The sequence below is a fragment of the Miscanthus floridulus genome, chromosome 1 (genome assembly GCF_019320115.1).
Source record: "Miscanthus floridulus cultivar M001 chromosome 1, ASM1932011v1, whole genome shotgun sequence".
In the NCBI taxonomy this organism is placed as follows: domain Eukaryota; kingdom Viridiplantae; phylum Streptophyta; class Magnoliopsida; order Poales; family Poaceae; genus Miscanthus; species Miscanthus floridulus.
Genome location: NC_089580.1, coordinates 63935889 through 64000475, shown reverse-complemented (window position 1 = coordinate 64000475; position 64587 = coordinate 63935889). Strand labels below are relative to the sequence as shown.

The following is a 64587-nucleotide window of genomic DNA, read 5'->3' as shown; positions in this document are numbered from 1 at the left end:
TATACCTTTGCCTTGAGCCTTTTGTTTTCCTTTCTCCTTTTCCAAGTCCAAGCACTTGATCATCACCATGGAATCATCATCATCATGTCATGATCTTCATTTGCTTCACCACTTGGAATAGTGCTACCTATCTCATAATCACTTTGATAAACTACGTTAACACTTAGGGTTTCATCAATTAACCAAAACCAAACTAGAGCTTTCAATCTCTCCCTTTTTGGTAATTGATGACAACCCTTACACAAAGATATGAATTGAGATTTAATTGAATCCACGTTGCTTGCCCAAGCATATTTATCATGTGTAAAAGGATATGGACAAGTTTCATGAATCCCATATGGTAGCAATTGCTCCCCCTACATATATGCTAAGAGTTTGGATTGAAGCTTGTACATATGCTTAGATAGGAAATATAGGAGACAATGTCTACCAAATGTTGCTAAGGTATAAGAGATGGACCTTTGAAGCGTGATACCAATCGGAGTGCACCGATATACCATCCTTAGCACCATTAGTAACTAGGCATACACAAAAACTAGAATACCCCATGAGATCAACATTACAAGCAAGAGTCTAGTTTCCATAAAATGAACATAAGTTTAGTTACTTTAGCCTATGCATGCTAGTTTTTCATTTCACCATTCAAACATATAACTAGCATACACCACATAAGCATGGATATTGAAATTTAAAACTTGTGCCATGCAAGCAAATATATGAAATGCACATTCAAATGCAACATACAAGTTTATGAGCTTGCTCCCCCTACTTGTGTGCATTTTTTATTAATCCCCTTACAATGTCATTTCATTTGTTTGCTCCTCCTATCTTACTATCTTTGTGAATTTCTCTCCCCCTTTGTCAACAATTAGCACAAAAGGCGAGCTCAAATTATAGATAGGTTGGGGTGAAACCATGTGAAATGAGGATTATTTTCTTAATTTGGTTCAATCTAGATCACTTGTAAAAGATATTTAACTCGGTTTGATCCAAGGACAAGCTTCTTCACACCTCCAAATAAGGGTTATCTTGTACCATGTTGAGTTAAACACTTATAGCTTATTTTCTAGATCAAACACTAGGTTTACAAGCCCACAAATATATCATATGCTACCACTAGATCATTTCAAACATACAAGCAATAATGGTACCATACAAGCATCAAATTCATTTGTTTTTCTTGAATGAGCCTAGAACATGATAGGAATGACTAGATGCACTAAACAAGTCCTTAGCAATGGATGAATGATATGTCAATCAACTTTACCTTGCTTTGCTCGAAGGAGAGGCATGCCATATAATGGGGGGTTTCATCAATTAACCAAAACCAAACTAGAGCTTTTAACTTCCAAGATTGAGTCATCAAGGAATCGATTGCATAAGGATCGATATTAGCTGATTTAGATGCGGCACTAGGATTGGCTCTCTTCGGATGACATCAGCGGATAATGTCAATTAGCTACGGTTGGCGTCGAGAAAAATGTCGGACTCTACAAAATGGAAAAGATTAGGGTCCAAGTTATCTTAAGTTAGGAATGTTTTCTCTTATACCAAAGATTGTAACAAGTCGTACTTGAGTAGGATTCATGCTTAGGTTCCGTGTATAAATATTGGACCCCGGCTATTGTAAAAGATCATCCAATCAATCAATACCAATTACTTTTTTTGACTTCATGCCAACCCTTAGGAGTAGGAGTAGTGTAGATCTCAACAAATTCTTCAACAAGCAAGGCTACATCGGTCCGGCCGACCTCCGGCTTGTCTATAAGTACCATCATGGCTTATACTTCTATTCGTAAGGATGCATCGGTTAAGTTTGACCTCCACTGCAAGCTTTAGCATAAGCTAGTTATCGATTCTTATCTAGTTCAAGTACGGCTGCATCGGTTAAGTTTGACCTCCACTGCTCGAATTAGATTAAGGTCAAGTTATCGGCTCTACCTAAGGGTGGCATCCTTCTGGTAGATTCATTAAGTTACCAATCTTGCTGATGTTCTTATTGTCATTAGTTTTCAACAATATCAACCTGCCCGATCGAGACCGATCTAGATCAGCCCCACATCCTTTTAATCCATCGTTTATTATGTTACATTGCGACAGTTCTTACTTTAAACGACAGATTATGTTTCATCGGCTGTTCTGCTTCGATCTTGGTCATGCATAGTACGCGGTCAAGGCATGTCTGATTTTGAGAAGGTTTACTTGCTAGTTGAATCTGGTCCATAGCTTGCTATTATGGATGTATCGATCCGGTCGACCCCCACCGTTAGTATTTTAGATCGGAGGATGCTAGTTAGTGGATTTGCTTTCGACCAGGCATGACCCTGGCTGTTTGCTATGCCCACATCGGCTAAATAGCTGATCGCCTGCACTTTAACGCCTACAGTGTGTCTCTATGATGATGTTAAATGTAAATAGATCTATTTATTTTAAAGGGTTGATTTATTGTATTTATCATGGCTGCCATCGATCCGGTCGAACCCCACTGTTAAAGATAACAGATTAAGTCTGATGAGTTTATAGGTCTGCCCATATTAAATAGTCGATTATTCACATGCTGTAGTCCCTTTTCTACCTAAATTGGCTATTTCAGCCAATTCGTTTGTGCTTTCACACATATAGCATGTCTTTCAGAAAACCTGTCAATGTATAGACGATTTTATGGATTCTTTGGTTTTAGTTTGTTATTATCATCATAGCTGCCATCGATCCGATCAAACCTCACTGTTGATAGTAATAGATTAGATTCAGAGCGTTTGTAGATCCATTTATACTGGACAGTCGATTTGTTCGCATGTTATACCCTTTCTCGTTAGATTTATCTGCTCAATGCTTTACACTGGTAATATCCACCTAGCTGATGATTTTACTTACATCTGCGTGTATTGTACTTGTCATTATAAAATCAATCGCAACCCACGAGCTTTACAGTCCTTAATAGCTGATTTCTTTGCGTATCGGTTGTTTAGTCAATTTCTCTATCTACCTGCTCTCGAAGCGGCACACTTGAAACTGTCTGGGCAAAAACCGTCATGTTCCACCTTAAATTTCTGATAAACTTTCTCTCCTTATCAATTGCAGGTCAAATTGACTAGCATGCCTTCGGAAATTCATAGGATCGGCTAGCCCTGCATTGAAGCCAAGCGGATCTCTAGCCTTGCTCCATCAAGCTAATCCTTCTAGCTTGTTGTGTGTCAGGCGCATCGATACGTTTTTGCACCGACACATGTTCTGGCACGCCCAGTGGGATACCACAATCGTCATGGCAACTCACAACAACAGTGACATCCTTATGGTGCCTTATGAAGACCTACCTAGTGAGGATAAAGATGTCATCAGTAAAGCTATAGAAGAATTTCAGAACAAGTGTTTGTTATCCTACACCAAGACACGTGACAATAAAGTTGTTCAGAAATATCCACTGCCAAGAGTTTTGTTGCATGGGCAATCAGATACAGACGAAGCTGAGGATAGATGTTTCTTCATGGAGGTTGTAAACAAATCTGTTTATGATACCATATTAAACCATAATACAGTTTTCTTGAGCACATTCCACAACACCATGAAAGAGGTGTTTTATGGATATCCAATTGATCAGGTTGGACCGGTTTACTACAATATTCCATATCCGTCAACTCAAGGGACTAATAAAGCCGGTACTAGCCATCAAGAAGCAGCACCAGCTGGTAATGATGATGTCCAGGCAGTTCAAAGCTCATCTGAGCAAGTTTAGGGTGCTACTACTAATTAGATACAGTATAATCCTGGATCATCAGTGCAGCATGTGCAATAGCCGATGGGGCAAGTTCAGAATCAAATGGTTAATTTTGGCACAGCAGGCCAGATACCGTCATCGGCTTAAAAAATAGCGCCATCAGTTCAAAGGATTCATAGAGATATAGATCCTAACATTTATAACCAGAAACTCCAAGCAACAAACCAGCAAAGAACCCAACAGATAGAGATTCCACAGGGATATCATTATGGCATAGATTACAATACCCTTCATATGATTCCAAATCTAGGGTATCAAGGTACCCAAAATTTCAATCCACAGATGGGTCAGCAGTTGTAAAGAAATCCAGATTCAAATGCTGATGAATTGTTACTTAGAGTGACCGAGATGATGAAGAATCAATTCGGTTTGAAGCCAAAAGGGCAAACCTTTTTGTATAAACGTCCATATCTAGAGTAGTATGATTTGGTCGCTCTTCCTACAAATTATAGGCTCCTAAAGTTTGCTAAGTTCACTGGCCAAGGTAGCACAAGCACAATAGAACATGCCAGTCGGTATCTTACACAGTTAGGCGAAGCATCCATTGAAGAGGCTCATCGAGTTTGTTTCTTCTCCTTGTCCCTATCAGGACCAGCCTTTACTTGGTTTTCGTCGTTGCCAGTTAATTCCATTGCTAATTGGGATGACCTAGAGAAGAAGTTTCATACATATTTCTATATTGGGTCAAGAGAAAAGAAAATTACCGATTTGACGACCATAAGGCAGAGAACTAACGAATTGGACACCGAGTTTCTTCAGAGGTTCTGAGAGACCAGAAATTTGTGCTTCTCATTGAACTTGACTGATGATCAGCTAGCTGCTTTGGCCATTTAAGAAATATTACCAACGTGGAGAGAGAAGTTGCTTGGGCAAGATTTTGACAATTTAGGTCAGTTGGCTCAACGAGTGGTAGCACTCAATAGCCAATTCTAGAGTATGCGCAGGGATACCCGATTCTAGAAGAACGCCATGATTGCTGAAGCCTATAACCCATATTCAGTCGATTACGGCTATGAGGACGATGAAGAAGAGATTGCTACAGCTGAATAGAATTGGGATAAAAAGACAGTAATGGTGCCAAACCGTTGGGGAAAAGGAGTTGAAGAGAGTTATGATTTTGATGTCACAAAATCGAACAAGCTCTTCGATTTCTTGCTTGAGAAGGGACAGATCAAGTTGCCCACCAATTATGTTATATTGCCCCCTGATCAGTTGAAGAATAAGAAGTTCTGCAAGTTTCATAACGCCATTTCTCATTCTACTAATGAGTGCAGAGTCTTCTGACAACAAATACAGAGGGCTATTTAGCAAGGGAAGCTTAAATTTGATACACCTCAGAAGATGAAAGTCGATGATAATCATTTCCTAAGAGATCAGAACATGGTTGATGCTAGGTTGCTCAAAGGGAAAACTAAAGTCTTAACATCAACTAGGGCAAAAGAAACCAAAACCGTTGGCCCGAAGATACAAATATCGGCTGATGAATATAGAGAGATTAGAAGACATTGTGACCAACAGAAGAGCCGATACGAGCAGGAAGAGACATCAAGGGATGGGGTAATAAGGTCGCATGTCACATCTCGAATTTTGTTGAATAAATGGTAGCGACAGAAGGAAAATGATTATCAGCGTTGGCTAGGAGAGAAAGAATACCAGCATTAATAGGAGAAAGAGAGGTATGAAAGAAAACAAGCTAAATCACATTAGAATTGTCCTTTCTTCAGACATTGTTGGAATATAGGTTTGAAATTGCCTACTAGAAATAATTGCCCAGAATGCTGTGAGCAATATTGGAAGTTTAGGCAATTACAAGCCAACCGCCGGTTTATCTATGCTCAAGAAGAGTATCATCATAATAATTTGGATCAGCGCTTAAAAAGTAGAACTGTTCATGATCGGCTTGGAAAACGAGTTGTTGATCAAAATTAGGCTGATTGTGAAGAAGAAGATGATGAGGACGAGTATGTTTGGCAGGAAGGGCAATGATGTCTAGGAGGTTTGATGAGAAGCCAGAAAAGAAGAATGCAACGCCTAAGGAATAGAGAGCTAGAATAGACTCAGGCATCTGGTAGACCTCAAGTGTGGCATGCTAAACAAACAACCGATAGGGGTCAACCATCGACTAATATTCAAATGGTTTTTCTATTGCCATCAGAATTCAAAGCTCCAGCGGATCAAGAAGTCTATTCAGATTTTGATGAATCAGAATATGAGGAGATAGTTGCCAAGTTGACAGTAATACAACAGGCTATATTTGATAAGCCAATCAAGCATCAGCACCTAAAAGCTTTATATGTGAAAGGTTTGGTCGATGGGAAGCCGATGAGCAAATTGTTGGTGGATGGAGGTGTTTCTGTTAATCTTATGTCTTACATTACCTTTCGCAAGTTTAGCAAGGGACTAGGAGATTTAATTGAGACCGACATGATGCTTAAGGATTTTAGGGGTAATGCATCTAAGACTAGGGGGGCAATGAACATCGAATTAACAATCGTAAGTAAAACTTTGCTCACCACATTCTTCGTCATTAATGAAAAAGGGTCATACAGTCTACTCCTTGGTCGTGATTGGATTCATGCAAATTGTTGTATACCATCAACTATGCATCAATGCTTGATTCAGTGGCATGGAGACAATGTTGAGCTGGTTCATGCTGATGATTCTGTAAGTATCGCAACAGCTAATCCAATGTATTGAGAGCTAGAAGACTTTGAGTGTTTCTCTAGTAAGCTGTGGGAAGGAGGCTTCATTAAGATCAATGATGAAAGCCAACAACCGATCCAAGTAATCGGCTCTGAAAGTTTGTTTTAATGGATAATCCAATAGATGGTACAGGTGGTAAGCTAGGGCATGGCTTCACGTCGGCCGGTGAATTAAAGGAGATAGACATTGGTCTTAGAGATAGGCCTAGGCCGACATATGTGAGCACTAAGTCTAATCCTGAGTACAAGCCAGAGTTGATAGATTTATTAAAGAAAATTTAAAAATTGTTTTGCTTAATGAGATGCCTGGTCTAGATTGGTCAATTATTTAATCTTTGGTCTGAAGAGTTCTGGTGTAACCTATCAAGAAATGATCGATGGAAAATGTTTGAAGGAATATTATCCTATCGTTTGGATCAATACTTGACAGTCGATTCGTTCAGTCATCGGCTCTAATAGCTGGTACTAGGAGGGTATCGCCTTTAGCTTAAGATTAACCCAAAAGGGGGGAAGCCGATACGAGATGTATCGCCTATAGAGCAAAAACAAACACAGAAACAATCATGATGTATACAAAGACATTGCAGAAGTACGCTGAGATACGATCATGGAAAAATAGAAGATTTCATTCATTGGTTAGTTTGCCCTAAATACAAACTAATCAAAAACATTATTTATCACATCCTGAGCGGATGTGATGTTCACAATGGCCTCTGCTGCATCAACGAATTCCTCAATCAACTCCTCGTGCTCCTTGGGGCTGTCACCCATCGGGAAATCGATCTCCATGGTATGGAGCTCGTACCCGGTCTAGACCTGCGCCGCGGCCAGCACCATCGATGCGCCATGATGGACGCCATGGAGGGCAATCTCCTGGACACAGGCCAGGACGTCGTGGAGGTGGGCATTGATGAGGGGGGCCCGGGCGTTGACGGCCGCCATAGCCACATTCGCCGCTAGTTGGAGGGACTCCAACTGCACTGTCAGGGCTGGCGATCATAGAAACAAAGAAGATATCAAGGCAAAGACAGTGGAAATCAAAGTAAAGGTGTTCTTGAAGTCCATCTTACCTGCCACTATGGCGTCGAACTCGGCCAGCTACGCCTGAGCAGTGCTGGCCTCTTCCTCGATGGCATGAAGGGTAGCTAGAGAGACCCTGAGGTGGATCTCAAGCTAGCCATTTTCCTGAGTTGCCTCAGAATAATGGTCCTGGGCTGCCCTCCACTCTCGGAGGAAACATCGGGTGTCGTCGCCATTGTAGGAGTTGGAGGAGTTCGACGATGAATCCAGTGTGGAAGCAGCATCGGACACAGCATTGGAGGGCTCACTGGCCCTAGGAGGAAGTGGACGAAGGCTATCATTCAAGACGAACCTATAAACAAGTTAGAGAAGTCCATTGCCATGAACAGAAGATATCGATCTCACCTCATATAGTGGAGGCGCTGGCTCATCGGCAGGTTCTCTAGAACCTCCTCCACCGCGTGCTTGCCCCTGTTGTCCTCGCCAGCCATAAGGTTGATTGGATCTACAAAATGGGGGAAGAAAACTACTATAAAGTTTGCAAGGATGGAGAAGTGCAAAGGAATAGGAGCAGTTGTGAGTATAGATGTGTTCGAGGCCGGAGCCCTCGACTGGTATTTGTAGCCATAAAGCGAGGTGGTAGATGTCTCGGGACGTGCAAAAGGCAACCGCACTTAATAGAAGGTGAAGCGCCACCTCACTAATGCCGAAGAGAATACGGCGCTGATAACCGAGGATAGAAGATTAAGGAGTTTTCTTATTGAAGGCCATATTTTCAAACTTAATTGGATTAAGGACAGAGGTCTAGAATCGGCTATTTTCAAATCGGCTCTTTAGCCGAGACAAGAAAGACAATAGATTAATCGAAAACATGGTTGTCATTGGTTCCACACAAAATATATATTGGTATGCAGATTACAAGTTTAGAATATCCTAGATTGCTCTCAATGCTTCTAGCCAGATAACATCGACTTCTGCGATTTGTTGCTTGTCTTCTTTGGCTGATCTAGGAATATTCTTAAGGCTGCTGCAAATGGCCTTGCCTTCTCTGACCTTGGTCAGCAGTTCCTGTTTCTTCTGCTTAATGGCATTGGGTACTTGAGCCATATTGGACTTATGGCGATCGATGACAGTTTTCATGTTCTCTAGCTCCTTCTCAAGTTCTGCATGCTTGGTTTCTAATTGGTTCAGCTCTGGCTCGATCCTGAGGGGAGAGCTCTGTGCTAGCTCTTTGGCCTCTTGCCTGTTGGAGTTCTTCTTGGCCAATAAAGCTTCATGATTAAACAGGTTCCTCTAAGCCTTTTTCACCTATGGAGCTTGATCTTCAATGATGGATAAAGGTGATAAGACTTTGATAAGATCTAGGGATAAATCATCCTTAATGGCTAAGAAGACTCTTTGCATTGAATCTACATCTTGGACCAAATCGGCTATATTCTTCTCAAGCATTGGCAATATGTCCCTTAGCCTATTTCTAGTCTCTTCTGATAAAGCTTCCTTAAAAGAGGTGGCTGATGAGCTGATTTTGTCTTCATCTAAATACTCTTCAAGGTTGAAAGAGTAGCTTGGAGCGGGAAGATTAAGTACCTATATATAAGGAAATCTTGTTAGAAGGATTGAATCAGTTGATAATAAGATAAATGATGAAGTAAATACAGTACCTTTTCTGAGATAGCTTCTATTTGAGAAGAAGGAACGTCTGATGATGCACCAATGGTATTTGGTTGAATCGGCTCTAAACTCTCAACATTGGTATCTGCAAACATCAAGGAAGATTTTTAGTTCATATTTGTTGTAGAAAGTTAAACTAAACATATGACTTTCTTACCATCGATTGTTTGCTGGACTAGAGATTCGACAGTCTTGGTGTCAACATCAATAGCGTCACCTTCAATGGATAGACTGCCAGACTTCAGCCCTTGCATAAATGTTTCCTTAGGGAGTGTCTCGTATGTTAAATGGTTAGAGAAGGGTGAAAACTGAATAAGAAATTTTGAGAGAAATACCTTGGTAGCATCAGGGGTGGAATGGAAGGACTCTTGTCTTATGCTGTCTTGGAAGCATTGGTTGTTTCAACCGAAATCAGCTTCTTTTGAGGATCGAGCGATGAAGGTTTGGTTGGTGCTGATTTAAATGCCTAAGACAACAGTTCAGTACCAAGAGCAGATTGGGATGAAATGGTTGATAACTGTGAAGAAAGGAACATGATTAGAAGTTGAATTTCATTTTGAGAAGAGGATGAATTGTTTTACCTGGGCAGTTGATGGTCTCGTTTTGCGAAGTCTTTTCCCAGTAATGGTTTTCTAGGTTGTCTCTTGGGCCGCCTTGCGTTTTGAAGATTGATACGTTATAATTGTAGAGGCAGCATGAATTTTCATTAGCTTCTTCAATGGATGTGCAGTTGATCCCAGTTTTGAGGCTGTACATGGTGGATGATAATCTATAGGATGCTCCTTCCTGTCCAAGCTTGGGGGATCGAATTCGGTGCCCTGAAGAGGTATGTTAGAACAGTTGGCAGTGGAATTCATCGAATAATTTTTCTAAAAAAGGTATGATAAGTTACCTCACTGTTGGAAGCAAAATCTCCATCCAGAGCTATACATCTAGGATGGACTGACCCACAAAAGAGATGGGAGTGTCATTCTTGCCACCAGGAGTTAAAAAGGTTGGAAGAAAAGTTGACTCTTGTCCAGTCATATAAGCAAAAGGAAGAAAGATCTAATCCTAGTTGAAAGACTCTAGAGGCTTCTATTACTTCACTGATACCTTCTCTTGGCTTCAGTGTATTCTTGAAGAACAGTTGAGGAGGCAATTGACCAAGACCAAACTGATGAGTTACAAAAGAAGGGTTGTAAAACTCATAGGTTGGGAGGTTTCCTGAAAAGAAGGAACCTATAGACATTTTGCCGCGGCCATGACGGAATTCGGCTGGGAGGACGCAAGGTTTGATGAAGAAATTGAAGATTGCAGTTGCCGTTTCATCTGAGCGGCCTGATTCAAATCGAAATTTGAATGGAAAGACCAACTCATCTTTCTCATCCTCATCATAGGGTAGCCAAGTCAGAATATCTACATCAAACCCTCTATAAAACTTCTTAAAGAGATGACCAATATCGACAGCAATTGTTATAGTCGATGCAGCTTCACCATAATTCATGCACTTATGGGTTCTTTCTTCTTCGCCACTGTATTCTTCATCAAAGTTGGAGGAGGAAAAGCTCAAATTCTGAAGATTTGGCCTTACAATCTTATGCATATACAAATTTAACCACATTTGTATTAGCCACCATGGGCCGCTGATGGTGTGCACTGCTTCATTCTTCAGCAGCTGAGTGGCCACCTGATGCATCAAATGGTAAGCCTATCCCAATAGACACTTTCCAAGAGGAATTTCAATGCCTACTGCCAGATGCTCTGCCATGAGTTTATGATTGTAAGTCGGACCACAAGATGACCCACAGAAGATAAATCTTTTTAACCATATGTTCAAGAAAGCCATATATTCTCTCTTGCTAACAGTTGATCTGTTTCTAATATGATTCAGAATGTAGCTTGCCCATCCTGTGTAGTCTGATATTTTGGCTAATTTCTTGGATCTGGCACTTAAGAAGTCATAAGGTTGCATTGATCCTATTATTCTAAGGCCGATCAACATATAAACATCGGCCAAAGTGATGGTCATTGGGCCGTGACAAAAAACAAAAGTATTTATGATGTTAGACCAGAAATAAGATGCAGAAATCAGGAGTGAATCATTTCTCTCCATTTTAGACAACGAGAGTGTCAAGCATTGATTCAAGTTATAAATCTCCCAATCTTCAACCTTTTCTCCCGATACCCTGTGGAACCAATCTCTCCATCCCCTAGGTATTTTGGGCCAGTTTCTAAATGGAGTTTTGGTGTTCCAGGATGACAAATCCACTGTATATTGTTTGAAGAGGATTCGGTTGGTTTCTTGACGGATATAGTCAGATGGATCAGGGTCACCCATATGCCCAAAAAATAGACATTGGGAGCAATAGCCGATGAAATCAGAATTTTGTTCCTCATTTCCTAGAAACCAGATAAAATAAATTTGAGAAGAACGGAAATGCAGGATAACGGCTAACGGGAGCTTGAAATCATACCTCAGGGACGTGGTCGTTGGGCACCATTGCAGCCAAAATAGATCCGAATCTAAGGAAGGTTGCTTGAATAACAGCTTGATAAAGCAGAGGATTTGCTAGGGTTGAGGCCTTGGCGATGACGGCGTCGACTGTTACGATTTGCTCGAGAAAGAAGGGAAAAACGAATAGACTGAGTGAGTTGGAAATGATACTGTTGGGATATTATTTAAAACTCGGACAAAAAGTCAGGAGCCACGCGTATGTCTCGGAAAAAACGGTTGCAACATGGTGAACAGGTAAAATAGAAATTTTGGAATAAAATCATTTTAATCCTAAAATTGGGGACACGTGTTTACACCAAAATTTGGGAAGAAGAATGCGGGAACTCGAAACTTCTAAGATTGAGTCATCAAGGAATCGATTGCATAAGGATCGATATCAGTTGATTCAGATGCGGCACTGGGATCGGCTCGCTTTGGATGACCTCAACGGATAACGTCAATGAGCTACGGTTGGCGTTGAGAAAAATGTCGGACTCTATAAAAAGAAAAAGATTAGGGTCCAAGTTATCTTAAGTTAGAAATGTTTTCTCTTATACCAAAGATTGTAATAAGTCGTACTTAAGTAGGATTCGTACTTAGGTTCCGGATATAAATATTAGACCCCGGCTATTGTAAAAGATCCCAGTGCCCCCAATTAATTTTTTCGACTTCACGCCAACCCTTAGGAGTAGGAGTAGTGTAGATCTTGACGAGTTCTTCAACAAGCAGGGCTGCATCAGTCTGACTGACCTCCAACTTGTCTGTAAGTATCGTCATGGCTTATACTTCTGTTCGTAAGGCTGCATTGGTTAAGTTCAACCTCCACTGCAAGCTTTAGCATAAGCTAGTTATCGATTCTTATCTAGTTCAAGTACGGTTGCATCGGTTAAGTTCGACCTCCACTGCTCGAATTAGATTAAGATCAAGTTATCGGCTCTATTTAAGGGTGGCATCCTTCTGGTAGATTCATTAAGTTACCGATCTTGCTGATGTTCTTATTGTCATTAGTTTTCAGCAATATCAACCTACCCGATCGAAATCGATCTAGATCGGCCCCACATCATTTTAATCCATCGTTTATTATGTTACATTGCGATGGTTCTTACTTTAAATGATGGATTATATTTCATCGGCTGTTCTGCTTCGATCTTGGTCGTGCATAGTACGCGGTCAAGGTATGTCTGATCTTGAGAAGGTTTACTAGCTAGTTGAAAGCTCGCTATTATGGATGTATCGATCCGGTTGACCCGCACTATTAGTACTTTATATCGGAGGATGTTAGCTGATGGATTTGTTTTCGACCAGGCATGATCCTGGCTATTTGCTATGCCCGCATCGGCTAAATAGCCGATCGCCTGTGCTTTAACGCCTACAGTGTGTCTCTATGATGCTATTAAATATAAATAGATCTATTTATTTTAAAGGGTTGATTTGTTGTCTTTATCATGGCTGCCATCGATCCGGTCGGACCCCACTGTTAAAGATAACAAGTTAAGTCTGATGAGTTTATAGGTCTGCCCATATTAAATAGTCGATTATTCACGTGCTGTAGTCCCTTTTCTACCTGAATCAGCTATTTCAGCCGATTCGTTTGTGCTTTCACACATATAGCATGTCTTTCAAAAAACCTGTCAATGTATAGACGATTTTACGGATTCTTCGGTTTTAGTTTGTTATTATCATCATAGCTGCCATCGATCCGATCAAACCTCACTGTTGATAGTAATAGATTAGATTCAGAGCGTTTGTAGATCCATTTATAGTGGACAGTCGATTTGTTCGCATGTTATACCCTTTCTCGTTAGATTCATCGGCTCAATGCTTTACGCTGGTAATATCCACCTATCTGATGATTTTACTTACATCTGCGTGCATTGTACTTGTCATCATAAAATCAATCGCAATCCACGAGCTTTACAGTCCTTAATAGCTGATTTTTTCGTGTATCGGCTGTTTAGTCAATTTCTCAGTCTGGCTGCTCCCGAAGCGGCACACTTGGAACTGCCTGGGCAAAAAACCGACATGTTCCACATGAAATTACTGATAAACTTTCTCTCCTTGTCAATTGCAGGTCAAATTGACTGGCACGCCTTCGGGAATTCGCAGGATCAACTAGCTCTGCGTTGAAGCCGAGCGGATTTCCAGCCTTGCTCCATCAAGCTGATCCTTCCGACTTACTATGTATCAGGCGCATCGACGTGTTTTTACGCCGACAACGATAAAATGAATAAAATACAGAAATGACTATAAAAAATGAAGATGACTCTACAACTATTTTATATGTCAATCTAAGATGAGGTATGAGAAATCCTACATCAAAAGCCATATTACATGACAATTGACACTAGATGGCATTCACCGTTTAATCAAAATCCTTCTTGGACACTCATATAATCATACTACGTAACATCTTGCCACACCCTTATGAATGAATCACCATGCTCATGCCTAGCACATGACTGAGGGAAAAAAAATTCATGGAGCTTGGATTCTAACTATAACATTAGTAACAACCAGCTGGCCATAGTGATAGTGGAACAATATCAAGTAGAGAATGGACAACTAGGTCAGTCTCACAGAACACACGGATGCTCATATTTCCAACACGAAAGTGAATGAAACCAAAAAAAAAAAACGCCGAAAATCACGTGGACAGGCAAATACATGTAGATCGCACCGATAGCAACCGCGAGACGCGATAACCTTGGACGCCGGGAAGGAATGACAGAGAGCCGCACAACTAAAGATGGCAACGGGTAAAATCCGCACGGATACTAGCCCTAGATATCCATACCCGCGAGCAAAAATCCGTGCCCACGCCCACTATCCGCGGATATCACATGCCCGCGGGCACACCCGTATACCCGCAAAAATGAAGTAACAAAACACCCAACCATATCTTAATAGCAAGTAAGAAACAATATATCAAAAAATAAACGTCTATATCTCAACATTATATAAAGTATGACACATTGACCATACAAGAGTAATCAAAAGTACGTCTACATTAGTGTATCTCAAGTCATCACAAATTAACACGAATAAAGACATACAACCATATATAGACTTATAGGGTCATTGGTGCGAGTCTAGCGGGTTTGCGGGTGTGGATATCATTTTTCTATGCCCATGAGCAAATATCCATCGGGTTTAGAATCACACCCATGCCTATGTCCATGGGTACAAACTTAAATCCATATTCATGCCCATCAGGTTTTCTATCCGCGGGCACGCAGATATTTTGTGTCCGTTACCATCTTTACGCACAACCGCAAAGCGAGCAGACGACCGTGTACCACGGAACGACAGGAGAACGAACGCCTCGAATAGGCGAGAGAGATCACGGCGGGGCCCGTCCGCGCCCGCGCAACCGGCGAGGCAAACCCTTGTTGGTCCAGCCGCCCTCGCCCGGTCGCCCCGCCGCACCAATCCCACTCCCACCCACCCCATCCCAACGCTATCCGCTGCCCTCAGGCTCGCCCGCGCCGCGTCCCCTCCTCCTCCTCCTCCTCCACCACCCCACCGGGCCCGCCGCAGCCGAGGAGAAGGCGTCCCCACCCCCGTCCGCAGAGGCAGCAGGTACCTATCTCGGGCATGGAGCTGGCACTCGCCTCCGCGAAGCCTTCGCCTCGGGCGGCGGCGGGGGCCAGCCCGCCGCCACTTCTCTTCTCGCCGCTTAAACCCTTCCCGCTCCTCCGCTTCCCGCCGCGGCCGCGGAGGCCCGCCGCCGTGCGGCTCCGTCTCCGTCTCCGCGCGGCCGCGGGCGAGACCTCCCCTGGCGAGGCGGTGTTCGGCGCGCGGAGGGAGCTCACGGGCATCCAGCCGCTGGTGGAGGCGCTGCCCCCCGCGGCGCGGACGGCGGCTGAGCTGGCCGTCGCCGCGGCGGCCGTGGCGGCGGGGTACGGCATCGGGCTCCGCGCGGGCGGCGGGTCGCGCGCCGTGGCCGTGGCGGGGGCGGCCGTGCTCGGCTCGGCCAGCGTGGCGGGAGCGGCCGCGGTGAACGCCATGGTCCCGGAGGTCGCCGCCGTGGGGCTGCACAATTACGTCGCGGGCCACGACGACCCCACCAACCTGGAGAGCGGCGAGGTGGAGGCAATCGCGAACAAGTGAGTTGCTCTCGTGTCTTGCTGCGGCATTGGGTTATATTGGTGAAATGGTTCGAGCTACTGCTGTGATGCTGAAATTATAGGGCTAGTCCTGGTAATCATGTTACCTCAAGGTCTGAATGAACAGTCGTTATTCTTATATTTGGTAGTGAACTACCTGGATCCAATGAAGTGCCCCTTAGTTGAGGTTTTTGTTTTGTTCGTAAACTAAATATCAGTGCTCGCAGATAGATAACAGTATTTTGATTAGCTCAGGCTTTTATTGTTATATCCACTTTGCCCCCATAGTCCTGCACGCTTGTTTATTTGGTTACTTAGTTTTGAAGCCCCATAGTCCCATTTATTGTTGGAATGCAAGTAAATTGTGGTTTAGCTAGTTATGTGTTATGCTAAAAGAAGCTATGTATAATTTCCATATTTGTAAGGTTTTCTTTGTCTCTTGGGAATCTAAACTGCATAATCAGATGCTGCTGTTGCTCCTCTTCATATTCTTATGATGTGCAATTTTAATTTTAGATATGGAGTTAGCACACAGGATGAAGCCTTCAAAGCAGAGCTCTGTGACTTGTATGCCAGGTGAGTTTCTTGGTGCCCCTTTTTTTTTTTCCAGCTGACGCATGTGCTTGTATGCATTAAGTTTTCTTAAATTCTTAAGGCGTCATCTCGCCTCACACTTTAGTCGCTTAAGCGTAAGGTGGTAGTCAGTCGCCACGCCTCGCCTTACCGCCTTGATAACCATGGGCATAACTGGTATTGTGCTACTCACTATTCACTACCTGTTTCCCCCCTGCATACTACACCAGTTGGAGGCACGAAAGTTTCTGCAAACAATTGCAAGAAAAAGGAATAACCACAATCTTCTAGCTGCAATCATACTATTCCTTATATATTAAGGAACAATTGGTCTCTGGATGTTTCTAATCTATATTAAGGAACTCAGGCAAGCAAATCAACTATTGCTACTAGGCATGGCCACTCAGTTTATTCTGTGTTTTGGGTTCAGTATATTTGGTGAGCAAAGATTTCAGTTTTCAGAATAGAAAAACCGGAGTTTCCACCTCAAACTAAAACACCACACACTTCGTTGTTCGGTGCCGCCTTGTGTTGACCGAAGAAACAACATGGTAGCAAATGCTAAACAAATAAAGGGGAAAAATGACGAGATGATGCCTACCTCAGATATGAGGCAAGCTTGATAGACACAACTGAGCAAGCAAAGCATTCAGAAAGCTTGGCATGGGGGCCTGTCCATACGCCTCTGTCTGCTTGTGTGTGAGATGGCCATAGTGGCCATGGTCGTATACTTGTCATTGTCAGTGCACTCGCTGAGGCTAGCATGCTGGTGGGTGGCGGTTGTCAACTCATGCACTCATCACGGCTGCCTGCATGTCCATGGAGGCTCGTGCCATCGTGCCCTCGATGTGGAGTGGATTGTGACGCAATGTGGGGTCAGCTGGTCCGGTTAGGGAGTGAATTGTTGTTTTCTGGACAGGGCCAATTCACATGCCTAGTGAGCTGCCTACTAAAGAACCATTAATCCTACATATTCCTCATAAATTCCCTTCTTTCGCCAGAGCTAATGTGCACAACACAAGCAGATACTAAGCTTGTTTGGTGGTGTTGGTTGTGAAATTTGTATTTGTGCATTTGGGTGGTCTCTCCAACTTTTAATTACAGTCTTTCGGTTTTGTGGATTGATGTCAACAATCTTGCCTGGATACACCTGAGGTCATGCTTTATTGTTAAAAAAACCAAGTAAACTATATAATACTCACGTAGTCACGTATCAGCATTTAGGTCAGAAGAGTATATTATTCCCCAAAGGTCTCACACTTCTAAATTTCAGTTATTTGCTCATCCTTGTCCTGACCATGCTTTTATGCAGGTATATTTACTCAGTACTTCCTCCAGGAGATGAAGATCTCAAAGGTACGGAGGTTCAGGCAATTATAAAATTTAAAAGAGCTCTTGGGCTTGATGATGTAGATGCTGCTAACATGCACATGGAGGTATTACCTCCTGATCCAAACCCTTTTATATTTTGTCATCTATCTCCTATGCTCTTATTGTTTTCGTCTCTGTTTTCCACATTTGCTGTGTTTTATGCCAATAAGTATACCTTTTCCTCTTTGCTTGTTGTACTAGATTGGTAGACGTATATACAGAGAGAGGCTGGAAACAAGTGATCGTGATGCTGACATGGAACAAAGGCGGGTAAGTGCCTATGCTTTGACATATGAATGAGACACTTAGAACTTTCTGTTGGCCCATATTATAACCATGTCAAATTCTTTGCAGGCATTTCAGAAGTTAATTTATGTGTCCAATCTTGTCTTTGGAGATGCATCTGCATTCCTACTTCCTTGGAAACGTCTTTTTGGGGTGACTGATTCTCAGGTAATTAATTATAAAAATACTTGTTAATTTTCTGCATACCTTCTCTCAATTTTGAAGGGCGGGCCTGGTGCAAGCGGTAGAGTCTTACCGCCTGTGACTGGAAGGTCCCGGGTTCGAGTCGCGGTCTCCTCGCATTGCACAGGCGAGGGTAAGGCTTGCCACTGACACCCTTCCCTAGACCCCGCACAGAGCGGGAGCTCTCTGCACTGGGTACACCCTTTTACCTTCTCTCAGTTTTATGCTTTGATCTCATGGAGAAAGTAGTTTGTTCGGAATTTGAAGTTTAGTTTCATCGTTTTCTGGCAATATTGCCTCAATGTATGCGAGAATTATTTAAAGTATGATGAAATTGCCCTTTGCATAGTTGTCATGCTGCTCTTGATGCAGTTGATATTTCAAATAGTTTGGACAAATGTTCGTAAAGTGTTAAGGTCACTACTCCGCAGTCCAAATAAGAACGTCATTTTTTACTTACCATGGTCTTAAGTATCATTATTAGATCAATTTGACATTATGTTTGTTTCTAGATTGACATTGCTATGAGGGAAAATGCCAAGAGTTTATACTCGGTGCAGCTCAAGTCTATTGGAAGAGGTACTGCTAGAACACATAGTTTTGTTTAGGTGTTAGTTCAATTCTGAAGTCATACTATTCTTAAGATTTGCTTTATCAAGTAGGTCATGTAGTGTGCTGTAAAGACAGCAGTGCCAGTTTCTGTTGTTATATTCATTGTTTGATATATCTCTTATTACATCTCAAGAACATTCTGAACTCAAAATGCTATCGTTTTAGGTCTTGACATAGACACGCTCATTAATGTAAGGAGAGCGCAACTTGCATATAAACTTTCTGATGAGGTAACTCCTTTCTTCTAAAACTTTGTTTCTGTTGCTGCTTATTTGCTTTTTCTTCATTTGGGCTGAAATCTACATCAGTACTTATAGAACAATGTCATTTTATATGCATGCTATGATGCATATACACTAGTCAAGACTCAAGAGTTTAGACAAAAATAAAAAGGTCACTATATTTATCATTGGTGTTGATCTAGTTTGCTTGGGAAAGATAATAGAGTAAATCTAAGCATGTTTTGTTGTTAAGTGACATTCTAAATTTCTTGCAGATTGCTGCTGAGATGTTTCGCGAGCACGTGAAGAAGCTAGTTCAAGAAAACATTTCATCAGCATTAGACATCTTGAAGTCACGTATTCCGTATGGAACCTACTTACCCTTTGAGAAGCGTTTTGCCAGATTTCATTATTAGATGTGCATAGAAACCTGAGTGATGTTCTAAGCTAGATAGCCCGTGGTTCCAGGGAAAGAGCATAGGCATTTTTCTAAATCCGGATATATTGGTTTGCAATTTGGTAGATATTTTGGTCATATAATGGAGAAAATATACCTTATAAGTAGCAATGGGTAATAATCTTTCACCCCATGTTTAAAACACGAGATGATCCATCATGTATTTATGTGCCAACCTTTCTCACACATGGCCCTGCCATGTTATGGTTGCAGCATTGTCTTGTCTATCATAAGCAACGCCATAACATTATCAAATCTCTATTTAAAATCTGAACTTTAACTCAGCTCATATAAAGGTAGGTGTGCCGTCAATAAATTTGATGAGTATTTTTGGTTTATACATATGCTTTTACTACTAGAGGGAGTATTTAACTTTCATTAGTAGCACCCAAGGCACCTGTGCATTTCTGATGGAGCATGAAAAGACCATGATGATGCATACAAAATTGCTTGACTTCAGACCAGTAATAATTAGCAAAAGCATGAATGCAGAATGGCGGAGCTTGGCAGCAAGTTCAGCAGGGGCCAGACAGAGAAATCAGCTAGATTAATTAAGTAGGAAAGAGCTTGCTATTTTTAAGCTGATAAGTAGACACCTAATGGACATCACAAATGAGCAGGAGGGGCCATGGCCCATGTTGGTCTCAATGAAGCTCCGCCCCTCCACGAATCCTTGTGCAGGAGTGGTCAATCCTCTGAATGTTGTCATGCATATAGATTCAGACTGTACCATTTCAGAGCATTGGTGGATTTACCTTACTGCTGAACCATGTGATTGCAGGGATAGTCTAACTCAGGCTGTGGAAGAAGTGAACATTGTTATTAAATTTAATAGTTTGCTTACAACATTAAGCAAACACCCTCAAGCTGATCGTTTTGCTCGTGGTCTTGGCCCTATTTCATTAGGTAAAGCGGTTAAAATTTTTGCAATCATACTTTTAGTGAGCTCGACCTTGTTTAAGATTTTTTTTTGGGTGTGTGTCATGCATAGCTGGAGAGCATGATCACGATAGGAGAGCTGATGATCTCAAGATACTCTATAAGGCCTATGCTACAGAAGTACTTTCAGATGGAATTGTGGATGATGAGAAGGTGATTTAATTTCTAGTTAACTGATGGTGCTTGTTTGTGTGATGACAAGTTAAGATAACCCCTTTCTAGTTTTTTTTTGAGGGGAAATACAGTAGGGGAGGCCCCCAACTGTGCATTTTATTAAAAAAAGAATGAAGAGGAGTTACAGAAAATGAAGACAAACCTGCATAGGTGAAAGGTAGAAAAGGCGGCATGCAACAGGCAGCCAAGAGAGAAAAAGAACACACAAGCTAGTCAATCGAGCTTAGCCATAAATAAATTGAAGATCTGGCAAATTGGAATAGGCCCCATCAGAAAATTTAACTTGATTTTAGTCGATCAGTTCAATTCTGCAATGCTGCTTTGCTCTTCATCAAAATAACAGATCACTGTCAGCTTGTACCAGCATCTTGTATTGTCTGTCACATGCCTTCTGACCATAAAGATGTTATTTATTCTGTAGTATCTCAACTGAAGTTTTTCTGTGCTTAAAAAAATGCAGCTTTCCCCTCTGAATGAACTGAGAAACATATTTGGACTGGGGAAGCGGGAAACAGAAGGAATCTTGTCTGATGTCAAAGCTCACATATACAGAAAGACACTTGCTAAATCATTTAACACTGAATTGGCTTCAGTCCCTAGCAAAGCAGCATTCCTCCAAATTCTTTGCGAGAAGTTACAGTTTGATCCTGAACTGGCTAGCAAGATGCATGAAGGTACCATCTCGACATTTTTTTTTCTTCTTGCAACATTAATTCCACAACACAGCTGTCTGCTGTAGTAAATAAGAGGTTTTGCTCAATGGCAATCCGTTATACAAGGGATCTTTACACTGTAATCTCTGTGCTGTCATGCTGATACTGCTGCATTGGTATTTTAGACTGCTATATTGTCAAAGCTATACCTTGACTGCAGGAAGTATATATATTATATATATATTTTGGAAAGGTAACTTGAGTTTGGTTCATATTGAGTGTGTTGATTATGATCACGGATGAAATTCACCAACAAAAAAGTATGCCACAAATGTTTTGACCAAAAGAAGCCGCACATCTATTTTCATAATACTAATAATACTAATAATATAAATTGTATGTATAAGTATATTAATACCATGCAAACTAGGCCATTACGAGTTATGATTTTAGATTTTAATTCAAAAAATTTCTGGCCTTGCCAGTATTCAGTTTGTATTCAGAATATCATGCTTATTAATTCCTCTTTAAAGTTCAGAAATTTACAGACAGAAGCTTCAGCAGTTTGTAGCTGATGGAGAGCTGAGCAAGGAGGAAGTGGAAGCTCTGATGGCATTCCAAGTGCGTCTCTGCATCCCTCAAGAAACTGTGGACGCTGCTCATACTGAGATCTGTGGACAACTGTTCGAAAAGGTGACTCTAAATCTTTTTGATTGAACTCCTTTGTAGTTATTTAGATTTTGTTCCTATCTTGTTCAGGCAAAGCTGATGGCGTGTTCTGTATAAGTGCTCTTACATTTGTTAGGACATTTCAGGTTGTCAAGGAAGCCATTGCATCTGTTGATGGATATAATGCTGATAGACGAGAGGCTGTTAGGAAGGCAGCACAAAGTCTAAACCTGAAAACGGAGGCTGCCATGGCGATCTTTAGTAAAGCTGTATGTATCTTGCCTTTGAAAAATGATACCACCTTATTTTCTCCTGATCTTCTCTGATATATGCTATGTGTATTCTTTTATATTTATTCCTTCAGCAAAGCTAGTTCACTATTCTAAGTTGTCACATTCAAATGATCAGGTACGGAAGTTATTCTTGAGCTACATTCAGAGAGCAAAAGAAGCTGGGAACCGCATTGAAACTGCAAAAGAGCTGAAGAAGTTAATTTCCTTCAACATAGTTGTTGTTAGCGAGCTTTTAGCTGACATTAAAGGAGAGATATCTCCAGTGGCTGAAACTGAAGCATCAAGTGCAGCATCAGAATCTGAGGGAGAGGATGATGAACATGAATGGGAATCATTGGACACACTGAGAAAGACTAGACCTGATAAAGAGCTCAAAGAAAAGCTGAGAAAGTCAAGCCAGAAAGAGATAACTCTCAAGGATGACATTCCATTGAGGGATAGAGCTGAGCTGTATGAAACATACTTGATGTTCTGCATCACTGGGGAGACGACTAACGTATCATTTGGAACAGCTATCTCTACAAAGAAAGACGATTCAGAGTTTTTAATGCTAAAGCAATTGGGTGACATACTTGGTTTAACTCGCAAAGAAGCTCAAGATGTTCACATTAAGTTTGCAGAGAAAGCTTTTGTGCAACAGGCGGAAGTAATTCTTGCTGATGGGAAATTAACAGAGGCTAAGGCTGACCAGCTTGCTAAGATTCAAAAGCAGGTTGGTTTGCCTACTGAACATGCACAGAAAATCATTAAGGGTATTACAACTACAAAGTTATCTTCTGCTATTGAAGCCTCTGTTGCTCGGGGTCAGATCGGTATACAGCAGGTGCGAGGGTTGAGGGAAGCAAACTTCCAACTAGATAGCTTGATTGGGGAGCCGCAGCGAGAAAGCATTTATAGGAAAACTGTTGAAGAGATCTTTTCTTCAGGTACAGGGGATTTCGATGAAGAGGAAATGTATGTAAAGATTCCAGCTGATCTCATAATAAGTTCTGAGAAGGCCAAGTCAATTGTTCAGGATATTGCGAAGGTTAGGTTGGAGAACTCCCTTGTTCAGGCTATTGCCTTGCTTCGTCAGAAGAAGAGAGATGATGTGGTATGGTACTAAGTTCCCCTTTATTTGCTCCTTGAAAATTCAGTTCTGGAAAACTAATGTAATTTTGGTATGTGCACTAACTATAAAATTCCTTTTGCAGGTTTCATCTCTGAATGACATGCTCGCATGTGACGCTGCAGTCCCTGCATCGCAACCCTTGTCATGGCCCACACCAGGAGAGCTAGATGATCTATATGCCATCTACCTAAAAAGCATTCCGAGGCCTGAGAAGCTATCAAGGTTGCAGTACTTGCTGGGCGTAAGCAACGAGAAGGCTAACAAGATCCGGGACGCGGCCTCAGAGGGATCGCTGCCAATTGCAGCTGAAGAGAAAGAGGAGTTGGCCTTCTAGGAAGGGGCACAGTTTTGTTAGGGTAGCCACCAGAGTTGAGGTCCCTTGCCAATGAACGAACGAACCTGGTGATGTGGCCAACAGCTGCTATTGTAGCTAGGCGCATACATGTTTTTGGAATAGGAAAGCGAAGTGTGATCCTGACATATTGCATAGCTATCTGTATAGACAAGTCAATGACACCAAAATTTGGTGAGTCTTCATTTGCTGTTGCATTCCACCAGACCACACTGAAAGCGTTTTGTTTTCTGGTTTATTGTTGCTCTTTTAGTTCAACAATGTATCACAGCTATGACTGCAACCCTTGCTTATAACCTGGATTTGTTGTTAACCTACCTGGAGTGCTTTAGGGCAGTTTTTGGAGCCTTCTGTTGCTTGACATCAGCATCCTGTTTGCAAAATGTGAAATGTGCATGATTTTTCAGCTCGTTAGCCTGCAGAGTGCAGACGCAGTAGATAAAGCCACCCGAACACTATGATCACACTCAAACGATCTGATTTATCCGATCTGATTTATCAACAGCGGGTTACCAGATCGAATGTCAGACAATAACAACTATTTAAAAGAAAAGCCACATAAACACTTCTATTTGCAGAAGAAAAGGAGGCCATAATCCACTCCCATCAAGATGCCTTATAAAATGCAAAATTTCATATTCACTAAGAAATTTTATATTCACTAAGATCTGTATGGAACACATGAATTTCTCAGAAGTCAGTTCATTTTCATAAGATAAGAAAAAGCATTCATAAGAAAACATAGAAATCAGGAAAAAAAAGATTCCAGTATGATTGCTTGAACTAAGACCCTGTGCGCTTCTCTTATAATTCGTACTTTTCACTATTTTTCTCTCACAGTAAATCAGTCGGAACCGTATTTCGGCTTGTTTTTTCAGCGAAGCAAACGGGGTCTCGTTATTTCCTCGTTATCAGCCTCGTTATCAGGCTCCTAAAACATATTATCCGACTCCTAAAACATATTATCCGACCTAGCTATCGGCCGCGCTCTGATTCTCGACGACGTAGGTGAGGCCGCACCTGCCGCAGGCGTGCCGGTCGGCGTGCGCTGCCATGAACACGCCTGGGCCGCACTCCGTGTTGGGACATTCCTTGCGCAGCCTCTCCACCTTCCCCGTGGCCTCATCGACCCTGTACCGCCCGAGCACGGCGTCGAGCCCGGCGTTCCTGTGCTCGTGCTTGCCCTTCTTGGGAGTGGTGAACGTCTTCTTCTTGCGCTTCTTGCCGCCGCCGAGGAGGCGGAGGCACAGGTTCAGCACATCCTCCTTGTGGATGTTGTAGTCTGCCAGCGTGGGGCCGTCCTTCAGGTGCTTCCCCGCGAAGATGTGGCGCTGCTCGTCCGGCGGGATGCCCTCGATGTCCTGCACCTTGGCCTTCACGGACGCCACCGTGTCCGACGGCTCAACCTCCAGCGTGATCGTCCTCGTCAGCGACCTCACGAAGAGCTGCATCTTGACCCGCGATCCCTGGCTTCTTTCCGCTTTCCGCGGCAGCCGGAGTCGATCGAGATCCCGGCGCGCGGCGGCGGGTTGTGAACCTGTTTTTGGTCTGTGGCCAACAGCCGTGCCGTGTGACCCGTGCGGTGGATGTATGGAGGCCGGGCTCGCTTTCCTGTGCCGGTGTGCGACGTCCGATCGGAAACGGACGGCCGTGATTGAGTCTGGGAAGATACCGACTCGTGACCCAGGTCGGCGCACGAGTCTGAGCCGCGCACGGCACGGCAAGGGCCCGAGGCCCCGAGCCCGGCCCGGGACGCGGAGACCGACCTCACCCAAACAGGCGCATCGCGGTTGCATCGCACAGGACAACGAGACGCCCGACGGTCTGAGAGGCTGAGACCGGAGGAGGACACACAGAGAGAGAGAGAGAGAGAGAGAGAGAGGAGCGCGGCTACCCGGGCGCCGGAGCCCGGAGGGGAGGGGAAGAGGCGAGAAGAGGCGATGGCGGCAATCGGGTCCTCCAACATCGGATTCCAGGTACGTGCGTCGCCCCATGTCCCGCATGATGGCTGGTAGTTTCCTGATTGGGCACCCTGCTGGCTGCTGCTTAGGGTTTGATTCGTTTCTTGAATTTGCTTCAGCTGCTGAAGAAGTCTGGTTGGAAGGAGGGCACTGGCCTTGGAGCGCAGGAGCAGGTCTGTGTCTGGATCCTTGCTTACTCCCGCATCACAACTTCATATTTTCATTTTCCCCAAAATTTAACGCCGACCGATTTTAGTGGTATTTGTTGCAGTTATGTCATTGTCATCTGCATATTGATGCTTCAGTCTGTGCGGTTTCAGCATTATTGCCTTTCTGCACACTAATCGCAAATAGACTGTCTGAATTGTATAGGTTTTTGACAGATCAGTTCAGAGGGCAAAAGGCATGGGGAAATAAATGTTGTTTGTGTGGGTCGCTGATCACATGGATTTTTGTAATTTAATAATTTTTCATCTCCATAGCTGGTAACTCCAAATGTTTAGTTTTTCCTGTGAAATTGAACTGATTCCTGCGAAATTCATTCTTGCACGATTCCTGCCTTCTTTGAAGGGTCCTGTCATCCTGTTTTAGCTAAGCAGTAGTGTAGTTTTGACTGATTCAGTTATCTTTCTCATCAATGCACTTTAATCAAGAGTTACGGTTTGGCGATCTTATTTAAGAAATTGCGGTTATGTGGCACACTGACACTTGATCAAGCCAGTGTACAGTGTAGCACAGTTGGTCTATTTTGTTTGTTATTGCTTACTCTGTTACTCACTAGCCTCAACTGTGTGGAACAGGGAAGGTTGGAGCCTGTAGAAACTCGTGTTAAGAATAACAAGCGGGGTTTAGGTTCTAAAGAACCAAAACCAAAGCCTAAGGTTGAGGGTGATGTTGAAACAAATCCCCAAAAGCCCAAGGTGAGCTGCTGACGCGATTGTTACAATCCATTTATTTTTTTTATTACTGTAATAGAGTTGTCGTTCCCCATTTTTTGTTTATCTTGATTTTTTTTGGTAGTCTACAATACTGCTGACCTTTTTGACTTACTGAATTGTGTTGTGTAACTTGGAACGGCTACTTTTTTTTAATAGAAACCTAAGCTCTCCTTGCATTGCCTTGTTTAATATTCGTATGATTTAGTAAGTAATAGATATTACTGCTTATTTCTTTATTAAGCCTTTAGATACCTTAAACTGTCTACTTTTAATCATCACATTGCCTGATGGGGGTTCTAACTTACTGTTTCAAACATGCCACTGTTGCAGCAGGATGTGCCGTCAAAGAAAAGGGCAAAGTTAGCTGCAAAGAGGATACGAAAGATGCAAGAAGAGGAGAAGCGCTTGAAAGAGAAGGAATTTGAGATGGCTTTTTTCAGGGAATTTTGGCCTGATAATGTGTAAGACAGAAACTTCAAAAATTGACATTGTTGCTGCTGACCTTGCCTGATATAGCGAATGTATAGGCTTGCCAAATGCGGCAAGTTTTGCAACCATTCTGTCATACGGTCATCCCAATTGTGCTGGCATACAAAATGTTACCCATCCAGTCCGTGGATGATTTGGCACATGATTTGTGGCTAGGGTTGGGCTGGACAAATCCAGTGTAGAATTGTTCATGCATATGATCTTCTAATTCTAATACATGATAAGTGTTTTTTTTAATTCATATCTGTGCACAATATCTTGCCTTGCCAATACAAAGATTTATATGGCTCAGAAATCAGGCAATGGTTCACTATTTGTTATGGGCTTTTTGTATATGTACTCCATTACCCATTGCGCAGAAGGGAGGCTATCTATTTCAATTGTGTTCTCTTTTATGAAAAATGGAAGCCTTCTGTTTTTAATACTAGCGTTTCTAGGATTGGCCCTTAACTTCTTTTTCTTTTCACATTATAATTCCTTGTGTTCTTTCCCTTGCCTTGCATTCTAAGCCTGATGATTTTTCTAGCTCCTTTTTTTTGTTGTTGAAGCTGACATGTTTCGGCAACTATTATGTCTATGCATCCATAGACCTAAATTGCAATATTACGTCAACGCATGTATGCAACTTTTCAGAAGTTGTTGATCCCCTTATTCTTGAAAGGGTACTCCATGATCTACTCCTTGGTCTCAAAATAAATTCACTTCTAGAGTTGTTTGAAGTAACATTAAAAGTTTGACTGAATTAGTCATAGATGAGAGTACTCTTCTCAATATAGAAAACTAGTAGAATGTCCCGCGTTGCTAGATTGAATAAATATCATAATATGCGCGTTGCTAGATTGAATAAATATCATAATATATGTTAGTGGATGATTTTTAACATTCTGATGTGGAAACTAAAATATATGTTAGTAAACGATGTAGTTTGCTAATGTGAATAGCTTGAATGAAGATGTGATAACATGTGTTAGTTGGATGTCTTAATGGATGCTGATGTGGACACTTTGCATGACGAGATAGTTGCATGTGCTAGTGGGATGTTCTAGTGGATGCTGATGTGGACACTTTGCATGACAAGATAAATTGCTAGTGATGTTTGAAAATATAAGATATATAGATACATATATAGATATGGTAACACTACTATTGAGACGTCCAGAAGCTCCACTCACTGCCGCATGCGTCGCTCGCCTAAAAAACAAAATCAACTCCCGCACGCCTCGCTCTGCTCCGCTCCCGTCCTTACCCCTTCCGCGTTCTTCATCCCCTATCGCAGCGCACCAACGCCTGCGCCCTCCCCCACTGGGAGCCCCCAACGCTTGTAGATCCGACAGCCCTCTCCCCCACCCCGGCGAGATCCATGGAGTAGGAGCGAGATCCACTCGCCTCCGGCGAGATCCATGGGGGTGGCACAGCGGTGTTGCAGGAGAGTGGGCGCCTCTCCTCCACCCCGGCACGATGCCCTCCCCACCCCCGGCGGCGCCCTCTCTCACCCCAGCGACTGAGCTCCCGCTGGCGGCCATGTCGCTTCTCGTCCCCCATCTGTTGATGTTTCACCACCGATAGCCTGCCACGGGGGTACCCGGGGCAGTTTGTTCGGGCTTCAGCGTATGCAGAACTCGACGGTAAACGTAAGAGACAATCGATTTATCCTGGTTCGGGCCCTCGACCGTGATCGAATAATAGCCCTACGTCTAGTCGGCGTTAGCCTTTGCGTTGGATTGATTGTAAAGTGTTGTGTTACCTTATGTGTTATGTGTTTTTTTGTTCAGGAACTCCGCCCTCCTTTATATAGTCAGGAGGCCAGAGTCCTAGTCGGTTTACAATGAGGTTCCTAGTAGGATCACAAAATAATACTACTACTAAGATTACAGGAAAAGAAATCCTAGTTAGATTAGATCTTCTTCCTTCCTTGTGGGGTATCCCGTGGGTCCTGTACCGACAAGCCCCCGAGCACTTCATGGTTGAGCTCAGGAAGCCACATCTTGTTCCTTCAGGTCTTGCCGAACAGGAACAAGCGTTGTCCGAGTACTTTCTTGAGTGAAACCATGTAGCGCTTCTTGGGATCTTCGAGTGGTATGTGCTTTTTTGAAGAAAAAGTACATCCGTCTGGGTGTAGCCCCCGAGCCTCTTGCTATTTGGAACAAGTAGCTGGAGGGTCTTACCTTGAAATTGTTCTGATTCTTCGTCGAAGGGCTCTCAAGCATATACCCGGGTTTTTATCAAAAAGAACTCGGATATAGCTCGGTCCGGGTTCTTTTTATCGTGAGTCCTTGAAGTGGTTTGTCTTGAAGAAGTCTTCTTGGTGACGTGCGCTTTTTTGAAGAAAAAAGGGCACTCACTAAGTGTAGCCCCCGAGCCTCTTGCTGTTTGGAATAAAAAGTTGGAGGGTCTTGAATCCGAGTTGTTCAAAAAACTAAAAATCTTTCCTGTTGCAGCCCCCGAGCATGTATCTGGGTTCTTTTGTTTTGAAAGAACTCGGATGCAGGGTCTTGGCATATTCTCTGGTAGTCTGCTGTTGTCAGATGTAGTTGTATGGTGGTGGTTGAGTGTAAATGCTGTTTGTTCATGAGTTGTACAGTGTTGGTATATCCTTTCGAATATGCTTGTCCTTGAGTACTGTTCCTTCACGCCTGAGTCCTTTTTACTGAATTATGTCTTTTTACTTTGTCCTTTGTTAGATTTGTTCCGTTGGTGCTCCCGGTCCATGTGCACCGCTCCTTTGGTCTATAAATACCCTCCTGGTGTGCTGTTTTGATTCATTAGGCATTTTGCTGCGTGGTCTGAAATCTTCGTAGTCATGAATATGATAGTTTCTGAAGTAGAGCAGCCCCCGGGCGTATCTTGTAGTTCTTGTATATCTTGTCGTAGCTGGAGGGAGTCTTGTGATAGAGATTAGAGGTAGACTAATCTCATAGCGGTATTGTACCAGGAGGTACGTGGCGGTAGTTGGAGAAAGTCTTATGATGTGGGATATGTTCCTTCATCCAGCAGTTCTGGGTAGATCCCCCTTGCCTGTTCTGCGATTGTTCGGTGCAGATCAATGCCTGATCCATTATCACATCAGACTTGGGTAGACAGATGCCTGCTGGGCTTCCCTGTTTCATGTTGTCCCGCCGTGCTGCTGACTTCTGCCTCGGATGTACTATGTCTGTCCTTTGAAGAAAATAGTGTAGCCGAGTGCGGTTTGTTCTACCGAGTAGCAATTTGGAACACATAGTCGTTCCAGAGCCTAGTTGTGTCCGGGTTCCTTTTTGCTACCTTGTTCATCGTAGTACCAAGTTCATTGGGTCTTGTAAGACGTGTAATCTTGTATTTTTTGAAGCCATTCATAATGGAAAGAATCTTGTCTTCTGGGTTGTCATTCCTTTTTCTGCTGATGTCCTGGTTGTTTGCGAGATTTCCGAGTTCTTTCTATAAGAACCGAGTTCTTGTGTTCCTTGTGAGGCAACCCTTTGTTGCTTCATTGTTGATGAGTTCTTTTTGTAGCGATATGTTAATTCTGCCTTGGTGCTGGATGGATGAGTCTGAAATATGCCCGTTGAACCGTACCGTTGTGTAGAAGTGTGCCGCCCGTCATTTCAGCTTTGTCAGTTGTGTTGGGAAATAAACCGTTGCGTTCTCATGCCGTATTAAAATGGGCCTAATGGGCCATAAAAATCTATTTAAAGGCCTTCTTTCTTCTTTTTCTTTACTGCCCTGCTTTTGCCTTGAAACCCTAGTTCTTACTCCGCCGTCGCCATTGTCGCCGTCATCTGAACGTTGCCACCTGACCGTCGTCGTTTCTTAGTGCCTTATTGCGTTCGCTAGTATATGGGTAGGAAGAAGTCCGCGAGCAAGTCCCAGGCAACCTTTGTAGATGAGGAGGCATCACTTTCTGTGATCGAGAATCAAGAATTCATGGCCATGAGGGCTGCTCAGAAGGTCTGGCTGGCTCTGACTACGACTGAGGATTAGTTGCACGAGCTGGTCAGTGATTACCTGATCTAGGACAAGGAGATTGCTGAGTGGAGAGCTCTAGGCCAGCATCGGGTTCCAGGCTCTGGTGAGATTGTTCTTTTTGTCTCCTTTATCCGTGCTGGTCTTTGCCTTCCTACCTCCACTTTCCTTCATCGCTTTCTCAATTATTTTGGGATTAGTCTGAACCATCTTACTGCCAATGCTGTCCTTCATCTTTCTGTTTTTGTTCATCTTTGTGAAACTTTTTCTTGGAATTCCTCCTTCTCTTTCTCTTTTTCATTACTTCTTTCGTCTCAAGCCCCAACCCCGCAGCGATGACACCCATGTTCTTGGTGGTTGTGGGATTCAGTTTCGTTAGGGTAGATTCTTTGATTATGATTTGGTTGATTCTGTGAGGGATTGGCGTGCCGACTGGTTTTATGCCACCAATATGATCCCTCCTCTTGCTGTCCATTCTTCTTCTAGTCTTGTGGTTAACGACCGATGGGAGAAAAATCCCATGATGACGGATGAGCTCCAGGCGATCAAGCCATTTTTGGAGAGGATATGTGCTTTGAAACAGCAAGGCTTGACCGGTTTTGGTATCATCTCTAGTTTTCTTCGCCGCCGTGTTCAGCCTCTGAAGGAGCGAGAAAACTACGGTTTTGAATACTCTGGAGTGGAGGACCCTTCTCGCATGGTCCCTACCCTCGAGTTGATCGGTGAGGAGGTGCTCGAGCGCCTCCAGAAGATGTTGAAGGGAGTGAGCGTCGTCCCGCATACTATCCTCGAGTACTGTGCTAACAACCCGCCTCCTGCTGTGAGTTGTTTTTTTTCTTATGCTGGTACTTTTCGTATTTTCTTTGTTGTCTCCACTTTTCGCTTAATAGTTCTCATCTGGTTGTTTTACTCTTTTATAGGAGTTGGGGCGTAACTTTGTTGACCTGATCCCTCTTGATGATTGCCCTGCCATTGTGGAGCTTGGGGAGAATCTTGCTGGGGCATCTTTAACCAGTAAGTTTCAAACCACCACAATGTTTCCTGGTGTTTCTTCCGTAGTTCTTGGCACCCATGTAGAGTATGTTCCTCGTCCAGTTCCTCGAGCTCCCTGTAGTGGTGGAAAAAGGGGGCGAGCAGATTGTTCTTCTTCTGGTTTGCCTTCCACCAAGAAGTCTCGCCAATCGAGTACCCGTCCAGGTACTCAAGTCATAGGTAGCGTGCTCCTAGGTGAGCATATTAATATGTTTTTTCTTTTTGTTGTTTGCTTTTGCCTCTGACTGAGTACTTTTCTTCTTTTTCAGATAGCGCTGTGGTTGCCATGCTTGAGAGTGAGGAAGAGGAGGATGACGATGCGGCCCTTGTTACACGTCGGTGAGTTGTTTTCCTATTTTTCTGCTGTTGAACACTTCTTTTTGTTCTGACTTTGACCTTGTTCTCTTATAGTAAGCGGTCATCGACCTCGAGTTCTTCTGGAGCTCCGATACCGACCACGCCACTCCAGTTGCAAGGTGGTGGTGATATTTTTGCTGCCATAGTTCCCCCTCTAAGGTCTTCTATTGGTCTTGGGGGTTTTATGAAGAAGAAGATAGCTAAGTGAGTGAATCCTGGTTATGTTTCTTTGCTCCTGGTTTTCCCCTTCTCCGATTCATATTCTTATCGTCAATTTTCTTATCATTTTGCAGGCCTTCGCCTTCCCTCAACCCTCAGTCAATTCTTTTCAGTCTTCTGGTGCGCCCCTGCATTCTGAGTCTCTGGACTCGGAATGTGCGGTCGGTGAGGTTGCTGTGAGGGTGACCGGGCTCTCCAGTGATCTTGATTTGCTTACTCTGAAGGTGACCGTGGCCGCGGCGGCGGAGCCATCTGGGGAGGTAGCCAGGGCTTCTCAGGGTACGGCTCTGGTCTTGTCTTCTTTGCCTCAGCCGGCTTCTCCCTCTGCTCCTCTTCCTAGTGGCATTCAGCGTCTGGATGATGACGTGGTGCAACAATTCGATGCCACTCATCAGTTGTCAGAGCTGACCACTGCCTGGGGGACCTTCGCGGCTTCTTTTGGTGAAAAACTCCAGGTAAGTCTTTTCTGAAGTTCTTTCTTTGGATGTTCGTCTTTCTTCTGTTCTCATGTCTTGTTTTTCTCTTTCTCTTTTTGCTCAGTCTTTTTCTCGGGATCATACCGGCTTCTTTTTCTCGTCTAAAACCAAGAAAAAGCTGTCTTCTGAGGTTAGTGCCCTAAAAACAGAGCTTGATCTTTGTCAGGCCGAGATGGAGACCGAGCGTCAAACGCACCAAAAGGAGGAGAAAGCTCTCCGTGCTCAGGTGGTTGAGGCAGGAAAGCAGAGGGATGCTACTGTGGAGGCCATGAAGAATGAGTGCAATGGTATTGCGGGTTCTTTTTGTTTCCTCTTGTATTCGAATTTTCCTTTCTGATGACTTGTTTTTGGTGCCTGGTTTAGCTCTCCGAGTTGAAAAGCAAAAGCTTTTGGAGTGTATTGAGGAAATGAAGACACTCGCTCGCAATAGTCACAACAGGGCTGAAGAGGTAATTATTCATGCTGAAGAAGAACTCGCGCTTGCTAAGTTGATTAGGCGAGGAGCTGACAGGGATCTTGTGCAGGCCCAAAAATCAGTTGAAGTCTTGACTGGTAAGTTGGCGATGACTACTGAGAACTGGAATGCTTTGTGGAAATCATTTCGGTTAGTAGCCGATCTTCTCCAGACTCCATCGGATGATGGTCAATCTTGGGCTCAGTTTATTCCCCAAGTTCCGACCTGTTTCCAGGAGTTCGTGAAGAGATGCGCCCGACTATGTACCAGAAATGTTCTTGCCCAGGTCTAGGTTCTTGCTCTGGAGATGCCCCTGTCCAAGATTGCAGAGGAAGCCGAGAGTCAAGAATATCTTGATGCTGTTGAAAAGATGGAGCCTGAGGTCGAAGATTTGGCTAGGAGGATTGTAGATAATCTTGATATTGATATTTCTTCTCCTGATGGCGATGCTTGATGTATTTTGACTTTAGTAGTCCAGCCTCTGTAATAAGGATATTATACTTCTTTTTGAATGAAGATCCTTTATTTTTTGTTGATGTCTTCTTTGCCTGGATGTCTTTGATTTAGTCAAGTGTTTGTTATGCCTTTGACTACGCTGTGTAAACAACTCGATATTTGTAGGTTGTTGTCATGCCTTTGACTGCGCTGTGTAAATAACTCGGTATTTATAGGTCGTTGTCTTGACAAATTTGCTTGATTTGTCGAGTGCTTGTCTGGCTTCCATATACGCCAAGTAAACAACTCGGTTTTTGTAGACCGTTGTCTTGATGAACTTTCTTGATTTGTTGAGTTCTTGTCTGGCTTTCATATGTGTCGTGTAAACAACTCAGTTTGTGTAGATCGTTGTCTTGATAAACTTTCTTAATTTGTCGAGTGCTTGTCTGGCTTTCATATGCGTCGTGTAAACAACTCGGTTTTTGTAGATTGTTGTCTTGACAAACTTTCTTGATTTGTCGAGTGCTTGTCTGGCTTTCATATGCGCCGTGTAAACAACTCGGTTTTTGTAGATCATTGTCTTGACAAACTTTCTTGATTTGTCTAGTGGTTGTCTGGCTTTTCTTCTGGTTGTAGGAGCATCTTAGGATTGGCTCAGGTGTTAGCTTATTAGCTACCCTCATCGGTGGGCTCAAGCATCTTTTCAGCTCTTTTGCTCTCAGTCGGTATGCTCAGGCATGATTTCAGCCATTTTGCTTTTTGGATCGGGTGTTAGCTTATTAGCTACCCTCATCAGCGGGCTCAAGCATCTTTTCAGCTCTTTTGCTCTCAGCCGGTATGCTCAGGCGTGATTTCATCCGTTTTGCTTTTTGGATCAGGTGTTAGCTTATTAGCTACCCTTATCGACGGGCTCAAGCATCTTTTCAGCTCTTTTGCTCATAACCAATATGCTCAGGCGTGATTTTAGCCATTTTGCTTTTTTTGGATCGGGTGTTAGCTTATTAGCTACCCTCATCGGCGGGCTTAAGCATCTTTTTAGCTCTTTTGCTTTTAGCCGGTATGCTTAGGCATGATTTCAGCCATTTTGCTTTTTTTGGATCGGGTGTTAGCTTATTAGCTACCCTCATCGGTGGGCTCAAGCATCTTTTCAGCTCTTTTGCTCTCAGCCGGTATGCTTAGTGAAAACAACTCGGGAAGATTCGTAATAAGACATCTGTTGTTGAGGAGAACCATCTTTATTGATCATGACCGTTTACATGGTTATTGAAAACAACTAGGGGAAATCCATAGTAATACACGTATTGTCGTGGAACACCATCTCTATTGATCATGAACGTTGATCTCTTATGGCTTGTACGTGTATTCTTCCTTGATTTGTTTTTCACGCATAGAATCTTCTTAGCTAGCTGATGTACCATGTATTGTTGACTTTTTTCCATCTTCATTTATCAACTTGTACGTGCCTGGTCCGGTGACTTCTGTGACAATGAAAGGACCTTCCCATGGACTGAGTAGTTTATGGCGTCCGTTAGTTTTTTGTATTCTTCTTAGTACCAGATCTCCAATTTGGAGTGATCGAGGCTGGGTATTCTTGTTGTAGTGGCGTCTTAAACCTTGGAGGTATCTTGCTGATTGAAGGGTAGCATTTACTCTGACTTCTTCTGTACTGTCGAGTTCTAATCTTCGGGTGTGTTCTACTTCTCCTTTGTCATACTGTTCTATTCTTGGCGATGTCCAGATTAGGTCGGCGGGTAGTACGACTTCTGATCCATAAACTAGGAAAAAGGTGAGTATTCGGTGGCTCTGCTTATTTGAGTCCGTAGCCCCCATACTACTTTGGGTAATTCTTCGATCCACTTGGATCCATAGTCCAATAGTTCTTCATACAATCTTGGTTTTAATCCGGCTAGTATGAGTCCATTAGCCCTTTCTACCTATTCGTTGGCTTCTGGATGTGCGACCAGCGCGTAATCTATGCCAAAGTCGCAATCCTGTGCCCAACTTTAGAATTCTGTAGCTATAAAGGGAGAACCCAAATCTGTGATGATTCGATTGGGCATTCCAAAGCGGTGCATAATGTCTTGGATGAACTCAACTGCTTTGGCTGTGCTGTATTTTGCGAGTGGTTTGTATTCAATCCACATGGTGAACTTGTCGATTGCTACGAAGATGTACTCGAAACCGCCCTTTGCTTTCTTGAGAGGTCCTACTTGATCTAGCCCCTAGCAGGAGAAAGGCCAAGCGGGAGGGATGCAGATGAGATTGTGAGCTGGTACATGAGCTTGTCTTGCGAACATTTGACAACCTTTGTATTTCCTAACGAGTTCTTCTGTGTCTTTCAAAGCGGTTGGCCAGTAGAATTCGGTGCGGAACGCTTTGCCGACTAGTGTTCTTGAAGCGGCATGATTCCCACAACACCTTGAGTGTATTTCGACTAAGATTTCTTTGCCTTCTTCAAACGAGGCACATTTTAGGAGTACTCCTGAGGATGCGGCTCTTCTGTATAGCTTGTCCCCTACTAGGATGTAGTTCTTGCTTCTACGAACAACTCGGGTAGCTTCTGCTTTATCTGCTGACAACTTATTCTCTTTGATATAATCGATGAAAACCTGGGTCCATGAGGTGGTGATTACCAAAATCTGGGTGCCTTTTGCTGGGAGTTTAGGGGTTATCTCGCCGGGTTGTTTGATAGAGGGAGCTGATAACTCCTTTATGAATACGCCGGGTGGGACCTTTGCCCTGTCTGATCCGAGCTTGGTGAGGACATCTGCTGCAATATTAGAATCACGCAGGACATGTAGAATATCCAACCCTTGAAAATGTTTTCGAGTTTTTGTATCTCAGCGCAGTAAGCGCCCATATTTTCTTTGGTACAGTCCCAATCTTTGTTGACTTGGTTGATGACTACTGCAGAATCGCCGTATACGAGTAATCGCTTGATTCCGAGGGTAATTGCTATTCGCAGTCCATGGATGAGGGCTTCATATTCTGCTTCATTGTTTGTAGCTTGCCATAGTATCTGAAAGACATACTTGAGTTGTTTTCTGTCTAGAGAAATGAAGAGAACGCCTACACCTGCTCCGCCTAGCTTGAGCGATCCATCAAAGTACATCTTCCAATGGTCAAGGAATTATTTGGCATGGGTTGTTGAATCTCTATCCACTCGGCCACAAAATCAGCAAGGGCTTGAGATTTAATTGCCTTCTGTGGGGTGAAATCAATATTGAGAGCACCAAGTTCAACTGCCCACTTAGATATGCGCCCTGTTGCATCTTTATTGTGTAGGATGTCTCCGAGTGGGAAATCTGTCACCACGGTAATCTTGTGGCTTTTGAAATAGTGATGAAGCTTGCGTGAAGTGATCAGGAGGGCGTAGAGTAGTTTTTGCACATGTGGGTACCAGATTTTTGATTATGATAGTACCTCGCTGATGTAGTATACGGGTCATTGTACTTTATATACGCGCCCTTCTTCTCTTTCTACGGCTATCGCTGTGCTGATGACAGTAGAAGTTGCCGTAATGTACAACATCATGTCCTCATATTTCTTTGGAGGTGTGAGAACGGGTGAGGTTGTGAGGTACGTCTTGAGTCTTTTGAAAGCTTCGTTGGCTTCTTCTGTCCACTCGAACTTGTCTGTCTTCTTTAGTAGTTTAAAGAAAGGTAACCCTTTTTCACCGAGTCTTGATATGAAGCGATTGAGGGCCGCCATGTAGCCTATTAGTTTCTACACATCCTTGACACTTCGAGGAGGGCCCATCTCTGTTATGGCTCGAATTTGCTTGGCGCTGGCTTCGATTCCACGATGGCTGACCAAGAATCCTAGTAGTTGTCCTGAAGGAACTCCGAATACACATTTGCTTGGGTTCAATTTCCACCTCCACCTCTTTAGGTTTTTGAAGGTTTGCCTTAAGTCTTCAATTAGTGTGTCTGGGTTCTTTGTTTTTACTACTACGTCATCCACATATGCTTCTATGTTTTCACCAATCTGATCACCAAGGCACGTTTGGATAGCTCTTTGGTATGTAGCACCAACATTCTTGAGTCCAAACAACATGGTCTTGTAGCAGTAGGCGCTGAACGGAGTGATGAAAGATGTCTTGCTCTGGTCTTGTTCTTTTAATACAATTTGGTGATATCCTGAATAGCAATCAAGAAAGGATAATAGGGCAGATCATGCTATCGAATCAACTATCTGGTCAATGCGTGGTAGCCCGAATGGATCTTTCGGGCAGTGTTTGTTGAGATCTGTGTAGTCTACGCACATGCGCCACTCGTCCGTGTTCTTTTTTTGTACTAGAACTGGGTTTGCCAGCCAGTCTGGATGAAGGATCTGATGAATCCGGCTGCCATTAGCTTTGTGATTTCCTTTTTAATTGCTGCCTTCTTGTCGGGTGAGAATTGTCGTAGCCATTTCTTCACAGGCTTTGATCCTTCATTGACATCAATTCTGTGCTCAGCCAACTCTCTTGGGACACCTGGCATGTCGGCCAGCTTCCAAGCGAAGATATCTTTGTTGTCCCGAAGAAAGTTGGTGAGCGTGAGTTCCTATTTTGCCGAGAGGTGGGCGCTGATGGTTGCCATTTTGGAGGGATCACCGGTGCCCAGGTCGATTTTCTTGACGTCGGCTTCTTTTGGTGGTGCGAGGATGCTGGGCTTTTTAGCCGGTATCTCTAGTTCTTCTAGGCTCATTTCTGCGGCAATAGTGGCTATTTTTTTCTACCATCGATGGCTTGTGCCTTGGCTACAATTTGAATTGCCTGAATGTCACAGTCAAAAGCATGCTTCAGATCACTTCAAAGGGAAAGGACACCATTAGACCCTAGCATCTTAAGCAATAGGTACGGGTAATGCGGCATTGCCATGAATTTTGCTAGTGCTGGGCGCCCAAGAATTGCATGATATGATGAATCAAAGTCTACAACTTCAAACTTGATGAACTCTGTTCGGTAGTTTGAGGGAGTGCCAAAAGTAACCGGTAGAGTGATTTGTCCAAGTGGCATAGCTGCCTTGTCGGGTACTATTCCATAAAAGGGGTGCTTGTTGGTGTAATCATCCCATCGAGTTGTAGTCCCATCTTCCTTAGCGTCTCTGAAAAGATACTGTTTTGTCCAGCTCCCCCATCGATTAGTACTTTAGTGACAGTCATGCTAGCGACAGTTGGATCTAGAACCAGTGGGTAATGGCCCACATTCCCTACGCTAGTCCATTAGTCTTCTCTTGAAAATTGGATTGGATACTGTGACCAATTGAGATATCTTAGAGTAGCCGGTTCTGCTGCCATGATGGTTCGTAGAGCTAGCTTTTCTTGATGTTTACTTCTGGAATCTGGAGCTCCAGCGAAGATTACTGCTACTGTCCCCCTGGATTTTTGGAATCCCTTTCCTTCGTGGTTGTCTTCATCTTTTTTCTGATTGTCTTCCTTAGTGTTTACCTTATTATCCTTTCTCGTGTATCGCTCGTTGAATGTGTAGTAGTTTCCAGTGGTGTGATTTCCTTTAGGATGCAAAATGCAACGCATATTTTCACTGTCGTCATACCCTCTGGGTTTGGAAAACTTTCTTGATTTATCAGCCATCGCCACGGTGTTGTCTGGTCCACGTTTTCTTTCCTGATGTCTGATGTTTTGATGATTTCACTTGTCCGAGTTGTCTTGATTGTTTTTATCTAGGAACCTTTCTTGTGTCTTCTCCTCTGCAGTAATCATCTTTTCTACCGTGCGTCTGAATTCTTCATTGCTTCTCGGGTTTTCTTTGCAGAAGTCTTGAAATTGCCACCTAGAAATAATTCCGTGAGAGAAGGCTTCGATTACTTCTCGTTCGGTGATGTCATGTACTTCGACACGTAGTTCGCCAAATCATCGATAGTAATTTCTGAGAGTTTCGCTTCCTTTCTGCTTGAGTCCTTTTAATTCTACGTGGGTGATGGGGTGTGTAATGATACCCATGAGATTTCCACAGAAAACTCTTTGCATGTCTTCCCAATTTCTAATTGACCCTAGATTTAATTTGTCGAACCATTGAAGGGGCATGGTTTCCAGCGCCATGGGAAAAAAATAAGGTCTTGATATCATCGTCTCCTCCGGCTAGTTCAATCGACTGCGAGTAAATTCTAAGCCACTGCTTTGGTTTAGTCTTGCCATCATATTTAGAGTGGTTGGACGGCTTGAACTTGTGAGGCAGTCGTATTGAAGCAAGTCTGTTTGCAAAATAGGGGAATCTATCGTGCGTTCCTCCTTTGTATTCCGATTTGGCACCTCCTTCCTGCCAACTATTGTCTTGGTGAGAGTAGTCCTGCAGGGATGTCTGAATAGGTGCTTTGCTTCTGCTCTTCCTTGGTTGTTCGATTGGGTAACTTTGACTATAGTCCCTTCTACTTTCTCTATTGTGACTTCCGCCTGGTCCAAGTCTCTTGAAAGCGGACTTCTTTTGGTTTTGATCTTCCTTCCTATGAGATGTTGACCTGGCAGGTAGTCTTGAGCGGGCTCTTCCATCGTGTGTCCTTAGGGCTACTGACTGGAGGAGGTCTCAGAGCTATTCCTGTTTTTTATTGGGAAGTGATGTCGCTCCGAGTTCTTCTAGTGCTTCTCAGATCCTACTGTAGGGTGTATTCATCGCGTGTCTTTCTTTGACTTTTTGTTTTGATTTTCTTCTACCGTACTCAGCCAGATCTGACTCATATTTAATCCAAGCTTCCTTGCGCTGCCTAGCATGGTGTTGGCGTCCTTGTTTCAATTTGTTCCTTCTTTCTCTGGCTTGCCTCTGACTCTCGGTCTCACCATTGTGCTTCTAGATAAAGGGTGATATGTTGGACTCAGATTCGTCCGATGATCTAATGTCGGGTGCCTCTGGGGGAGCCAGAGGTGATCGAGGACGGTGAACCATGAATACTTCTCATATGTGAATTGTTCTGTTATTGGTGTTGGTCTCCACACTGTCGGAGTTGTTGATGATCTTAGTAGAGGCTTGAAGGTCGTAGATCGAGTCTCCCTCTTGGTAGGGTAGAATTGCTGTCATCGTCGTGTCGATTAGTTGGGTACTGCTGTCCTTAGGAACTAAATCTGGCCAGTGGACGATGCAGTCTTGAGATGTTATAGTCATTATGAGATCTTCTTGAGCTCCTTTTAGTGGCATTCTAAGCACCAGATCGAGGGATCCTTCGGGCCATGCTTGATAAGATTTAGCCATGTTGTGGAGTTCGAACGGAAAAGGTCCTGACTTCTTGGAAAGAGTCTGAGTGAATTCTGAGTTGTTTTCTTGATAGGCCGAGGCCGCGTATTGGAGCCCTATCAGAAAAGAACTTAGTTTCTTGAAAGAACTCGATAGAGATTCCATCTCAGATGCGGAGCCTGAGTTTGAGTCGAATGCGGAAATCCACAAAATTTGAGTTGGATGAGATATCACGAGCAATGCGAATCTTCCGGCGATTCGATCTGTCGTAGTCGCCGAAGTAGAAAGGTCTTCATGGTGAACCGAATCTTCAAGGAGACTGCTTTGGAGCTTGCCATTGCCATCTGCCTTGCAGATCCATGAACCGAAGATGAAGGTTGATCCCGTCGAGAAGATCATGTTGTCGGGGTCCGTCGAGCTCTCGGATGCAGTTTCACCGAAAGCCCCTACCTGGCGTGCCAGCTATCGATGTTTCACCACCGATAGCCTACCATGGGGTACCTGGGGTAGTTTGTTCAGGCTTCAGCGTATGCAGAACTCAACGGTAAACGCAAGAGACAGTCGATTTATCCTGGTTCGGGCCCTCGACCATGATCGAGTAATAGCCCTACTTCTAGTCGGCGTTAGCCTTTGCGTTGGATTGATTGTAAAGTGTTGTGTTACCTTATGTGTTATGTGTTTTTTGTTCAGGAACTCCGCCCTCCTTTATATAGTCAGGAGGCTAGAGTCCTAGTCGGTTTACAATGAGGTTCCTAGTAGGATCATAGAATAATACTACTACTAAGATTACAGGAAAAGAAATCATAGTTAGATTAGATCTTCTCCCTTCCTTGTGGGGTATCCCGTGGGTCCTGTACCGACACCATCCCCCATAGTCGCCACCGAGCCAAGCCCGATACTGGTGGTGGTGGTGCTCGTGCGTCGCCGCTCGCCGTCGGCTCTGAACCTGATGGCTAGAATCGACCGGCCTAGGCTTTCCCTGCCCTATGTTGCAAATGTATGTTTCAGGTGTTTCAGTCGTTTCAAAGTTATGTTGCGGTTGTTTTTTTATGGATGTTGCAAAAGTAGATTGGGGGATGTTGCATATGTTGCAAGTGTTTCAGAAGCATGTTGCAAGCGTTTGTTCAAAATGTTTCATCTGTTTCCAGACGTATGTTGCAATCATTTTTTATCTAGACGTTGCATCTGTTTTCACACTTATGTTGCAACATTATGTTCCAAATATTTCAACTGTTTTAGTCTTATGTTGCAGTAAGTGTTTTTCATGTTGCAATTGTTTTATGTGGATGTTGCATATGTTTCACACACATGTTGCAAGTGTATGTCTCAAATGTTTCATCTATTTCAAATGTATGTTACATTCAAGTGTTTAGTGTTCCAAGTGCAAACCACCGGTGTTGGTGTCCATGAGGGAGGGCAAGGCCAAGCCACATCCACCGACGCATGGAGGAGGCACGGGCCACCACCATCAGTGTGGGGAGGAGGCATAGGTCGCACGGTGCTATTGTGGAAGAGGTAGGGCAAGTCTTCGGGCGGCCTTGAAGAGACGAGCATCACGCCAGTATGGAAGAGGCGGGGGCGAGTTATCCAAGCAGCGTGGGCAGCAGATCTGAAGCGGGTGGTTTGGATGTGAGCGCGGGAAATGGAGGTTGCACAGGTGGCGCACGAATGCAAGCGGATGGGGTGGAGTAGCCATGGGCGCCCAAACAAGACACAGGCGTCCAGACGTCCGGACACTAGTGCTGCCGTAGAAAATTGCATCAATACTTATAATACTAAATTAGTATCACTACCAATACAAGGTTAATAAGATTTATAGAGTTAACTGTTACATGAAGCTCACTTTTAGTCTTAGGAAGTCAAAACCAATGTCACTTAGCTCTATCTAATGATATATCCAGTCTGTTCCAAAACATATAGGTTGTTTAGGTTTACCCTAAATCAAACTTTCTAGTTCTGATAAAGTTTAGAAAAATACCAAATAAATCCACCATTGGAACATTTTTTGTTTTACAAATTTAATAAATATATTTACTGATATACACCTTCAGGAGGCGGATGGAGCCATTGGACCCTCCCTGGAGGGTCTCCCAACCTGAGCCCTCCACACCACCCCCGCTCAAAATCTTCTAAAATCCACCCAAGATGCAAGGCCAAAAGCCAAATCCACTTCAGATCCTACTCCTCAACAAGATCTCCCATTCAAGGGGCCGTTTGCCTGTTCGGATGTCCAGGACAGCGTTGCAGCCATGTTGGAGGTGGAGGCGGCGACCTGTATGGAAGATGAGACCATCGAAGCCTTAGTCGCTGCTGCACCCCTACCCGTCGCAGCTGTAGTGGCCCACGAGCTATAGGGGAAGTGCAAGCTGGATCTATAGGTCCACCTGGTGGAGGTGCATGTGGCCATAGTAGACACGGCCCAAGCCAGCGTTAGCATGGGTGGCGTGGGAGCCCATCCCCAGCCTACCGTGAGGCCACTGCCGCCCACATCTGACCCATGCGGTTCCCCATCCGCCGCCTCTCTGTCGATGCCGGAGTCGATTCCCACTGTCACGGCCACCCAGCCGCGCGTGGGTGATGGTGCTACTAAGACCACTGCGCGGCTGCCCCCATCGCCGCCCGTTGTGGCCTCACGGCGCCCTCTAGAAGCTGTCTTCTAGGCGATAGGCCCTAGTGACTCGGCCAACCCCCTTCTACGCGTTGACACCAGTTGCCCACCGCTAGTGGATAGCACCGATCTGCCCTAGCCAACACTAGATCCGAGCCCCTAGCAACCTGATCTATCGACCTGTGGGCGAGGTGAGGTCGCCCCATGGCTTCCTAGGGAAGCCACGTCGGCCGGGCCCAAATCTGTCTCCGTGTCGTCGCCCCCAGCCTCCACAGCCACTAGCACCCTCCCACCCTGTAACAGCCCTCCGCTCAGCCTAGGCAATCCCTAGAACCTGGCTCCCGCCTCACATCCACTAGTGTCCGCCACGGGTGGAGGGACGGAGGATGAGACGCTGGTCGTCGTTGAGGATGTCTTGGAAGGCGAGGATGAGGACGACGATGAGGAAGCCGGGGAAGCTGCACGGGCGTCCACACCGCCATCCACCTTGCTAGTGACGGTAGCTCGCTCAAGCAGGTCCTCACTATTTGCCCTGTCCCCACATGCCACCCCTTCTTCTCCACCCGTCGGTCCACTGGCAGGAGTAAGTTTCGGCATTAGGAGGAAGACCCCTTAGCGGGCAACTCCGACGACAAACTTGCTTCTTTTGCCACGCGCTTGTCGTACCTGGATGTCGCTCGTAAGCCTCTCCGGACCATGCCTCCACCACCGGTGGGGGCTCCAGACGCTGCATGTGCATGAAATCCTTCTTCTTGTACCATCGGTGTTACACTATAAATTTTTTTCTAAAACACTGCATGTGCATCATGTTTATGTAATAATGTATGAATTATAGTGTGTAAATCAATTTCTGTGACTTGAAACGTTCATCAGAAACATGAAATGAATGTTATATTTCATGTTGCGTTATATCACTTAGGGTTTTAATGAATTTTTATTGAACGAAAATACTATAGAACACATATTCATCACTTTAATAAAGTTTGTAGTGTAAGCTTCGTAGGTGACGATGAAATACTTGCGGCCAAGAACGGGATTCGCTAGCTAGCTTATTTAGTTGCATGGAAATCGCATTCGACGCGAAACCGTTTGAGACTTAGCCGAAATTCCTAAGTCAGACAACGCCTTGACGAAGCTAAGTTCGGCAATTTTCGTAGAAGAATCAGGTTAAGTAGTGGTATGTTCTCAGGGTTTGTTTTGGTATCTTGACATGCCATCTCGAGTATGGAATAGATGGTTTAGCAACTGGATCACTGAGACACATTTTTGGGATGCTTTAAAAAGCGTGCACGACACGTTCTTGGCCGACGTCAGCATCTGGACGCCGTCACCGCCTCAGTTTGGCTCGGCGCCGTAGCCTTGGCTTGCCCGGGCACACACCGTCGCGCAGGCCACCCGACCCCATCACGCCGTGATCCGTGCTGTGCCATGCTCCAATTTGGACTTTTCCTCCCACCAGGCCATTAAGACCGCCATGGCACGCGTCGTCGGCAAAGCCCTAATCCAGAGCTCCTCGTGTTCAATTCATTGCACCGCCAGATTCGCCTCCACCTACTCACCACCCTGCGTAACCTTTCCTAATCGCTACCACCTTCTAGCCTCACCTAACGCAGCTTTGCCACCACAGTGCACCACCACACCGTTCGTGCGCACGCGGCCAGCTCGGCTCGGGCCGTCTTCAGTCGAACCGCCACCTTGTCTGTGTTCGTGGTAAGTCCTTCGAGCTCACTAGCTACCCCAACTTCTCCAGTGTTGTTGTAGCTCACCAGAATGTCACCGTTGTCATTGTAGGAGCTTTGCCGTCGTGGACCGGCCTTACTACGGCGTCCTGGCTCGAGCTTTCTTCGCCCATCGTCTTGCGCTCGCGCCTAGGTAGATATCGGCTCGCATTTGGGGGTGGGGAGGGACTGGTCTGCCCGACGTAACCGCTCGGTGTTAGTGCCGCCACACCGGTGCACACACGGGGTGCTCGAGGGTATGGCCATGGTAAAGATGGAAAGGGGGAGGGGCATAGTTGCAAGATAGCTAACTAGTGGAATAGTGCTCTCAGTGCTCGCACGATTATCGGGTAGGCCAAGGGTGTTTTTGCAAGATGATCGCGCACGTGGGTCTTCCCCGTCGCGGGCCATCGTCGCGTGGACTAGGCCATGCCATGCGTCGCGTGCACACGCGCATTGCACCTGAGTGGGCCAGGCCACTAGCGCTTGGGCCACGCGGTGGAATGCGTTTTTCAATTTCTAGTGAAGTTATGAATGTTTATTCAATTTAGTTTTGAGCTAAACTTTGAAAAATAATAGTAAATTCTATAGATGTCTAAAAATAGTGAAACAAAATTTGTGAGGTTCACAAAAATGCTATCTATTTGTTAGTGTAGTTAGTTTATAGTTAGCTATGATAATGATTGGTTCATAAATTCAATTTAGAAAGCTTAGTATTATTTGGCTTAATATTTGTAGGAATTTTTGTGGCAAATTGATGATAGCTTTAGCCATAAAATTTTTATAGTAGGTTCATTAGATTATTTTGTACTCACTGTAATTTTTGTAACCCTAGAGTAGGTTGATAAATAGAGTAGTTAGAACCCTTGTTTTATCATGTATAGAGTAAATCGGTATTAAGAGTAAGAATACTTTTAGTTTCTAAGATAATATATGTCATGCTGCATACTTTTTAGTGGTAACAATAGGTAACTTAGCACCTTAGTCGATAGGACTAGCTTAGTAGCTTGATAGATGTATTTTTATTTTAAGAGTTGCTATTGCCATATTACTAAATGTTGCATCATTATTTCATGCATGTAGATCACGAGTTGGTAGAGTTCATGCCGATGGATGAACAGTACTATAAGGAGGTCATTGAGGAGTATAAGGAGGAGATTCTCATGTAGGAGAGAGCCCTAGAGCCATTCATTGCTGACCTTGTTGACCCACCGCCTGCCCAAGGTAAGCCCCGGCGCATAACCCCTATTTTTGAATGATTACTGAATTTATATATGATGTGCATTTACGTTATAGGTATTTTATGAAAACTACATGCATAGATATACTTACCTATGAGTCCTACTAGTATAGGTCAAGTAGCTGCTATGCTCAGGATTTTGGTAGCGTGAGTAACCTGCCGTTACTCACAATAGGTGAAAATTATGATCACTCATGATAAAATGGTGGAAAAGGAAAATGGTGACCGGGCAGGGATATGGTTTGGGTATTGGTGGGTGTAAGAGGTGTCCTATGGCCAAAAGGGCATAGCTTGGTTACACTTTTTCCCTATCTGTGTTGGTTAAGGACCGGCCGTTGCATTGTACGCTAGGCAAGTCATAGATCTATTATCCTGAGCACATACTTGGGTATGGGCATAGGGAAGACTTGTTGCTCTCTTGTTGTGGGTTTTGGCTCTTTCCGGACTGACTAATTGGAGGCGGGGATGGTAGAGGTCTAATGTCGCAGAACCGACTAATTTATAAGAGTACAAGTACAATGGCAGCCCACAAGCGGTCGCACTGTCATACTTGAACCCATATAAACCTGGTAGTCCATCGAGTACCACGACAGGTCTCAAGAAACGATTTACAACAACCAAGATCGTACATGATTCAACATACGTGCCACATATTACATAAAGTTCACAGATACATTTCATCATCAGAGTACGAATAAAAGTTATTACAATCCGAGTTTGATAAATAAAGCAGAAGCAATTAAGTTCGGAAATAAAGTTTCCAACATAGTTTGATACAGTGCCAACTAGGATCACGGTCCACAAAAGCAAAGATAGGAATTAATAAAGAAGCCTGCCCAAGGCTTACTCCTCATCCACGGCGGGATAGAAGCAACTCTTGCAATAACCATGATACATAGTGCCATCTGCAACAATGGGAAAATAAAACCCTGAGTACGAGAAGGTACTCAGCTAGACTTACCTGTCATAAACCAGAAATAAATCGACTCCAAGGATTATGCAAGGCTGTAAAAGTGGAGATAACTTGACAACATTTTGCATAAAAGCAATTGACTTAGTTGTACAATTACGATTCCTTTATCAAGTTAATTGTAACTATCCATTTCTAGATTAGCAACTATCCTATGCCAAACATGTGGTATATCAATTTAAAAGCATACAATAGTAACCATAGCAGGTATTGTACTTCCATATTCATTCAAACCCTCATGTTCCATAACACAGGTACTACGATGTTGGAGCTAGCCAAGTTTCTCACTATCCGGGAGAGACGGCGATTCGAATCGATTTCAACCAGCTGGGAATTTATTCCTAACACAAACCCAGGCATACCGCGCGAAGGCAGCCTTAGGTCACCTTTGGTACAACTTAGGTCTACATTTCATGGGTCCGTACCGCGCCGCACAATCTGGGACACCAGATGCTAGGATGTTCAGGCCTAGCCTGCCCTTGGGCTCAGCTTGATCATCCCCCGGAAGGAGCGCACAACAGAACGGGTCCCGGCCTAAGTTGAGCTACTTGGCTTCGCGGTCGGAACGAGTTATCCGACCAGCTAAGTGATAGGCATGCGTTCAATCTTATCAGAAGTTCCAACAATGGTACTGTCCTTGATCAGCATAGACGGAATCACATGAGTCATCCTACACATAGACTTTGCCTGGCCTCAATTTTCTTTTACTCCATAGTTCTGTTCTACGATAGCAAATATAGCCAACCGTGCTCCGGTATCCACCTATATCTCACAGGTGACAGGACATCACCTGACTTCTACCGGTCTAAGCATGGCTAAGCATATATTCGATCTTGGACCTATACCGGGTAAAGGTGTAATATCTGGACAAGGAATGTATATGCATCAAGTGGTTTCATTCAACTCTTATAACCTAATGCATCAATCATAAGTACTTAAGTAATCATTTGTAAAATACTGGGAGACTTAGAATGCTCTAGGGCTTGCCTCGTAGAAAGGAAGTGGAGCGGTGGTCAGGACACTCTGGAAGCTCTTCAGGATTTTGCTCCACGCCTTCGGGAGCTGCGACTTGAGGATTCTCCTGCTGGTCCCCATCCTCTACCTCGTCGAATTCCAGCAACGTTATTTCTTCCTCTGATCCTAGATGCATGAATATGGCATAAGATATTGCGAATGCATATATGTTAACAAGTGCATCATGTTCTACTGAGTATGTGCATATCTCTTCTTGATTATGCAATTAATTACTTCAACAATTCATCCACTATCTCACAAACAGCAGCTACTTGTTTTACTCATAACTAGAGTTCTAATTATCCAAATGCAGTGATCCTAGACTTTCTGGAAAGCTTATAAAATTACTGACAACTTTGTTATTAATCATTTTTACAGTAAACATCATTTTTATCATGCAACTTATCAAACTCCAGAATCTGTCCGGAAACTATTCTAATTCGCATTATGACGCAACCATACTTCTACTTCATATGAGTATTCAAATTTTTACAACACAAGGTCTACCAACAGTTTAAGTACACCAAATACACTCAAGAAAATATAATGGTGAAGCCCAAGCTATTTCTTTAAATGCCTTTATTCTTTTATTTAAATACTTAGGTTAAATAATAAACATATACCAGATGTACTTCATAAATTCTCTAAAATTTACAGTGCCTTAATAATGCTATCAAAAGACCACTGTAAAAGTTTCATGCCATTTTATTTAGTAAAACATTCTATACAAAAATGACAAGACAAAAAGGCTTACAATAGCAAAAATAGAAAACCCTAGTGAAAAGTGTCAAGCAACAGATTTCTATTTTTCTTAGCATCCATATGGTACTAGGATAACCTCCAACAAATTTCATGAATATTGGATTCCTAAATAATTTATGAAAATTCATACAAGGATTACCTATTTATAAAAGAAAAATCTATAACTACAAATCTTTGCATGCACTGATCATCAAATTTTTATCAGAGCTCATACAAGTCAAGAATAGATTACCACAAAAATTTCATAATTTTTGGAGCACAGAAACTCTAGATATAAAATAAACAAGTTTGCATGCATTCAAAAACATATTTCAAATCTCCATTTAAATCTTCCAAAATTTCTACTGTAAGTGTGAAGATCATATTTTTCCTAAATACTACACTTCCTAAGGAACATTACCAAATTTATTTTACAATTTTTGAAGCTACCAGATTGGAGATCTAAAAATTACAAAACAGTACAAACTCTAGAATTAAATGAACTATCCTATACTCTTACTGCCGCTGACCGGTGGGACCCGCTGGTCAAAGGACCCACGCATCAGTGAGACGAGAACAGAGCAACTACGCTGCGCGATGGTGGCACGGCCAAAGCTCGCCGACGGTGAACTCGCCGGCGGTGACATCATCATGGTGGGACCTACTCGACCTAGCGCATCTATTGCACTACTTGGTCGGCCCTATTGTCGGTGCTAGTGCCGACAGCGGCGTCAATGGCGGGGCAGTGGAGTCGGACAATGGTGAGACGCCGGTGATGACCTGGGCGGCTCAATCAAACGAGCGTACAAGCATCTACGAACTATGGGAAACCTAGCGCATCAACAAGCGTAGCGAGAGGTGGACTGTGGCGGTGTGGCCACGACAACGGGTTTGGCGACGAGGCTCCGGCGAGCATGCGCACGACGCTGTGGCTTACCAAGCACCGTCAGCGAACACGGGTGGATGTGGTGAGCTACTGGGGTGGCGGTGGAGTGCTTCGGTGGTGATGGAGTAGCAAGGCAAGCCGGTGACTGGCAACGGCGATGGCGAATTCTCAGCGCGGGGACAGCTGCTGCTGCGGGCGCTGCAAACGGCGAAGGAGGAGCCAAGAAATGCGAAATGGTGCGATGGGCGGGAGCGGGCGGTGTTGGGGGTGATAATGGCCTACTCTGGTTTGGCGCGGCCTGGCTGTTTAGAGAAACGGTGACGCGTGGCCGTTCTTCGCGTCCACGCGGTGCGCGGACCCTGATGCTAGTCGGCCATTGAGCTGTGATTCAGTCGATTTAGTGAATCAAAGCCGAGCCTGACGACGCATTTTGCCGTGATGAAAACTCCATGACCGTGGACTTTCAGCGAAAATTTCGTACATCAAAGTTGAAGCCTAATGTACCAGCTACAACTCTTGTCAAGGGATCATGCTCTAATTCGCAACCAAAACTGAGTAATATCACCCCCAATGTCAGCCTGTCAGTCGGTCAGTGAACATGACCTAGAAAAATTTTTATAAGTGTTGAAATTTTTGTTTTGCTGACTCTTGTGATCCAATTTCAAACATATTAGGAGCTGAATCATTCAATGACCCAAAAATAAAAGTTGTTCCTTATACCAAATACTACAACTTTGCTTTAGTGACCACCTCCATGCAAGGTCTCTAACACATAGTTCAAACTTGGTCAAACATGTCACATTTAAATGTTGATATACTCCAAACTATGGCTTAATGACCTATTTACCCCTAACCATGAATATCAAAGGTGTTCATAATGATACTCTAAACATGTTTAAGCAAAGTGCAAGGTCATACAATCATTTCATGTATTAGTCACTCATAGAGCTATTTAGTGTAATCACATGAAACATGACATAAGGGCTTGATCATGGGAAGTGACATTCATGAACCATGTTCCATTTGCTAACCTAAGTATTGCCAATATATTTTTGTGACTCATATCAACCATCTACATGTATACACTCATGATCATATGCATATACACATGGAGACATGAAATAATGAGAAAAGTTACATATGTTCAAGGAAACATGCGATAACAAGCAAACGTTGCAGATGTTTCAATCCAATGTTTCAATTGTAAATGCTTGTTTATGAATGCTTGATGCTCACGCTCATGTTATGCAAGTCAAGTTTATGCAAGGCTAACACCCGAGGTGTTACATCTAAGCGCCGCACTAAGTCTAGGACTTAGAAGCGAGGGCTTGGAGTCCAAGTTTGGATAGGGACCTAGACCCCATGACAGGAGGGTGATGGGTTGGTCCTGCTTGTGCCTGGGGTACAAGTAGGGCATGTGTTTTTGGGGTACCCAGCTGGGCACATTGATTCGCGAATCACCACCATGTCAGTACGACTTGTCTAAACTCTAGCACCGTAGTAAGAACTGAAAGATGAGATGTGAAGAAATGGAACCGTTGCTCAACTCTTGATTGAAGGTAGAATAGGTGCTTACATAGAATGGCTAGATAATAAATTAATCATGACTGCTAATAATAACATAAATAAGGATTCACTACTAGAATTGCTTTCTGCAAAAAGAAACCCAGCAAACCATAAAGCTTTGCATATTCCTTGGAGTCGGGAAATTATTTCCACTATTCGGATAAGTCTTTCAAGTACATTGTGTACTCAGGGTTTATTTACCCCTATTGTAGGTTCAACTTGAGAAGTACCCATTGTGTGAAGGATTCTTCTGGTGGGCACAGACGGATCCTTGTTTTTTATCGATAGATGTTTATTTTTATTCCACTATTTAATATTCCGCACTCTGACTTTGGGAATGTAATAATGTAATTTTTAAGCACTCTGGATGTATGAAATGGATTAAGTATTGTAACTCATTCTTATTATTGGATCCTTGGGAAAAAATGTGGATCTTTCGGGCTCTCCCTTGGCGTGTGTTCGACGAAATTCGCCCGCCGTTGCTCGCTTTCAGGGTGCTTAGTGTCTGGTGGAAGACGAGCACCTTCGTAAGTGCGTTATTTTGAGCAATTATGCCGTAGTTGATACCAGAGCCAATAATGAGTTTACAAGTTCATCACTCTTTTCTAAAACTTAAAGTTCGACCAACAAAAGTTTTGCAAAAAGTAGGATGCGCTAAAATTATGTAAATAAGTATAAGCCCTAGCAATATGGTCTATCTAGGATAGCGGCACTGGTTTTATCTAACATTTTTCTGTAGGTACACTGACTTACATTGCATAAGAAATCGCTTAGCATACGAAAAGTGAGTGTACGATGTGCCAAAACTTTGCGAATGCCGCTATATTCCGGCTTGAGTGAGCGTACAGGCCGATACATGCATCATGATAACAACATCTTGCTAAAGTCCCCCTACACATATAATTGAATTAGTAAAGTGATATGATAACTAAAGAATGCTTTAATAAATGTCTTGTCATTTCTCTAATCCCTTGCTTCTGATATGGAGGGTTGTTCTAAGTGGATGGTTCCTATCTCTTACTGATGAACTTGAGATCCGGTCGTGGGAGCACCAACGCCGGGGTGGGCCAAGGTGAAAGTGGCTGGGGCAATGAGCACGACAATGGGGAGAGCCATGAGGCTCCATGTCTGGCTCCTCCTCCTCCACCACCACCTCCTCCGATCACTCACGTGGAGATGATGGCAGAAATGTTGGCTGCTTGTCGCAAGTCAGCCCGTGCCATGGAGTTGCTGGCACAAGCTGTCTGTGGCTTCGCCTGTGGAGGCCACGGGGGCAATGGTGGGAACGGGGGTGGTGCCCATGGTCCTAAGGGACCCTGCTCTTATCAGGACTTCCTCAAGACACACCTGCCCATGTTCACACTGATGGATGAGCCCTTGGTTGTGGAGCATTGGCTTCGCATTCTTGAGCAAAAGTTTCTGTTGCTCACCGTGACTGATGAGCATAAAGTGTGCTTTGCAGCGCAACAGTTGTTGGGGTCTGTGAGTGCATGGTGGGATACCTTCAATGCCATGCAATAGCTAGATCATCAGGTGACCTAGCAGGAGTTCATCGCAGTATTTAGAGAATTTTATATTCCAGCTGGTGTTCTCAATAGAAAGCTGACTGAGTTCCTAGACCTATGGCAAGGGAGTATGTCCATAATGGACTATGTCAATAAGTTCAACCACTTGTCCTTGTATGCTGGAACTCATGTGGACACAGATGAGAAGAAGAGGGACTGCTTCTATCATGGCATCTCTTGCAGCTTACTGAAGGAATTATATACTGAGAATTATCAGACCTTTGGGGTGATGATGAATGCTGCCATCACCATGGAGGGCTTGTAGCGTGACTTGCAGGCCGAATGGAAGCACAAGCGGGTGGCTATGGGGCCTTCTAGTCACCCCCATACTCATAAAGTACAGGTTGTCAGGCAGGTGCCCTATCAATCTTTAGGCGGGCATTCATTTCGACAGCCTTAGCAGACTGTTTAGGCTCCTTCCATGTAGTACCGTGCCCCTACTCAGCAGGTGCAACATCAGCAGCCCCAAGGATAGCAGGTCCCACCTTGTTTGGGATAGGGAAACAAGCCGGGTGCTTGTTTCAAATGTGGCAAGGATGGCCACTATGCTCGAGAGTGTCCGCAAAACCAGCCGGCCCGGTCTGCTCAGCCATCGGCTAACTCTAGGCTAGTCAAGCGGACAGTGATCAAGAAGAAAGTACCAGTCAGTCGATCTGGATAGGTGAATTTCACGGAGGCTAAGCAAATATTGCAACAGGAACTAGTGATGGCTGGTATGATTACCATTGATTCCCATCCAGCTTATGTGTTGTTCGATTCTGGTGCATCACATTCATTTTCATGAGCATGGGATTTGTAGACCGACACAATATACCTCTTATGGCTATACCGTTTGCCTATAGAATCCATACTCTAGGTGTGCAGATGTGCGTTAATACTTAGACAAACATAGTGAGCTTGGTATTAGCCACTCACACTTATCACCTCCAGTTCATGGTGCTGCCTGGGCAAGGCATTGATGTAATTCTTGGAATGAACTGGTTGTGGGTATATGGGGTAGTCTTGGATCTGAAGCAGAGTTGTGGAGTTACAGCTTCCTTCTTCTGAGGATAGGATGTCTCTTCTTATACCCTCAGATCTAGTCTTACCTGTTGCTGCTCATACTAAAGCCTCTCCTGATCTTGCCTCTATTCTGATAGTATGTGAGTTCCTGAATGTTTTTCCTAAAGATCTACCTGGGCTGCCACTAGATAGAGAGGTGGAATTCTCCATTGAGCTAGAGCCTAGTACTACTCCTATATCTCGACGCCCATACTACATGGCTCCAAAGGAATTGGCTAAAATGAAGAAGTGGTTGGAAGAGTTGCTGGAAAAGGGCTTCATCCGTCCTAGCTCTTCACCTTGGGGTTGTCCAGCCATTTTTATAAAGAAGGATGGCACTCTTTGGATGTGTGTGGATTACCACCCTCTTAATGTGGTAACCATTAAGAATAAGTATCATTTGCCTCGCATAGATACTTTGTTCGATCAACTAGCTGGTGCCAAGGTGTTCTCCAAGATTGACCTTCGTTTTGGCTATCATTAGATCAAGATTAGACCACAAGATATACCAAAAATAGTTTTTTTTCTACTAGGTATGGGCTGTATGAGTACCTAGTAATGTCTTTTGGTCTCACCAACGCTCCTGCATTCTTCATGTACCTGATGAATTCAGTCTTTATGCCGGAGCTGGACAAGTTTGTTGTGGTATTCATTGATGATATCCTGATATATTCCAAGAACGATGAAGAGCATGCCCAACACCTTCAGATAGTATTGGCTCTATTGAGGGAACACAAGCTGTAAGCTAAATTCAGCAAGGGTGAATTCTGGTTAGATCGAGTGCAGTTTTTGGGGCATGTTTTGACACCTGATGGTATCTCCGTTGACCCTAGCAAGGTGCAAGAGGTGCTAAATTGGAAGTCTCCCAAGTCTATGCACCTGATTTGTTTGTTCCTTGGTCTAGCTGGATATTATCGGCGCTTCATCCTGGATTTCTCCAAGATAGCTCAACCGATGACCAAGCTGCTCCAAAAAGAAGCTAAGTTTGATTGGAGCCTAGTCTGTGAAGAAGCCTTCCAAGATTTGAAGACATTTCTGACCACTACTCCTGTGTTGGCCCAACTAGATATTGACAGACCTTTTGATGTATATTATGATGCCTCAAAGATGGGGTTGGGATGTGTGCTTATGTAGGATGGGCGTGTGATAGCTTATGCTTCGCACCAACTGAAAAAGCACGAAGTGAATTACCCCACTCATGATTTAGAGCTGGCTGCTGTGGTCCATGCTCTAAAGATTTAGAGGCATTACTTGTTGGGCAAAAAAGTATACATCTTTATAGATCATAAGAGCCTCAAATATATTTTTACTTAGTCTGAGCTAAATATGAGGCAAAGGAGATGGTTGGAATTGATCAAGGATTATAACTTAGAGGTACATTATCACCCTAGAAAGGCCAATGTGGTAGCTAATGCCTTGAGCCAGAAGTCACATCAGGTTGATGAAACACCCTTATCTCTCAACCATGCAGAGGTGCTGGCTCACATTGCCTTGGTCTCAGAATTACTTGAGCAGATTATTCTGAAGTAAAGGCAAGATACTTTAGAAATTCCTCACATCAAGAAATTGATTGCCGAAGGTCGTGGCCCTCACTTTAGTATTGATGAGCAAGATGTAGTGAGGTACAAGGATAGATTGGTGGTTCCATCAAATGAGGAGCTGAGAAGGAAGATTTTGAATGAAGCTCACCATTCCAAGCTTTCTATCCATCCTGGCAGCAACAAGATGTACCATGAATTGCGCCACTTGTATTGGTGGTCCAACATGAAGCAGGACATCACCCAGTACATCGCGGAGTGCGACACTTGTGGGAGAGGTAAGGCCAACCACATGCGTACTCTAGGATATTTGCAGCCCTTGCCCATTGCTGTGTGGAAATGGGAAGATATTTCCATGGATTTCATTGTGGGTTTACCCTACACATCCAAGGGCCATAACTCTATTTGGGTCATTGTGGATCGCCTTACCAAGTCAACTTATTTTCTCCCAGTGAATTCCACATATTCTGCCAGAAGATATGTCTAGTTGTATTTAGACCGAATTGTGACCCTGCATGGATTCTCCCTTACTATTGTTTCTGATAGAGGGTCAGTTTTTTATCTCTCGCTTCTAGGAGCAACTCTAGGAGTGTCTTGGTACTAGTCTCCTCCGTGGTTCAACCTATCAGCCCCAGACTGATGGCCAAACAGAAAGGGTGATCCAGGTGCTCGAGGATATGTTAAGAGTTGTGCCATTTCTTTTCCTGAGAAGTGGGATGGATGCCTAAACTTAGCTGAATTTTCTTACAATAATAGCTACCAAGAAAGCATCCGCATGGCACCATTTGAAGCTCTATGGAAAGAAATGTAGGACACCAACTCACTGGGTTGAAGTAGGTGACCATGGATATTTTGGGCCTGATTTCATCAAAGAGGCTTGAGAGCAAGTGAGCATTATTTAGAGTCATTTGAAGGCAGCTCAGAGCCGATAGAAAGATTATGCGAACAAGCGTAGAAGGCCTTTGTAGTTTGCAGTTAGGGATTACGTGTACCTCAAGGTGTCTCCTATGAGAGGAGTGCATCGGTTTGGTGTCCATGGCAAGCTAGCTCCTCGATATGTGGGTCCTTACCAAATTTTGAAGCAGTGTGGCCCATTTGCTTATCGTCTCTAGCTTCTCGATATTTTATCGGTTGTACACGATGTGTTTCACGTCTCATAATTGAAGAAATGTTTGCGGGTACCTGATGAAGCTGTAGAAATTGAAGGACTTCCACTCTAGCCTTATTTGACTTATATTGAGCACCCTGTTAAAATCCTGGATGAAAAGGAAAGAGTGACAAGGAACAGTGTGGTGAAGTTCTACAAGGTGCAGTGGCAAAACCACTCTGAGGATGAGGCCATGTGGGAACAAGAGAGCTATATATTGAAGCATTACTCCCATCGTCTCTCTAGTTCAGATAGGTAGTGGTTTACATTGAAATATATTTCCTATCTCCTTTCCCACACTAGGCACATGAAATCTTGGGTCAAGATTTTATTTTAGGGGGGTGGATTTGTAACACCCTCGGTGTTACACGGTAAATCTTTTTCTAAAACACTACATGTGCATCATGTTTATGTAATAATGTATGAATTATAGTGTGTAAATCAATTTCTGTGACTTGAAACGTTCATTGGAAACATGAAACGAATGTTATATTTCATGTTGCGTTATATCACTTAGGGTTTTTAACAAATTTTTATTGAACAAAAATACTATAGAACGCATATTCGTCACTTTAATAAAGTTTGTAGTGTAAGCTTCATAGGTGATGATGAAATACTTGTGGTTGAGAACAAGATTTGCTAGCTAGCTTATTTAGTAGCTTGGAAATCGCATTCGACGTGAAACCGTTTTAGACTTAGCCAAAATTCCTAAGTCGGACAACGCCTTGACAAAGCTAAGTTCGACAATTTTCGTAGAAGAATCAGGTTAAGTAGTGGTATGTTCTTAGGGTTTGTTTTGGTATCTTGACATGCCATCTCAAGTATGGAATAGGTGGTTTAGCAACTGGATCACTGAGACACATTTTTGGGACGCATTAAAAAGCATGCACGGCATGTTCCCGACCAGCGTCAACATCTGGACACGGTCACTGCCTCGGTTCGGCTCGACACCGCAACCTTGGCTTGCCCGGGCACACACCATCGCGCAGGCCACACGGCCATTGCCACGCCTTGGTACACGCTCACGCAAACGACGCGCACACGCACGCACGCCCGCACGCGTGCCACTGCGCTAGCCAGGTCTACCGCTGGCTCCGCACTGTTAGCCGCTGCCACCTACTGCCACGCCCATGCACGCTCACTTGCTCCGTCACCTTGCCGCACGTGGGCCTGCCCCACCTACCTTGCCATCACATCCATGTTTGATGTGTCACGACGCTGCTGCCTCTCCCTTGGCCAGCGTCGTCCACTGCGGCGCGTAGGGCCGAGCCGCCGTTGGCTTGTGAGTTATGGCATTGTGACCAAACCATTCCTGTGCGCTTGACTAGTTCCCCATCACCCTATAGCACGTGTGCATTCATGCTTCGAGTTCATAGCCTGTCCCACCATGGCAACATCGCACCAAGCCATGCCGACCGTGCCCTGTTCCTCTGTCGCCTTGGTCGCCGAACCCGTGCTTGTAATTCAACCTGGTGGAGCCGCCTCGGTCCCATTACCTTAGTCCACAGCTTTGTGGTGTAGTCAACCAGCCACCTGACCCCATCGCACCATGATTCATGCTGTGCCTTGCTCCAATTTGGAGTTTTCCTCCCTCGAGGCCATTAAGACCACCATGGCACGCGTTGTCGGCAAAGCCCCAATCTAGAGCTCCTCGTGTTCAATTCGTTGCACCGCTAGATTTGCCTCCACCTACTCACCACCCTATGCAACCTTTCCTAGTCGCTACCACCTTCTAGCCTCACCTGACGTAGCTTTGCCACCGCCGTGCACCACCGCACCATCCGTGCGCATGTGACCAACTCGGCTCGGGCCATCTCTAGTCAAACTGCCACCTTGTCTTTGTCCGTGGTAAGTCCCTCGAGCTCACTAGCTACCCCAACTTCTTCGCCGTTGTTGTAGCTCACCAGAACATCACTGTTGTCATTGCAGGAGCTCTGCCGCCGTGGACCGGCCTTACTATGGCATCCCAGCTCATGCTTTCTTAGCCCATCGTCTCGTGCTCACACCTAGATAGATATCGGCTCGCATTTGGGGGTAGGGAGGAACTGGTCTGGCCAGCGTAACCGCCCGGTGCTAGTGCCGTCGTGCCGATACACGCATGGGGGGCCCGAGGGTATGGCCATGGTAAAGATGGAAAGGGGGAGGGGCATAGTTGTAAGATAGCTGATTGGTGGAATAGTGCTCTCGGTGCACGTGTGATTATCGTGTAGGCCAAGGGCGTTTTCGCAAGATGACCGGCGCACGCGGGTCTTCCCCATCGTGGGCCGTCGACGCGTGGACTTGGTCGCGCCGTGCGTCATGTGTGAGCATTCGTTGCACCTGAGTGGGCCGAGCCACTCGCGCTTAGGCCGCGCGGTGGAATGCGTTTTTCAATTTCCAGTGAAGTTATGAATGTTTATTCAATTTAGTTTTGAGCTAAACTTTGAAAAATAATAGTAAATTCTATAGATGTCTAAAAATAGTGAAACAAAATTTGTGAGGTTCACAAAAATGCTATCTATCTGTTAGTGTAGTTAGTTTATAGTTAGCTATGATAATGATAGGTTGATAAATTCAATTTACAAAGCTTAGTATTATTTGGCTTAATATTTGTAGGAATTTTTGTGGCAAATTGATGATAGCTTTAGAGATGAAATTTTTACAATAGGTTCATTATATTATTATGTACTCACTGTAAGTTTTGTAACCCTAGAGTAGGTTGATAAATAGAGTAGCTAGAACCCTTGTTTTATCATGTATAGAGTAAATCGGTATTAAGAGTAAGAATACTTTTAATTGCTAAGATAATATATGTCATGTTGCATACTTGTTAGTGGTAACAGTAGGTAACTTAGCACCTTAGTTGGTAGGACTAGCTTAGTAGCTTGATAGATGTATTTTTATTTTAAAAGTTGTTGTTGCCATATTACTAAATATTGCATCATTATTTCATGCATGTAGATCATGAGTTGGTAGATTTCGTGCCTATGGATGAATAGGACTATGAGGAGGTCATTGAGGAGTATGAGGAGGAGATTCTCGTGCAGGAGGGAGTCCTGGAGCCATTTGTTGCTGACCTTGTTGACCCACCGCCTGCCCAAGGCAAGCCCTGGTGCATAACCCCTATTTTTGAATGACTTCTGAATTTATATATGATGTGCATTTACATTATAGGCATTTTATGAAAACTACATGCATAGATATACTTACCTATGAGTCCTACTAGTATAGGGCGAGTAGCTGCTATGCTCTAGATTTCGGTAGCGTGAGTAACCTACCGTTACTCATAATAGGTGATAATTATGATCACTCATGATAAAATATTAGAAAAAGAAAATGGTGACCGAGCAGGGATATGGTTTGGGTATTAGTGGGTGTAAGAGGTGTCCTACGGCCAATAGGGCATAGCTTGGTTACACTTTTTCTTTGTCTATGTTGGTTAAGGGCCGGTCGTTGTATTAGACGCTAGGCAAGTCACAGATCTATTATCCTGAGCACATACTTAGGTATGGATGCAGGGAAGAATTGTTGCTCTCTTGTCATAGGTTGTGGCTCTTTTCGAACCGACTGATTGGAGGCGGGGATGGTGGAGGTCTAAGCACTGCACTAAGTCTAGGACTTAGGAGCGGGGGCTTGGAGTCCAAGTTTGGACAAGGACCTAGACCCCATGACAGGAGGGTGATGGGTTGGTCCTACTTGTGCCTAGGGTATAAGCAGGGCGTGTGTTTTTAGGGTACCCAATTGGGCACATTGATTCACGAATCACCGCCATGTCGGTACGGCTTGTCTAAACTCTAGCACTGTAGTAAGAACTAAAAGATAAAAGGTGAAGAAATAGAACTATCGCTCAACTCTTGATTGAAGGTAGAATAGGTGCTTACATAGAATGGATAGATAATAAATTAATCATGACTGCTAATAATAACATAAATAAGGATTCACTACTAGAATTGCTTTCTGCAAAAAGAAACCCAGCAAACCATAAAGCTTTGCATATTCCTTGGAGTCGGGAAATTATTCCCACTATTTAGATAAGTCTTACGAGTACATTGTGTACTCAGGGTTTATTTTCCCCTATTGCAGGTTCAACTTGAGAAGTACCCATTGTGTGAAGGATTCTTCTGGTGGGCACAGACGGATCCTTGTTCTTTATCGATAGATGTTTATTTTTATTCTGCTGTTTAATATTCCGCACTCTGACTTTGGGAATGTAATAATGTAATTTTTAGAACTTTGGATGTATGAAATGGATTAAGTATTATAAGTCATTCTCATTATTGGATCCTTGGGAAAAAATGCGGATCTTTTGGGCTCTGCCTTAGGGTGTGCCTGATGGAATCCGCCTGCTGTAGCTCGCTTTCGAGGTGCTTAGTGTCTGGTGGAAGATGAACGCCTCCATAAGTGCGTTATTTTGGGTAGTTCTACCACAACTAATGCCATGAAGCGGGTTTTTATTACATCATGGTGGTCTCTAGTATGATAGTATTATACAGTGTAGCAATATCCTAATCCATAGGCAAGCTTGAGCTCGGTCAAAACCCTAGCTTCGATGTCTTCTTCCTTCGATCGAAATCTTCACGTAACTCCTAATCCTCATGGTACACTTCCTCATCGAAGTCTTGGTCCTCCTTGGTGCCAAAGTCTGTGAGTCAACAATGGGTGAGTACATACGTACTCAGCAAGCCCTAACCATAGGGTGGAAATATGTGGAGTGGTGATCATAAATAAGGGCTGAGTCCTAGCGGAGTATTACCATTCCCACTAGTCCCTGAGTCGATATTAAGGTTTCATAACATAGTTTCATTACACATGAAAGTAAATCTAATCATATTATCCCATCCTAGCATCTGCCCATTCCAAGGACGTGGCTATTCGAATAGATTTGGTGAACTCTACAGAGGTGTACAAATTTCCCCACATGATAGGCGCAATCCCTTCCATGATCAGCGGACAAAATAGGCCTAACGAGACCCCATACCCGAATATACGTGACCTTAGATGTTCATATAATTCTACCACAGCTTCTCAGGAGTTAGAAAACACACTAATCTCGAGAGGATATCTGATCGTCCCATCTCATAATCTCGGATGATACCACATCATCCCATCATACAATCTCGAATGATACCTAATCATCCCAACATAGCAGTGCCGATGATACCTAATCATCATATTAATAATAAAATGGGCTCGAACACGGCCAACATAAACAATAATATGGGCTTGAACGTGGCCAAAAATCCAAGGGCTTAACGTGGAGGATCACATAGCAACCACGCCAACCAGGCCACGGAAGATCACATAGCATCCGTGCCTGCTCCTGATATTCCGCTGCCAACACCGGCCTCCTAGTAGAAACTATACTTCTATCTAACGGGGTGTGGGGTCAAGTCTACCCATATAGACATGTGGCTGTATGTAATATCTCACTAGGCGAGAGGGACTACAAATTGGTCCTTATGTGACTAAGGCGAGTATCTCCCAACATGATCCCTTTCCAAGCGATCCTGCCATGATAATCTACCTCCATAGATTACCACCACACGTCCCCTATCGGGGTTTTGTTCTAGGTTTACCAATTTTATGTACCACAAATTATTATCTCTAAGCTCATTATACCATGGAGCTCATAAAATAGCAAGATAACTATTTATCTTAATTCAACATTAATCATTAATCATATCATAATAACCGAGCTCATATTCTAGGATAATGATTCATTTAATGCATTTAGTAATAATTAAAACAAGATGGTAGAAGGGAGGGGAGCTAGGACTTGCCTTCGCTGTTGTCTCCTTCTAGCACGTCTACGTAGTCCGGGTCCCCTTTTTCCTGGTAGTCACCGTCGTATGTCGGGCGTAGCTATCGAATGAGACTACTGCCAAATACAAGGGCAAAAGCAAACATAGAACAATATGGTGGTACTAGGTGAAATGCATAGAGCTAGATTTTAGATGAATTTTAGAAGTGGTTTCATGCGAAAAGGAGTTAGGATGCAAAAGTTATACATTTTAGAAATTTAACCTATAGTTGATTAACTAGGTGAATTTTTGTATGCATTTTCTGGTGCATGAAAATATGTGCAAACTACATGATTAATTTCCTTATTGCATCTAGTTTATTTACGTTTTTTTGGGAATTTTTCTAAGTCAGGAAAATAGATTTCTAACCCTCTGTGTACATTACTCGGGTGCACCCAACATTTTTAGATAGTGCACCCGGCGCTGTGTGTGCGCGTGGCGTGTGTGGCTGACTGGTGGGGCCGCGGTGGTGATGGCATTATGGCCATGGGCCCACACATCAGAGGAAGGAAGGGAGGGGGAGGGTAACAGATGGGAACGACCGTTAATAAAATGTCGTCACCGTCCGATCCCACATGGCAGCGAGGGGAGAGAGGGAGAGGGGAAACGATGGTCGGACGGTTGCTGTCCTGGTGTCGAGGAACAGTGGAGGGGGTTTGGGTTCACCGGAGTAGGTTATGCCGGCGAGGCTGAGCCCCAGTGCAGGTGGTGAGGTGGTGAACGGGGCTTAGGAGGCCAAGCCACGGTCGTCGGTGGTGATCTAGGTGCCAGGGGACGACTGTGGTGGTGGTGGTGGCTCACCGGAGGAAACACGATGGCACCGAGCGGTGGACTTGGCCTTAGAGGCCCTAATTGATCTAGTTAGCTACATGTACGTTGGTGCGGGTGAGTGGCGAGTGCAATAGTGACAATGTGGTGCTTAGCCGAGCCCTACCAACGACAGTGGTCAGCCATGGTGGCTCGGCGGAGTGAGGTGCACGATGGTAGTGCAACACAGAGCGATTTATGGTCATCTAGCTATAGCAGAAGGTAAAGTGGAGGCTCTAGGGCTCACCTGCCTCACTAATTTGCCCGGGACATAGCAGAGAAGGAGAAGGGGGAAGTGGCTCTAATGGCGACGATGCCCCCCCAATATGGGGAAGAACTAGACTGAGCTCGAAAGGGAAGTGGAGAGGGGGAAAGGTGGGTGAGATGAGGTGTTTGAGCTCCTAGTGGAGCTCAGAGTGAGGAGGGCGAGGGCAGGGGCGGAGCGTCACCAACCGAGCCTATTTATAGGCCAGCAATGGTGGTTCGGCCGGCGAGGTATTTTCCCACCACACGCACTGCCATTGCACGCGCTCGTGCTCAAATTGGCTAGGTTGATTCGCCATAGTGCGACCTTATCCATTCGAGCGGCAAAGGTTGCTTGGCGGCTACCCATGGTGGTGCTGGCGGGGAGCGGCCATGGTGCCGCATGTCAATGGCGGCACAGTGAGAGAGAGAGGAGGGGAGGAGCGTCTGTGGGGCCGGGAAGGTTCGCTAGAGCGCGGTCGATCTTATCCACTCGGTGCTGGGTGGGCAGAGCGCAGCCACGGCGTGGCCAAGGTGGGTGCCATGACGCGGTATTCCCGTTGTCTAGAGGTAGATGACGGTGATGACATGCGGGCCCCATCCGTCAGCGGG

The 64587-nt window shown here is 44.1% G+C and overlaps 3 protein-coding genes across 4 annotated transcripts; 2 read left to right on the top strand and 1 right to left on the bottom strand.

Moving 5' to 3' along the window:
* Positions 1 to 15033: 15033 nt before the first annotated feature.
* On the top strand, positions 15034 to 23956 carry LOC136531936 (protein TIC110, chloroplastic-like). The gene is made up of 15 exons (XM_066524621.1): positions 15034 to 15750; positions 16267 to 16326; positions 17636 to 17759; positions 17896 to 17964; positions 18049 to 18147; positions 18675 to 18741; positions 18940 to 19004; positions 19271 to 19359; positions 20234 to 20358; positions 20444 to 20544; positions 21026 to 21239; positions 21757 to 21911; positions 22034 to 22156; positions 22296 to 23273; positions 23374 to 23956. Exons 1-15 carry the CDS (start codon positions 15239 to 15241, stop codon positions 23623 to 23625), a joined length of 3033 nt encoding a protein of 1010 aa, XP_066380718.1. The 5' UTR covers positions 15034 to 15238; the 3' UTR covers positions 23626 to 23956.
* A 232-nt stretch (positions 23957 to 24188) lies between these two features.
* On the bottom strand, positions 24189 to 25359 carry LOC136532034 (ubiquitin-ribosomal protein eS31 fusion protein-like). Its single transcript, XM_066524691.1, has one exon. It carries the CDS (start codon positions 25092 to 25094, stop codon positions 24615 to 24617), a length of 480 nt encoding a protein of 159 aa, XP_066380788.1. The 5' UTR covers positions 25095 to 25359; the 3' UTR covers positions 24189 to 24614.
* Positions 25360 to 25428: 69 nt separating this feature from the next.
* LOC136532130 (uncharacterized) lies at positions 25429 to 27272 on the top strand. Of its 2 annotated transcripts, none has more exons than XM_066524828.1 (4): positions 25429 to 25619; positions 25724 to 25777; positions 26405 to 26524; positions 26876 to 27272. In XM_066524828.1, the coding sequence occupies exons 1-4, from the start codon at positions 25584 to 25586 to the stop codon at positions 27005 to 27007; spliced, it is 342 nt and encodes a 113-aa protein (XP_066380925.1). In that variant the 5' UTR covers positions 25429 to 25583; the 3' UTR covers positions 27008 to 27272. The 2 variants fall into 2 exon arrangements, with proteins under 2 accessions (XP_066380925.1, XP_066380863.1); XM_066524766.1 differs by having other exon boundaries at positions 25435 to 25619; positions 26873 to 27272.
* Positions 27273 to 64587: the final 37315 nt, after the last annotated feature.

Coding starts and splice junctions, on each gene's coding strand:
- LOC136531936 (XM_066524621.1), top strand. CDS start 15,239: ATGGAGCTGGCACTCGCCTCCGCGAAGCCTTCGCCTCGGGCGGCGGCG. Junction 17,760..17,895: donor CTGCTAACATGCACATGGAG/GTATTACCTCCT, acceptor TTGTTGTACTAG/ATTGGTAGACGTATATACAG. Junction 18,148..18,674: donor TTGGGGTGACTGATTCTCAG/GTAATTAATTAT, acceptor GTTTGTTTCTAG/ATTGACATTGCTATGAGGGA.
- LOC136532034 (XM_066524691.1), bottom strand. CDS start 25,094: ATGCAGCTCTTCGTGAGGTCGCTGACGAGGACGATCACGCTGGAGGTT.
- LOC136532130 (XM_066524766.1), top strand. CDS start 25,584: ATGGCGGCAATCGGGTCCTCCAACATCGGATTCCAG. Junction 25,620..25,723: donor CCTCCAACATCGGATTCCAG/GTACGTGCGTCG, acceptor AATTTGCTTCAG/CTGCTGAAGAAGTCTGGTTG. Junction 25,778..26,404: donor GCCTTGGAGCGCAGGAGCAG/GTCTGTGTCTGG, acceptor TGTGTGGAACAG/GGAAGGTTGGAGCCTGTAGA.